We start from the raw sequence: 71708 nt of genomic DNA on the forward strand, positions 1-71708 counted from the left end.
TACTCGGGAATTTTCGTGCCACGAAAGTTTAGGAGTTATCATACCCCATAATGACTATGCCGAGTTTGTCTGTTTTATTTCTTTACTATATGATGTCTAACAAGTGGGCGTTATCTCGATAGGACCTCCACACTGATTATAGGAGGAATTGAACATCGTCGACGTGCATTTTTTGTTTGTAATCATATTTTATGTGTTATGCGCAATTCAGGTAAATGCCTAAAAGTGCAATTCCTTATCTGTTAGCGTGCTTGCATCGCGAGAAAAAACTGTGAAGTAGGCGCGCGTGACACCCGGTTTTCGGTTGCTGCAGTTTTTTTCAACTTTGGGGCTTTGCACACACAAGGTGCGAGCTGTAAAAGTTAGATCCAATATTTTTCTGAAACCAAGAACTACATTAAAATGACCAACAGTCAAAAATAAACATTGCGTCGTGCCGTGAACAAAAAAAAATTGTAAAGAAATTGCTAAATCGGTCCAGACGCTAGATTGTCGCTCACTTTGACGCCCCTTGTCTCCGTTTATGCAATAGCGACCAACTTGTGAGTGATAGGAGGTGTCGGGCAGATATGTTTAAAATATACGTGTAAAATGTAGCTTGGCTAGAAAAAATATAAGTAATAACCCCAAAAATATCGATGTTCATTTTTCAAAAAATGCTTAACATAATAATCAAATCTCGATTTTCTTCAAAATTGAGGAAATGAGACGCCTTAGGAGGGCCAATAACACTGCTGAAAAACATATGGCATTATTTTGTTCGTACTGAAGTTATCAGCGGCTGAACTCGGGCGGCGTTGGAGACACGTCTCCGTGCCATGTACTCCGCAACTGCCTCTGCTTCTCTGGCTTGGCGTTTTGATTAAAAAAAAAAGCGTCTCTTCGCATTCTGAGGCCACCACAGAGAATTTTCAGGCTTTTACGCCTCTATAAAAGAAACATCCGCGATTTTAATGTTCTTAATTTGCTGTGTTTTAATCAATGAGCGCTCGGACAGCCACGTCTGCGGCGAAGCCCAGACAGAAAACGCGCCTATGCGGGCGTCACTTTTGTTTTAGCAAATACAACGATCAGGGTAACAGAACAGTTTTCTTGGTGGGGAGACTTCCGTAACTGATCCCGTGCAGAGTGGGTGCAACAAATGGGGTGCATTGACTTCCTAAGGGTAACTATAGTGAGAAATTCATCGCCTCTCCCCGACGGGCAAATTTCCGCAGGCAGCACATATTGGAAGCACTCCAAAAAAGGAAAAGCATCTATCTTCGCCTAGGGTACACATATACCCACCATTCAGATAACCCATAAGGCAGCGTCCTTTCGTTCGGGGACAAGTAAGACGTCAGCAGTGGCTGTGAGGCGGCATCCTGGGAGATGCCGAGAGTGCATGAACTGATCGTGAGGTTAGATGGACAGTTGGTTGTGAAAAGGCGCCTAACAGGTTCAGCCCTCTAAAACCTGTTTCTAAAACAGTTCTGTCTATTCTTCGGTTACAAAGCACAGAAGCACGGGGACCTTTCATTTGCCCCATACAGGAAACTTGTTGTGGTGTGTTTAAACGTGAGTGCGTCCAAGTTGTTACGAAAACGTTATACGCATTTCACTTTAATTTTATCAGCGGAGCTGTTGTAGCTGCCCTAATGTGTGGTGCGTAACCCGTTAAAAACTCCAAGAAAATGCCGAGCGCACATAAGCACGTGCTTCGCGGCGACCGCCGAGTCCCTGGCACCCGCAGTGGCTTTAGCAGTAAAATCTGCAAAAATTCGGAGCATTGTCTATTAATGCGTAGCATTCTTATGCCGCTTGTCTTGAGTGTAAGTTCTTTACAGCCAAATGTTTTGGTTTTTCTTAATCCTGTCCGGCCAATTATCTCCATTAACGCCATCACAACGATTACATTTGGAACTTTCACCAAATCTGCGTTATTGTGGAAATGCAGGGCGTTACATGGTCCTGGCTCGGAGAGGGGCGGGGGGGGGGGGGGATTCGGCAAAAAATGTTACGCATCAAAGCAAAACAACAACAAAAACTGGCGAAAACCCACAGGACCTAGAAAATATGGAGCTTTCGTGAGCGCGTGGCTTGCAGCTGCCCCCGATCGAGCGTCCCCGGGTCGCGCAGTGGCTCCAATCAAAAAAGAAACAAAAAAACACTGTCGAAAACCCCGAGGAGTGCCTCGCGTTGCCAAGCCACCAGCAAAGCCACAACTGGTGCAATACCTGCTCCACGGAACGTGGACGCGGCTCGAGACACGCCGAACATGCGTTGTGCACGTACGTGCCGCCGTGGCGCCCCAGGTATCGTCAAGCGCTACCGCTCATATAATGCTTGGCATGAGGAACAAGATGATATCGATCGAGGTATATGACGATGCCTACTACTAGCACACTGTAAAGCGACGACGTAACATGTTCATAACAATGTCCAACGTGTACACGTGCGTGCAGTGATGCGTCCTTCAGTGCTCACGGAGGAAGAAATCCTGCAGTTTCGCTGTGGTTCAAGCTTTGCGAGACTTTGTGCAAGCTTCGCCTGTTTTTATAGTTATGATGATGTATTGTGAGGGGCTTAAATAAGGAAGAAATTCTTTTGAAACTCATCCACGAAATCCGCAAAATACCAGACGTCTGCGTTATTTCACTTCAATAAATGCCTTCGTCCCCAATAAGCTCACGCCTACGACTTTTTTTTTCTGACCGTACTTTACTAGTCATGTGACCGGACCTCTGTTATAACTAAATAGCGCAGCCGGCTTTTTCATGCCGTAGGCGTGTCCTAGTAAATGTCGGCTCTATTCCGACATCAAAACTAATCGAAATATTTAATCTTTTTTGTTTAAGCAAATGCCCCATTTTTAGGTAAGTTCTCCATTTTTAACGACGGGCCGCACACGGTCAGTCCGTTACACCTTTCGACACGCCAAGAAAACCCTTAGTTTTGTTACTCTTCTCTCTGTATTTAATAAATTAAAAGTGAAGTCCGCAAAGGCGCCCTTCTTGTCGGGTGTTCTTCCCAGGCGTAGTTCTGCTAGTGTTCTTAAATTGAAACATACATAAAATTAGTGCCCTTCCACTCTGTCAAGATGGATGACCTGCACAACTGGACACAGTCCACGGAGCGCATGAATCCAAACACGTTTGTTGTAATCTGCGTTGGAGCATACTTCCTAAGCTGAATGAACCTCTGAAGAATTCAAGGTTTGTTCATGTATACAGGCATGAAGCTGCCTATGTCCCTTCCTCGTCGTAAGCATCTTACTGTTTGGGTTACACGCCAACCCAATCCGCTCTACCACTAAAGACTCTGGATAGGTCCCATCGGGCTGTTTGTCGTCGGCGATTAAACCTCGCCCCAGCACAGCGGACGTGCCATCCATCATTACAGGCATATAACCTATAGCTGCTCGTGCACGCCCCCAACCTCCCTCCTACAAACCTGCGCACGCATAAGCAGGCCACCGGTCATGTACGCGTGCTTAGAAGTGACAGACGCAGTCGAAAGTATCCCCTGAGAGCCCTCTGAAGAAGTTATATTGGCTTACGCCGGCGTTCCAAGCTAGCAAGTTGGTCTTCATCCTGGAGTGATTCGCCGCTACTCGACGAGCTGAACTTGAGGTGGTAACGCCGGCGCCAGCAGCTTTCCGTTTTTCTTGCGCCCATTCGCGCTTGTCTTGGGGCCACCGCTTTAATTCTTGCTATTCTCCCGCCTAACGAGCGGCATACATCCATTCCATAACGATTTAAAACGTGGAAGTCCCTGAGCTCTATTCTCGCGTACAAACATGTGGCTGTTCGTTTCCTTCCCCCTCGTAGGCGTCTTACTGTATTTGTAAGATGTCTGTGTAACACATCAACCCACACCTGAGCCGCTCGATTAAGCAGGACAGCCGACTAAGCGCATTGAGCCAGGTAATTTCAACATCTCAATCTCCAACAGCCAGCACAACCGGCATTTCATCGGTAGTGGCAGGAAGCATTGCTGTGCGTGCACGTCCCCCCTTTTCCACCCGCAAACCGTGCACGCACAATCCGGTAGCCGGTATTGGCGCATGCTTAGGTGTGAAGGACAGCGGCGCAAATGTCACACGGGAGGCCTTCCAAGCTGAAAAAACATATGGGCTCACGCCGTCATTCCAACTGGGCTCTTCAACCGGGAGGGATTCGCAGCTACTTGGCGAAGTGAAATTTCAGCGCAAACAGCGACGGTGGGTTTAGGTAGTTTAGGGGCAGCCCTTCGGTAGCCGTTACCTGGGCTTCGCGGGAGCGGCGTCTGTTTATGTCCGCGTAACCGAGTGAGTGAACGCACCAGTGACGAAAGAAAACGGAGAGGACCTTCTACCGAAAGGTGAGATGGGATACGACACGTGCGGCTACGACGTCATCTCTCACTGCCTTTCCCTCACACATGTCTCATGCGTCACCGCCAAGGAGCGCCCTCGCCTGACACTTTCCCCAGACCCTGTTCCATTCTCCTCTAATCTAAATCGCGACACATTTGCGCGGGAAGTTCAAACACGATAGGCAACAACATGCTCGCTGCTCCCTTTGCGGGGCTAATCCGAACTACGTGACATTTACTACGTGACGAAATACGTGACATTTATGCAGGAGGTTCAAAAACGATTCGCAACATGCTGGCCGGCGGAGGCGGCGCGCTGCGGGGTAGCAGCAGAGTAGCCCACGCCGCCGGGCGTTCGCTGATCACGCGAACACTTCCTGAGACGCAGCAGAAATGCGCCGTGATCAAGAAGATTGCTGCTCGCGCTGCGCATAAATTTCATATTAGGTAGTATTGCAATCTGCAGTGCATTTTTTAACGCCCATTCGTGCTTCTGATTATTTTTCGCAATAATCTGATAACCCCACTACCGCCGTTAGCTGCCGACTGCGCAACTTGCCAAAGGGGCATCGGCGGGGGAGAGGAAAAAAATAGTTGCGAAAGAGGTGTCAGCGGAGGTGAGGAGGAGCCCAGGAGCGGCGCCGTGTAAATCGATGACACCGGAATGAAAACGGGGGGGGGGGGGGGGGGGGGGTTCAGACATATACTGTTTTGCAAAGCAGAATTTAAAACGCGGATTTTTCTTTCAGAGGGGCGTAAAAGATTGAACATTCCCTGGTGTTGCCGCAGAATGCGAACAGGCACTTTTTACTACGAAAGTGTTTTATGCCGGGGTACAGCAAGACCAAAGAGACGTCATATCCTTCACCGACATGGCATCACCAGAAAACGTTCCATTGACATTGACGCGGCCACACTAGAATTCCAGCTCACGATCATTCTGGCCGCAACGGGAGATGTGAAACGTTTAGCCAACTGGGCTATGAACTCATGCCCAAAAAGCTGTACGAACGCGCCTAATACCTCTCCCAATAACATTATCCATTCAAATGGTGCTGCCTTCTAGGAGAGATATTAGTGCGTCATGACGCTAATGATTGCCGATAGTTTTTCCTTTTTCTAATCCGCATTCCATGTACAGTCATGGACAATTCAAATGCGAACCGCGGGGCGCATGGCCGAAGATACCGGTGCCGTCACCTGGCACCGGCCGTGGAAAACGCACGGACATGCGCAGTTGAGATGACGGGAGCGAGGCTGCGTGTCCCACTGCGATATGGTGCCCTCTCCTCGCTCGCATGCCTGCCTTATCACCAGCGCTGCAGGTACTATGGTACCCGATGAAGCGAGGCGCGTACGATCAGCTGACCACTGATGTCGCTATCCTGTTTAAAGAGTTGAATGAAAAGGGCCACACGGTGGTGTTTCAGCGGATACCAAGTCACTGTGGCATCGCTGGAAATGAGTTAATGGATGCAGAAGCACAGCAGGCACACCACAATGGAACTCTCCTGCCTATACCGATCACAAGGCAGGATGCTAACGCGATACTCTACGGAGCACGTAAACAAGCTGCAGCCTTGCATTCGTCGGACCCGCAGAATCGACATGAACGCCTTCACAAGCTCGATCCAGAGCGGAAGTTCTGGGTCAGTCATGCTCCTCGTCTTCGCCGAAGTCAAGAGACATTGCTACACAGGCTGCGCCTTGGAGTAGCATTGACTCGGAAGTATCTTCACACAATCGGACGAGAGGACAGCCCAGACTGCCTTCTGTGCGGCTGTCCTGAGACTATCGAACATTTGCTTAGTGCTTGTCCAAAGTACTCTAGTGAGCAAATGAACCTTGAGACAGCTTTACTACGCTTGGACACTCGCCCTCTGTCCGAACAAAAGATTTTGGGCACGTGGGCTGACAACAGGACGAAAAGCCTAGCTGTTAAAGCCCTGCTTACATTTCTTGGTGACTCCTCTTTGGATTCTCGCCTCTAGGTTGCGACAAAATTTAACAGACTGCGAAATAATGTCTGAGCAGTTTCTTTTTTTTTTCAGGGATGATAGTCATGTGCTTAAAAATGAACTGTAGTCATCTGATTCAGCGCCCCGTTTTACGTGAGACGTTTATTGGTTTACTGCATGTACATAGTTAATTTGTCGCTTTCATTGTCATTCCCTATACCTTCCATATTCATTCCTTTCTCTTTCTGTCCCCAGTACCCTCCCTCCAGGGGGAAGTAGCAGGCCCAAGATCAATTTCTCAGGCCGACCTCTTCTCCTTTTTCAATAAACATTTACTCTCTCTCTCTCTCTTGTCGCCATTTCGCCAGAGCGCGGAAAACAATTGTTAGCGATGCGGCGCGAGATAGTATCTGCGGCGTCTGTGAGCTCGGCTCACACGAACGCGTGCTCCCCGTGTGTGCCGGCGTCACATTGCCGACATAGCTCTGCATGTGGAAGGCAGTAACTTGATCAAATAACGATGGACGCCTGGGTAACGCCAACACCATGCTAAGTAATGCCCGCTCGGCGGATTTCTACAAGAAGTGAGGTGCCTGCCAGAAAAAAAAATGAAAAAAATCGGGTCGCCCAAATTGATCTTCAAGGGCAACAGGCCTATAGAATGGTTGGACCTGCATATCTTAATTTTTTGAATATTAGAATTCTGCCAGTGATTTTCCCAGCCCACACAATGCTTGCAGTTAATGAATATGATTGGATACAAATTCTTGTGGTATATCTATTTGCTACAAGAACTGAATCCGCCAAGTGACTCAGCCATGACTCCATCGCACAAAGGCGCATTCTTGTTGGCGGCCAGCTCATGGTTCAATTCCCGAGCCACTGCACCACGAACGCAAAACAATGCGGTGCCATCAGAAGTAAGGCGGCATGCATTTATTTTTGTCTCCATTTATGCGCGCTGGTTTTCTTCAAGAAAGCATGATGAGCTCAACAGTATGCCTTAATTGCGAGAGCGTGCACGCGTTTCCCACGCAAGCACTGGCCGCATCCGCAAGCAATTACGCGCCGCATTGCTCTTAACATGACCAACAACCTCAGCTGCACCGGCGATAGTACTTGGAGTGCTTGCAGCGCTCTTGCGGCATGGTGACAAGGCAAGCATGCCAGCGAGGAGAGGGAAACATATCGCATTGGGACACGCAGCCTCGCTCCCGTCATCTCAACTGCGCATGTCCGTGTGTTTTCCAAGGCCGCTGCCAGGTGACGGCACCGGTATCTTCGGCCATGGGCTCCGCGGTTCGCATTTGAATTGTCCATGACTGTACATGGCTCCGGTTACGTGTCCCGAGGTTGTTCCCGCCTTTATAACGATGGAAAACAGTAGCTCCCGGGACGCTGATGACTTACAGATAAGGCCGGCAAAATACGTCACTGACATACCAGCTCCCGTACTCACATGCATCTTTTAGATGCGACTGCATCTCATTCACTCGCCTTGTCCCTCCATACGGCGTATTTGTTGTCCGTCCACACCCCTCCCCCATTCTCCTCGCCGCGCGAGCTGCGCTCTCCGCCGCTCACCCCCTCTCCTCTCCGATAGCGAACACTCTCTCGCGAGGGGCATTGGATTGGATTCGATTGGGTTGGCTCGGCTTGGCTTGGCTTGGCTTGGCTTGGCTTGGCTTGGCTTGGATTGGATTGGATTAGATTGGATTTGATTTGATTTGGTTTTGGATTGGATTGGATTGGATTAAAGTGGATTGTGTTGGATTGTGTTGCGTCATAGCCGCTCCACGTTGCGTCATAGCCGTGGTCGTTCCAGCACCGGCGTTCCGATTTCCATCGATGCGTTGAATGGAGCCTAACAATTCTGCTATCGCCCGCGCAACCGTAACAAGCACCGATCACTGTGATAACAGGAATGCTAGCACCATGGAAGACCAGGCTGCGAAGCGGCGTGAACATGATGCTGAACGCAAACGTTTGAAGCGAGCAGCCGATTCCGAACCTCGCAAACGTGGTACCGAACGCAAACGGTTGAAGCGAGCAGCCGATGCTGAACTTCGTCAATGTGAAGCCGCTGCCGTACGCGAGAAGCGAGCGGCCGAGCGGCCGCCAACACCAACGCCGACGCCGACGCTAGTGCCCCAAGATGCGTCGCATCTCCACAGGGTTCCCCTAGCGGGAAGGTGGGGTAATTTTTTACCTGTGCTTTGAATCGGGCGTATTTGCTTCTCGATTGCAGAAAGTAAAGTTACAGCTTTGTTTAAGAAAGGGGACCGGAAATGCCCGTCGAATTACAGGCCAGTTTCACTCCTCCTGGTATTTTCAAATGGTCTTAAAAGGCAATACAAATCGAATGAATTGTTTCTGTGAAAAACATAACTTAATTGCAAACGCCCAATTCTGTTTTGCTGAACACAAATCTACAGATGTAGCTCTTCTAAGTCTAAAAGAATACATTTTGTGATGTTTCGAAGAAAATAAAGCTGCATTGGGTACATGTCTTCATTGACATTTCGCAGGCCTTTGATACCATTAACCATAGTCGACTTCTATTTAAACTAGAAAAATATGGTTTCAGGGGTTCAGTTCTAAGCCTTCTTGCATCATATATCTCTCATCGCACACAATATGTTTGCATTGAAAATCACCATTCATCAGTTAAACAAATTCTTACAGGTGTGCCACAAGGCAGTATTTTAGGGCCGCTTCTGTTTTAGTTGTATAATAATGATATTGTAGATGTTGGTACCACTTCGAAATGTACATTATACGCAGATGACGTCACTTTGTTGTTTTCCTCTAATTCTATTGAGGATGCCACTAAAGAAGCAGACATCACAGTAAAAAAAGTGCAACATTGGTCTGCAATTAACAAGCTAAGAATAAATGCAAAAAATCAAAAGCAGTGTTTCTTCGACCACAAACAAACCAGGTGTTATTCCTACTCATGTACGGTTAGGTCGTGACTCCATAGAAGTTGTGGAAAGAACTTAAGTGTTGGATGTAATCTTCAACAGCCGCTTAACCTGGGAAGAACATGTTAATGAAGTTGTTTGCAAGCTTTCAAAAATTGCAGGAATCATCAGCCGGCACCGCTACTACCGAAGAAAGTGAAAATGCTATATATAATTCCTTATTCATGTCTCACCTGAACTATGCTCACTTAGTGCGGGGAACAACAACTATGGTAAATAAGCATTAAATTTTTGTTTTGCAGAAACGAGTGCTCCGCTCAATTCACAATCCTGGTTATACGGCGCACTCATTTTAAATGCATAACATTAAAAAGATATTTGACATGTACCATTAGAGGCTCATCGACGCGTACACAAAAGAGATAAAAAAAGGGGTTTGATAATGTACGAACATTTGCCAGCCTATGTGTGAATGAACGTGCTTATGCCAGCCGAAACCCGGAACACTTTCAAGTGCTTATGCCAGCCGAAACCCGGAACACATGCCTACTTGTCGTACGGGTTACGGTTTGCAAAGTGTATCGAACATGTTGCCGCGTCTTTTAAATAAATTTCATGCACAAAATGTTGACCACAAATAAATTTCCCAGGAGAGTCTACAATACATGCCCATGTTAGTACTTTTCATTTGGTGTCTTTTTCTTCTCTTATTCACCGTTCATACATGTGCGGTTTTTGTTTTTGTTTATTGTTATGCTCTACAAATTGTAAGTGTTGCACTTTAAATCATGCTGTGCCAGAATGGGACTGACACAGGCCGCTCAGTGGAAAGACGAGCGTGTCTACGGCCGTTTCTTTATTTTTTCATTAAGTGACCTATATTATCCACACAGCCTGTCAAGCCAGCTCTTGCGAATTTTTTTTTATTCCCCCCCTTTCTTCGACTATTTTTTCTTTTTCATTTTTCCGGCCTGAAATGTACGTCGGCGATGTCACGCAAACAATATGATGTGTGTGTGTGTGTGTGTGTGTGTGTGTGTGTGTGTGTGTGTGTGTGTGTGTGTGTGTGTGTGTGTGTGTGTGTGTGTGTGTGTGTGCGTGCGTGCGTGCGTGCGTGCGTGCGTGCGTGCGTGCGTGCGTGCGTGCGTGCGTGCGTGCGTGCGTGCGTGCGTGCGTGCGTGTGCGTGCGCGCGCGCGCTACACTTGCTGCTACAGTTGCTACAGTTGCCGCTACAGTTGCCTACAGTTACAGCTACAGCTACAAGGCTGCTACAGTTGCCTGTGACTACGTTTCTATACTATTGACCATTGCTGCCATGTACCCAAGGAGCACGTAAACCCCTTTGCTGCTTTGGCAGCTTTTTTCCTCAGCCCTTTTCTTGTTATCAATGTATAAATGGGCAAATAAACTTTATATTTAACCTTATCTTTAACTATCGGGGACATGTGGAGTACAGCCGGTCTATACCGCTGTTGTGGACCGCCCATTTGGACGTGATGGAAGCATTTAGCTCGCAGAAATTCACGACGTGAGTCCAGGAATGTAGCTTTTTTATTGTCCTTTCTATTCTTCTCCTGCCCTATAATTTACTTTCTCACGGGTCGTATGACATACACAAAGGACAGAGGAGCAGCCGCGTTAGGCATGCATATACCAATGGTCGCGGCGCTAGGTGTTTACCGTTAACCGAAATGTCGATTGTGACTTTTGCAAAAGCGGATTGATACGTCCTCGTACATTATTACATGGTAATGAACTGGTTGTCTATCTTAAGTGTGTTATTGCATGCAAATAACAACAGTATCACTTAACGCGTATTTCATGTCACATCGCCTCCCCATCAGTATCCAAACCGACGTGCTGGATTCTCCGAAAAATGAATTAATTTGGGGTACAATAAACCATGACAACAGGTAAAAAACACGGACACCGACCCCGAGTGTTTATAAAAAAGGGCCCATCTCCCCGCGAGGGGGACTCGAGTAAATGCGTCGCATAGGGGGTGGGTGTATTGCGTTAACGTTTGGGGAGTTGGTGGTAGTGAATGCGTTGTATCAGCAGCTTCTTGACGTAGTTTGAATGAGTCAAGGATATAAGGCGCGTTCGTAGCCTTCCATTCTGTGTCGGCTTTGTGGCGCAGTGGGTAGAGCACCATGTACCTTGCGTTCCGCCCGCAGAGTCGTAGGATCGAAACCAGACGCCGGTAAGTATTATTTTTTTATATAGTGTAGGGGGAGAGGTGCGGACCTGTTGTTGAGAGCGAGGAGGGTAGCGTGATGCGGAGAGGAGGAGTGGGGGAGAGGGCGCACCTGGAACGGCTGTTGCGGACGCCGAGGCACGCCAACGCCGACAACGCCGGGTGACATCGTAAGTTAAAGAAATGCTCTGCATTTAAAACAAAAACAGAAGACGTTTCGGCTCCCGTGCGGGATTCGAAACGTCTTCTTTATTCACGGGAGCCGAAACCTCTTCTTTTTTCGTTTTTATAAACACTCGTGGTCGGTGTCTGTGTTTTGATTGCTGTCATGCGTTTTCTTGGCCAGGCGGGTTTCCGGCCAACACTGGGTACAATAAGCCAATGCAGCACGGCGGGGTTTTCTTTACGGCCACGAATGAGTTTAGGTCCCAGGCTTCGCATTCTTCGGCATGCCCATAACGCCATGGGCACCTTTTTTGAAACTATCCTGAATTCCAGAAAGTGCGCACACAATTTTGTGCCGATTCGTGACCGCTGAACTCAGCAGCGCATTTTTAATTCTCTCGGACCGCCTTTTTCCTTTCGCCCTTTAAGGGTGTTTTACTCCGGTCCAGTTCACTCTCTCGAAATTTTCCGCGTTCTACTCTGTCTCGCAGGTTCTGTGACGAATGGAATTGCGTTATTCCCGTACAACACCCATTACGTCACCGTCTATACGTCGAGGCATCGGCGCTAACCAGTGTGCGTTAGTAGGCGCCATCGACTTTTCGAGTTCTTACGTCGCTCATTGAAGAAAACAAACAAAGCACTAAGTTCCTCTTCACTTATTGTGATAGCCCCAGAGAGACGCGTTCGAAATAGTCCCTGATGCTTTTTACGTCTTCTTCTTGGCTGTAGTAATCGAAGTCTTCGTGCGTACCGCCGAACTCAGCCGGTATGCAGTCGGGTGGAAGGATGCCATGTAGCTTGTTAAGGTCATACCCCATGAAGTGTACCTGAAATAAAACGAATAGTGCAGGTATAATTGTGACTGCCTTTTTTCTGCCTTTATTTTTTGAAGGCGCCGCTATGTGGTGCAATCATTTTGTAAAAGAATGGCTCTTGCGGTTGCGTTTCCTGCTACACAAAACTTTATTTTTTTCTCGCTTGTTATTCTCACAATAAAGTTAACCTCACCAACCCAATTTCAAACTTCAATCTAACCTTCGTTTTGATGGCGGCTCAACAAAAGAGAACGAACGGCCGGAAATAATTACTTCGGGATAATTTTGTGTCATGCAAGTTTAGGAGTTGTCATAATGGTGATGCCGGGTTTTACCCCCTTTTTATTTTCTACTGGTATATGCCTAACAATTGGGCGCTATCTAGATGGGACCTCCACGTAATGCATGTCAAGTCCAGTATGGCGAATGACCTGGTCCTGGTTGGATCAATCAAAGGGTTCAGAATATTTTGCACTAATAATGTTTTAATTTAAACTGAATAAAAAAAAATGCATTTAATGAGCGCGAGGGATTCCTGGTGTATTTTGAAAAACGAAAATTAGTTTTCAAATTGAGTCCTCACTTCCCCAGCATCGGTGTTTCAACCGCGCAAATAGATGAGATTTAAGTTGTTAGTTTCTATAGCTCGAACACCGCATTTCATATTTTTGTGCAGAAATCAGCAAGGGATTGAAAAGATACACCTCACTGCACACTAACAAACTGGGCAAACGCATCTTACCCGTACTTTAACAGGACGTGCTGTTGGGCGAGTTGGTACATACTTAAATGGAAGGTTTAGCGCAAACAAGACGAGGACGGTGGCAAACGGGACAGGCGCTACGACAACGGAGGCTTGAGGAAGAGAAGAAGACACAGAAACGAAAGGGCCCACTGTACTAGAAAGGTACTTTAACAGAACGTGCTGTTGGGCGAGTTGGTACATACTTAAATGGAAGATTTAGCGCAAACAAGACGAGGACGGTGGCAAACGGGACAGGCGCTACGACAACGGAGGCTTGAGGAAGAGAAGACGACACAGAAACGAAAGGGCCCACTGTACTAGGAAGGTACTTTAACAGAACGTGCTGTTGGGCGAGTTGGTACATACTTAAATGGAAGGTTTAGCGCAAACAAGACGAGGACGGTGGCAAACGGTACAGTGGCAAACGGAACTAGTACAGTGGGCCCTTTCGTTTCTGTGTCTTCTTCTCTTCCTCAAGCCTCCGTTGTCGTAGCTCCTGTCCCGTTTGCCACCGTCCTCGTCTTGTTTGCGCTAAACCTTCCATTTAAGTATGTACCAACTCGCCCAACAGCACGTTCTGTTAAAGTACCTTTCTAGTACAGTGGGCCCTTTCGTTTCTGTGTCTTCTTCTCTTCCTCAAGCCTCCGTTGTCGTAGCGCCTGTCCCGTTTGCCACCGTCCTCGTCTTGTTTGCGCTAAACCTTCCATTTAAGCATCTTACCCGCCCATGCGTTCGGTACGTCTAAATCGATCAGTTCGTTACTCCACCCTTAAACAGAATTTGAGGCGCTATGTTTAAGTAGCCATAAAATCTCCTTGAATTCGCTCGTGGCGTCATGTGCTCTCAGCAAGATATCTAATATTCAAATCCAAGGTTAAAATTTTTTCAGTAAAAGCGATTTCTGCCTGCTGAGATAAACGAAAGAAGTTCTACACAGGAGTAATTGTTTCAATTACCCGCTGCAAAATCTTGGATTTCACGAAGGGCTTGACCATCCGGTACACAGTTTCACAAAGGGGGGGATTGTTGATCACGTAGAGAGCTTTGATGCGCACAGGATAACAATCCTGAAAAAAAGAACAACGTAAAGCGTCTTATGGATCTCTAAGCGCACAACAAGTTGTTCTAGAGAACACATGCTATTTGGTCGACCCAGTGCCGAACGTCAGCTGAAGTTTCAGCAGACCTGTCACAAAGCACACTCGGGCTTTGCTGATCGAGGAATATTGTTTGCGACTAACTTTAACTTGCACATTCAGCTATTCTTGAACTTGGATAATCGCACGCCAAACGCCAGAGGTCTCACGCTCCACCCTCTCAAATTAATCCCAAAAATTCGCTGTTGATTACCGTGCGTGTTTCCGAAAATCCCTGGTTGGAATTTTCAGCGCGAAAAAATTTTTCTTCCACGCGACAACCCTTCAATGGTATGGTGCTTGTGAAAACTGCGTCAATTTTGGAAAGTTATTGAAACATTCTGAACAAACTAAAAAGTGAAACTCTGGATCCGGCGAGTGCGTTTCCTGGTCTCTTAGACCAATTTTAATTAATTCTCATTAAAAAGTATTTTACCCTCGTCGTTTGCTAACAGAAAATAGCTAAAATGGTGTCATTTTAGCGTATTTTAGAAATATTTTCTGCAACGTTGAACGAACCGGAAAAAAATGTTCAGGTGAGATTACTTGATGTACTTTGTTATAAAAATATTTTGTAGCAGTCAAGTGATGCCGTTTCTGGAAAATAAATTCCAAAATCTGCAGAGACGCACTTTGCTGCACACTCAGGCGCAAATTTCGCTTTGCGGGAATTTTAGTAAAATTACGTGGTATAGTTCGTTGACGTGGTATAGTCCGTGGTATAAGATAACATGCAGGACCATGTTATCTTATACGGTCGACTCTCAATTATTTGAAGTCACTTAATTGGAATTTTAGCTTGATTAGAACTGATGTGCTGGTTCCGGTAATTTCAGAGGCAATTCAATGGAAGGAACTGCTTCATAATTCAAAGCTGAAACCTCTTATATCGGTTAATTCAACTTTAATGGCACAAACAGTCAGAATAGTATTTTTTCGTTTAAGTTCGGTTCTCACGCTTTTGTTATGCGTTGAGCTTATCATCGATACTCCCCTTTGGTAAACTGCTCCTGGTTAAAGCTATGATACGCGGAAATGGCCACGTGAATAAGCGAGAAAATATGAGTTAGAGAGATGACTTCATTTGATGCCCACAATGGGTTTTGAAGGGAAAAAGTCACGAAATGCCTTTCTTAGCCGTCATCCAGAATAACTTCTATGCCCTTGCGGCGGCTTCGACCATCTGGTCTGCTTTGAGTTGGCGCTGCGGTGCGGAGCTGAGCAGAAGTCTTCCATTATTCTATCCTTTTAATACTGTATCTTTTAGGTGTATTGATATCTGCATTGCAGTTATTGCCGGCTGTATTTTTTTGTGAAGATCACGGCATGCAGGATTATGTTATCTGATACGGTCGACTCTCGATAATTCCAAGTCACCTAATTTGAATTTTAAGTTTGTTAGAAGTGATGCTGGTCCCGTTAATTTAACATTGAATGAAATAGGAGATATTGCTGGACAGTTCAAAGCTGAAACATCTTATATCTCTTAGTTGTATGCTGTTTTGGATAAAACGTATTAAGGTTACGAACATTGAACGATAAAATTCGTAATTTTTGGGCCCCAAAACTGCACCGCGGTGTGTACTATGTCGGTGCAATTGCTACTGAAGGAGCGCACAGTTGATAAAGCGGTAAGCCAGTTGAAACTCGCGCTGTGTGAGCAGTTTGTACTGTGGACGCTCCAGGCTTCAATTTTAGCGATAAGAGACAACTATCACGGCAACCCGTGTCGTACCCACGACTTGGCGACGACAGTCGGGACTCTGGATGTAATCCGGAAGGTGACGTTCTGCGGACGTCCACTCATGGAAACGCTGTTCTTTGCGCATTTTGTGTTTTTTGAAGTTAAATAATTCGAAGTGTTTTGCAGTCCCCGAGGACTTTATATTAACGGAAGCCGACTGCATAGGTTTTCTTTGCGGCTGCAGATTGTGGTGAGATTTGGGCAAGGATCTGGATAGCAACGGTTGCAAGAAAAGGGACTTGGAAATGAGTTAGGATTTTTTTCTTGCATTGCGTATCTACACTATCGGGTAGCGCTTTACATTCGACACCAGCCATAGATAAGATGATGTTCCAAACCACAGACACACCGCTGCGTGAGTGCCATACGATGTCCACGTGATGTGGGGGTAACGGAAAGCATGGGCCTTCATTCCCGTCAAATGTCAAGCGTTAGAAAGTTCGCTTTCACGAATGCAAATCCACCGAGGCCGGAATACGTCCACTGCGCCCTTTGGTGAACACCTGCGGGAATGTGTCCACTGCGCCCTTAGGTGAACACCTGCGGGAATATGTCCACTGCGCCCTTAGCTGTGCGAAAGGATATTGCGCTTTGGTGCAGGAATAAAAGTGACACCTAAAGAAAAAGGGAGAAGTTTCGTTTTTTTTTTTAAATATACTAATGCTACAGGAGCAATGCTAAAGGGTAGCCGCATGCCCATAATAAACAGCTGTGTCGGTGTAGTCGGCACTGCAGCAGCCATAGGAAACAACGTACTGCGGTAACGAAAGAACCAAACCTAAAAAACATTGTCTCGCCTAAAACAAAATTTACTCTTCTGTTTATTTGTGTCATTAAAGTAGGACATAAAACCTACCCAACAAACTATTCTACGGTATTTCAAAAGGATTCCCATGAAGCGAAATTTGCGTTTAAATGCAAGAGAAAGGTGCGTCTTGGCAGACTTTAGAATTTATTTTCCATAAACTGCTTCGCTTGACTGCTCTCAAAAGATTTTTATAACAAATTACATCAAGTAATCTTACCTTCATTTTTTTTTCGGGTGGCTCCGCGTTGCTGAAAATATTTGTAAAAACGTTAAAATGACACCATTTTAGCTGCTTTCAGTTACCAGACAAAGAACGGCACGCAAAACATGTTTAATGACATTGAATTTGAGTTGACCTATATATAAGGCCAGCAAACACACGTTCCGCTGCTAGAGTTTCGCTTTTCCATTTGTCCAGAATGTTTCAAGTAAATTTACAAAATTGATCCAGTTTTCACAAGCACCGTATCTTTTAAGGGTTGTCACGTGAAAGAAAATTTATTTTCGCGAGAGAAATTCCAACCAGGGCTTTTCTTGAACACCGTAATCAACAAAGAATTTTCTTTTCAGAATAATTGGAGAGTGTCGGGCGCCAGGCCTGGGACGTATGGCGTGGAATGATCCACTTAGTCCTGCCAGCTTGTTCATCACACGGGTCGCTATCTGACATTTTTTCCCTCACCGAATTATCATCCCCGAAAAGCACTAGCGATGTGCGCCATTAGAACCCGCCATATCATGGCCGACAATATTTCCGGATGACTATCTGCTGCTGCCATGGCGGATACTTAAGTAGAACACATTCGTCAACTCCCCATTGAAAGCCTAAATACTGCAGGGACGCAGCACCTGCTTATTGTACACCCCGTGCGTGGTGATGACAGAGTGCGGTGTGTGCGAGGCGAACACAAGTAGGGACGTCAGCCCCCTACGTTTCATGTTCCCCGTGTGTGCCTGTGTGGGGCACAATGAGCCCGCAACAATCACGTATGTAGCGTGTTTGTTGCCAAGTGCCTCATACCAGCGGCTCTCTCGAATGCAGCGGGGAGAGTAAAACGGTACAGCCCGGTGGCAGCGAACGGCCCGAATCGGTGCACCATGATACAAGAACGACCTTCCGCCAGAAGGGACTAGCCAGCACGCGAAGTGAGCGCGTACGGCGTGGCGCGGTTTAGGCTACCCAATCGGACGCTGTCTTGAGTGTCGTGATGGGCGCTGCTTTATCAAAGCGAAACCTTGCAAGCCTCACCGATGGAATCGGGCATCGGAGTCAAAGGCACTGCCGAAAAGACAACTTTACACAATGGTTTCATGAAACGATGATGATGATAAGCGAATGCACATCAAGCGCCTCAGGAAAAAAAAACGCTTCCCGTAATCGGAATCGAAGCTGGGTCTCTCGCCTTATGCAGCAGACGTCTATCCGTTTGCTCCATTCCGACATGGTCGAAGAAGTTTGGAATTTGGACTGTGACTCAGGTTGCACGGGAGAAAGCTTCGCGCGCTAACGATCTTCCTCTTAAACAAGCGAATTTAATTCTTTTTGTTTTGTTTTGCGCAAGCGGTGCAGAGCGCTATTGACTGTTGCGCGCTTCTTTCATTGGCCTATGTGCTTCATATTTTGCTTTCGCTCCTGTTATTTTTTGTTGGTCCGGAATCAACTGGTAATTTAAGTTTGTGTGTTGGTGTGGTTTCGTCAGCGGTGGCAGCGGTGGCAGCAGTGGCGGGATCTGCAAACTCTCAGGGAATCGAATCGACGGTCGGATATTCGTAGACGCTGTCGTTCTCGTTCTTTAGCATGCCGAACCTCTTGAAGCACGGCCTCTTCCTCGGCCGTGCGAACTATCCGTGGCGGGCCCAAGTGGAGAACTGCGCAGACGCTGCCACGTGCGAGGGTTCTTCTATGGTACCCAGCGCATGCGCACTACGACACGAGGACGAACAAACGAGGGGCGTACACTATGACGTTTCTTTCTCGTTCCGAGCAAATTTTGCTACGATTACGGCGGACGCTGGAAGGTTTTTTTTTGTTTTTGTTTTTGCTAAAGCCATTGCGCGATTCGGGGACACAGCGGTCGCCGCGAGGCACTCCCTTATCAGCGCAAAATAACACAAAAAACTAGATAACTGTTCATTCGTGGTACATACGGCAACCTTTCACCTTACCTGTACGATATGCGACACTTTTTTGATGAGGAACGGAGTGAAACAGGTCAGGTGGGACATGTGGAAGCCTTTCAAATCGATCACGCCAACGACGCCCCTGATTTGTGACTCTTGGTTCTCCAGGTTCCACTCCGCCATCACAAGCCCTGCCCTAAACAGGTCTGTCACCGAGCAGATGCCGGTGTTCCAAGCACCTGAAAGTGAAGTAGAATAACGTTTGAGTTACAACCAGTTCAGGTTATCTTGTTTATTGGTGTGGCCCAGCTCCATCAAACTTTCCTTAATTGTTGAACTTAGCCATTTAAAATAAACTGAGAGGCCTTCCGTGATTTTAATACAACTCAAGTCAGACATCACTGACCGCCTAACGTACTTCCACAAGCGCTGCATCCTCACTCTGGACATCAATGGCGCTTGTGATAACGTATCACACTTTGCAATACTCACAGGATTCACATCTTTTGGATGCGGACAACGTATGTATTACTACGTGGCGTGAGAGTCTTCCTAACGGATCGTACTGCAAGCAAATTGTCACGGCTACTTGCGATTGTCCACTTTCAAGATGCAAGAAAAAGTTACCCCGCAAGGTTCTGTCATGTGGCCGCTGCTATTTTAAAATTGCTATGAAAGACCTTCCGCCAAAATTGCAGTCAATTTCACATATTAAACACCTTTTGTACGCTGACGACATTACCACCTGGACAACTAGTGAATCCATTGAAGAGCATCAAAATGTCATGCAGCAAGTAATCAACATTACCATTATCTACCTCCAGACACGAGACCTCCAGTGCGCACCCGAAAAATCGACTTTGCTGGTACTCTACTCCCAACCTTCTCACAAATGCGCACGAGGTATACCTGAGCCTCAGCTGGTCATTGTAGAAGAGCCAGTTCCTAACGTTCCGCACCAACAGGTTTTTGGTCTCAAAATACCCCAAACCGGCCCTGGTCTGTACACGATTTTGCCGTTACATAAAACGCTTTCCAACTAGCGCACCTCCTGCAACACATCTCACGTCTCCGCCGAGGCTTTAAAGAGCAAGATACAGTCCGAGCAGTGAAAGCTCTGCTTATCAGCCGCATCACCTACGGAACCCCATATCTCTCCCTGAAAACATCAGAAAAGGCACAACGCGTACAAAAATTTGCTTGGCCTTCCCGCTGCCATTTCGACCCAGAAGCTCCTCGCCCTGGGAATTCGCAATACGTGTGAAGAACCGCAAGGAGCGCATTACTCATCTCAACTTCAGTGCCTGCAACTGACAGCCACTGGTAGAAAAGTTCTTCAAGCATTAAGACGCCGCCCGATACCCCCGAGAGATCAAAAACACAGTATGACTCTAGTCTTACGAGATCATATCCGGGTGGTACCAATCCCCCGCAACATACCACCCTGGCCTCCGGGCTGCGCATTCTCCATCTCTGACTGCTTGGTACAGGAACAACCCCACAGCCCTAAACACAGATATAACCACCAACACCGGACGTGCCAGCCACGTAGCCTGTGTGTTTACGAGTGCTGGCAGATGCATCAATGCAGCTTCTACGAACCCAACCTCCATCGATGCCACTGAGGAAATAGCCATTGCACTAGCCACCTGTTCCCGCCTTGCAGCAGTGACCATTCTGACTGGTTTACAGACAGCCTGCCCAAATTCTCAGATTGGCCGCATCTATCACCGGCACCACGCATCTGTCTCTCACCACCTCACTGTTTGATCTCCCGCGAGAGAGCCACAACTTGTCGGCGACTCTTGAAGAACGCCTACCTATATCCCACCCGGCCAAACTTGGTCTACCCCACCCAACAGTCTTCCTTCTAAAGCTATAGTAGCGAGTTTTAGCTGACCGTTTTTGACGGTCCGCTCTGCTCCGCTCCGATAGCAAGCGGGAGCGCCGTTGCGCATGCCTGGCCCGCTTGGCCGCGAACGGCATTGGCTCCGGTTGCGCTGACCGTGCCGCCGATACCGGAGCGGACCGTCGAAAACGGTTAGCCAAAACTCTCTAATGTCTCCAGCCTGCCATGGTACGGGCATGCCAATGCCCCCCTCCCCCCTCTCCCTCCCCTACCAGTTTTATCCATTTCCTATGACCACTGTCGAGCAGCGGTGGGCTTCCCCGGCCCGACCAGACCCGGACACTCCGCTCAACCTTCTGACTGTAGCGGCAGCGGCAACAGCCAGTAGAAGCCAAGCAACCCCGGACTAGGGATGCCTTTCGCGCGCCAGGGCCTATATCATCAGCCTCTGCTCAGCACATCAGGATTTATTCTCTCTCTCTCATGCCAAATAATGCGATCCACCAGGACACTACAGACAGGGCGTAATACTGTTCGTATGAAGTTGAAGTTTGCCAGAATGTGAATGTAAAGCTGCCCTCAGTCATGTGTATAAAGTATACCTTTACAGCGCACGTGCAATTGACGTAGAAATAGACCTTGGTGCTAACGCATCGAAGATACGATCAAACCTATGAGCTGCGGCCCTAATAAGAGAGCTCTGGATTAGATAATACGACTTCATGGTTATGAGTATGCTCCAGCCGCAATGAACATGTCCATTTAGTTGTTTTAACAGCAGAGTGGTTTAAAAGGGCCATGCAGAGAAAACACACGTTTAGTACATTCGAAAGATTGCCTCGTTAGAATCATACTGGCACCACTTTTTGCATAAACTTCGCCCAAAACAGTTATATAACTAGAAAAAAGGGAATGGCCATGCGACTCATAGCTAATTTCCGGCACTAGAATATATGACGTCATATGCACAGCCGTGCGTTTGGCTGAGGCCGGAAAAAGCGAACGCAAGTTAGGCAGGGTTTATAAGCTTGCAGAACGAACTGTTTTCGCCTAAATGTACTGCATATTCCTTTTATAGCAGTAAGAATGGCGGGGAAGGAAGTACCAGTGCGTACTGCGGTTGGTACTGCGCGCACTATCTTGTTATAGCTGCACTGCAGTACGGCACTTTGGGGTTGTCTCACACTACCCTGTCCGACTGGCGTAACCGATACTTTCTCACGTAACCCTGTTTATAGATCATACCCCGTGTTTCACGAAACCAATACCATCTACTGACCCGCCGCGGTGGCTCAGTGGCTAAGGCGTTGCGCTGCTGAGCACGAGGTCGCGGGTTCGATTCCCGGCCGCGGCGGCCGCTTTTCTGATGGAGGCGAAAAGCAAAAACGCCCGTGTGTACGAGATTTCGGCGCACGTTAAAGATCCCCAGGTGGTCAAAATTAATGCGGAGCCCTCCACTACGGCTCGCCTCATCGCCTGCGTTGCGTCGGCGCGTTAAACCCTACAATCAATCAATCAATCAATACCATCTACTGTAACAAAAGCAAGCCAGGTGAAAATACGTTCAGAAGCAAAGCAAAGTGGGACAGCGGTCTTCTGCAGCATGGTGGCGTCATCCAGGAAGACAGACGGTAAACTGCCTTCTGCAGTCCGCCGCAGACTAAACAGCGCCCGAACGTCGCTTGAACTTATGTTCTGGATACGTCATCGCCGACGTTACAAAACACGATTTGGCGGGAGAATCAAAATTTTTACTTACATTGATTAATTTATTAGTGGATAACGCATCGTTTGCTCCAAGAAATGCACTGGAAGCACTATAAAACACCAATTATTTCGAATAAAAAACGTTTACGTTGCCTGCATGGCCCCTTTAAGCTTTTAGTACTGTAGTATAGCGCTAACAAAAAAATACAAAGAACGACCGAGTGCACGTGAGTGTGCGCCTCGTGAGGAGGACCGGTGTCGGATAGCTCGACCTTCGAGAACATTCTTCCGAGCGTTCGTGGCGTAATCTTTCGCATGCTCGTCTGCTCGCCAGTTCACGTGCGTTCGCACTTGAAGAGGGGGGCACAGGCGCCGAGTACCTGCTACAGACGCAGAGTTCCCGAAGTCGGTTGCCGCGGATCCTACCACATGCTGATGAGGTCCACTTCGGGAGATACGTCAAAGGCTGCGGACAAAAAGATTCGAACCTGCGATTCATGGAGGACTTTCAGCGGCAAGTTCTAAAATCCATGTGAGGCGCAACAGCCGGGTCTCCGACGAAGGGAGAGGGGCCTCCAGCTCTGCTGTTTCTCCAGCCTTGAAAAGCTAGTGAAAGTTGCGCCACTTTTTAATTATTTTTTTTCACACAGAATCACAATCTCGGGAGGTCCTGAATTTAGGATTGTGACATCTCATGTTCAGGGGAATGCCAAAAGGTACATTTTGTTGTCTTTTCTTCACTCTCGCCATTACCATCCAGACAATTAAGTGCGCATGCGCAAGTAAGCAAGTTCATTACGTACGTTATACTAAAACTAACTCGCGGCACACTAAAACTCATTAGACAGTACTGGCCTGTGTCTGACGTGGAAGGCACTCTTACCAAATTTGATCACGAATACAGTTCTTCCTTGTGGATCTCTTTCCTTGCAGACCAGGATGAGACCATTGTGGACGATGATTCTACGATAAGGCACCTTGTGAGGGGACAAGTCAGCGAAGAACTCTGGGAGGCGCTGCCTCGCGCTGAAGTAGTTTCGGATCATCTGGAAAGTTTCTTCCACGCGGTACTTCCGGGATCGTAGGTACTTGACCAGAAATGGGTCGTCCGCTGGACAATGCAGTGATTCGTCACCTGTGCAACGCATGCAGAACAGAGTTCAGTTGTTATGTATGCTCAGAAGCACCAGCATAAATTTTCTGCCGCACTAGCTTCTGATTTCCTTCACTGTTATGAAGGTCATAGATCTAGAGAACACAAGGCAAAAATTTAAAAATGGGCGGCCAGAATAAGTGTAAATTCACAAATTCCCAATTCACAAATACAAAGACTTTCTAACTGTGCTAACGTTCTGTTGTCATTCCCTTGAACGAAGCTTCACGGGAAACACTAGGGCGCATTATTATTCCCAAGCTTAAAATTTCGCGGCCTTGTTTATATTTGCGTCTGAATGTTTCCTTTCACCCCAACATTCCCACCGGGCGTGAAAACACAAAAATCGAAACCAGACCGCGCGAAATTGAGAAATTCTGTTCATGTAGGCCAATAATGGCACGCTATTGTTATATTTGGGAAGCCAGATTTCCAAACATTGTTATTGTAATTAGGCCACGCGTAAATTTCACTTGAGTATAAAGAAATCGCGCTATTTGTGTGTCCTGATTCATATTTTAGTGATCGCGTTTTATTGGTCCATGGCTGTACAACGGCTAAATTTGTTTAGCTCCCTTTATATGCCGCGTCGACGCGGTTTTTATGAGGTACCCGCTTGGCAGACCAAAGTTGTTTGCCTCCGAGTTAACAGATTCAGAAGTAATTTAAAAACGTGCCACAAACGTAATATTAAGGTTCCAAGTATCGGACATAGGGTTTCTGGTAAGAACTCCGCCTCCCATGTCCCTTCAAAATGGCAAGTTATGATGGTCGTTGCACCACTTTCCGAGTCCCTTTAGAGTTTATTTTCATTAAACCCAATGATATCTTGCGGACCGATTTTTGCACAGTGGCATCTTATTGCCCTATTTGCTTTTCACCATGACCGGCGTCCGAACTCTGTTATCTCGACGTCTCATGAAGACAAAGTTTTTCTATAGGAGGCGTGTCTGCCGATTCCTATCGCTGACTGACTGAGCAAACCTTGGTTGAGAAAAAAGAGGGCGGAAGCCTATAGGGAATAGTGAAATCTAAAGGTGGTAGCCTGGGTACAGGGCTCTAGTGGCAAGTGCTCCGGTCTTCACTCTCTTCGGCAGGTTTAGTCGGTCCTGTGATGAGAGAGAAGTGCTCGCCAGGGCCGCATCTCATGTGTCACAACACCTTGTGGAACTAAGACGCTATCTTTCACTTGATGCCACTATTCGACGTGGACTATATCGTTTTGTACTACGGCGCTCACTCTGCCTATCATAACACATCATAACGCTAAATAAAGACACTTGACGTTCTATCATTTCTTCCTTCATGCCCCAACTTTAAGTTTCATATGTTGTCATACTCCCGATGTGAACTGGCTCACCGGCAATGAGCTGTCTCAGCGCTGATAGCGAGCGCTCTTTGACTTCGGTTGTTTCTCCCAAATCTCTCCTCGCCACGGCATCGAGTTCTGGCAGTCCCGCGCAGATATCTGGGTCCCCGAATTCCTCGGCCTTCATCATGGCACGTTCCTTTTGTGTCGCGCTGATGCTGCATGCAAGCGAAGCAAGTCAATATTCATCTTCATGGGTGAAGTACAAATAGACCCCTTATTGCGAACACTGCTTTCTCTTGCATAGTACCCTCGTATGATAACACCAGGATGCAGCTTGCCTTGGCTAGAGCCACAAGCACAACACAATCCTCCGCAGAACCAGCACAAGCGCTGGTCTCGAAGGTTGCCACTCCTTGCGGTGCCAAGAAACACTGAAAAAATGACCGCCAACTAAAACTAGGTAATGCACGCAGCAGCTAGTCAGTCCCGTGTTTCTCTTTTTTTATTATCGTCAGTAATAATGCGTACTCCAATAAACGCGTTTACATCCCATTTGTGCATTATGAAAAGACGTTTGAATCTGTAGACACTCCCGCAGTACTGCAAGCATTGCAGGACAGAGAATACTGGACGCGTACAAAGATTATTGTAGGACATGTCCGAGAAATTCACGGCCAGAATAATCCTTTTTTAAGAAGAGTAAAAAGATCCCTATCAGAAAGAGAGTTGGGCAAGCAACCATATTTCTCCAAAGTCGTTAGCAGCTTGTATCGGTGGGTGTCCAGGATGCTTGAATGTGACAAGTCGGGACGAATGAATGCAGAATACCCGATCAGCCTCAGATTTTCAGGTGACATTTCCTTGATCAGTGTGTATGAGAACTGTAAAAAATTCTCAGGGATCGGCATTCGGAAAGCTCTCTAATATAGTCATAGATGAATCTGAATAAATGGAAGGTAATCTTTAATGGACACACAGAAAAGCTCACCAGTACAGTAGTAACAAAACTCCTGAAATGGTGGGTGGATGTAACTGTTACGCTAGGATCGTGCAGATTGATTGAATAAACTTTATTCAAGACAGCAAGCGCGATGTTAAGGTGGGCACTAACAGAGGAATGCCGGACGCACACACAGGACGAAGTGTATTTACAACATATTCAAGACGTTGGACGACCACTCAAAGAAAATAACGGTAACTCAAAAAGAAATGTTCACAAAGAGGGTTCAGTTAGCTTTTCGCGGCACTGGCTGGCGCTAGACCCTCAAAACACTTGCGTTAAGCACGGCTCACGTGTATGCCTTGCTGGAGAGCAGTGGTCGTCGAGGGTGAGGGTCGCACAGCTTGGCCGGCCGCTTGGTCTCACAGCAGCAGGAACCCTGGCTCGAGCCGGAACGGGACGACGCGGCAGTGTCTTGTGGTCACTCGTGCCCGAGCGGGTAGCCACACTCAGACGGCAGCTCGCTTGGTGACCGATGGCGACGGTCTCGTAACGGAAGGCACGCCGACCAGACGTCTGACGTGGGAATGCCCAATCCAACCGTGCCCTGTCTCGGTCGCCCTGCGCTTCCCGGGTTCGCAGCTCCTGCTCGCACCACGCCCTCGTCTTCTTCTTCTCGGTGGTGTGTCTTTTACCCAGCGGCCGCTTGGTGTCTCGCCCGATGGGAAATCTTCTTTCACTGTTTTCACCGTGCCCCCTCCGAGAGAGAGAGAGAGAGAGAGAGAGAATAAACGTTTATTTAAATCAACAGGGGGGATTGTGCTGAAGCTTGAAGGAGGCGTCCTCAGTCCAGGATGCTTTGAGCGTGGGCAGCATCGACAGCCCTTTGAGCCAGCCGAAGCTGGTCGTCCAGGCTGGTGCTTGCCAAGGCGCTCTCCCATAGCTCGACAGTGGAAAGTTGCAGGTTGGGAGGAATCAGTGGAGATTGGTCACATCCTCCGACCATATGGCGTAGCGTTCCGGGTTCTCCGCAAAATCAGCAAAGCGGGGAGTTCTGTCGGTCGAAAAGGTGAAGCCGGATAGGATGGAGGAATGTATTAGTCTGGAGAGTGCTCTCCAGACTAATACATGCCCCCTCCGAGCCACTCATCGCAGTAACTCTCTTAGTCAAGTTGTCGGTACTGAATGCAATCACGAGAAACAAATTCGGCGTGAAGTTAATATGGGCTCGGGTGCCTTCGGCAAGCTCGCTCAAACAATGCACGACAAGCTCTCTGTATCACTGGAAAGAAAAGTATACAATCAGGGCACACTGTGAGGGATTACCTATCGGGCAGAAACCTGGCGCTTTAATAAGCGCCTTGGAGGAAAACTTTAGTCATCCCATCGAGCAGTGGCCAAAAAGGATGCTAGGCCAATCGCTTACGGATATAAAACGAGCACCCGAGAGCAGAAACTTGGGTGGATGACATCTTTGCACCTCAAACCAAATGAAAGAAGTGCACTTTAGCTGGGTATGTATTTGGAGAACCGGAAACCGGTGCATAGACAGGAAACAGAGTGGCTGCAAAGAGGCGGGAATAGAAGCAAAGGAAAACCATTAGCTCGATGGGGGGATGAAATTAGAATTTGGAGGCAAAACAGACTCGGGGGTCGCCAGACAGGACCCATTTGAGGAACCTCGCAGAGGCATTTGTTCTGCAGACGACTGTGGGAAGATAAAGTTCTCGTAAAAACAAAAATATTACTCTTAGTCCAAAAGAAAATATCTCGCTTTCCCTCCACCCCTGAGCTTGAACGGTCACACACAGTACGTAGCTGCATTTTCTCAATCCACAATGTTATATGTGAATGGGCTTGCCTTATGTGGCCGTGCGTACGTACTGTTACGATTCACAGCCCCGCTGCCCTACGCGCGCATACTACAAGTTTGGTGCAGTGCGGTGAAGTTTTTGTGTGCAGCGGCAAAGCCCGCCCTCCTCAAACAAGTTGCGGCAAGCCGGAGCATGTCGTCCGCCGGGCCCTCGTTGGCGACAATTCATGCCCGCGGCAGTTGTAAAATCCGGAACAAACTGGTTCTAGCGGCAGCTGTTCACAATTGATTCTGAGAACAGACTCCCCCCGCTCAGATCTCTATTTCCCCCTTTTCAGACTCCACGCGCGCTGGCTATCACGAGACCGGAAGAGGGTGTTCTTGTGCGTTGGTACCATTTTTGTGTCGTGCGCTAAGAGCTGGAAAGGGCGTTTGTCCTTTGGCACTTCTGTGTATAATTTACGCCCTTTCAGTGACTCATCAGTCGGCGTAGGGGGCTGGACTGAGGGCGCCGCTCTGCCCGCCGACTGCCATGCTGTTCCTGTAGCGTCGTGGTTCATATCTCACCATTAAGTAAACCAGTTCAGTTTTGTACTCGGCTCTTTGTCGTCAACACCGAAGTAGCTCTACTGCTGGCCGCTCGTCCACCACGCCACCACTACAAGATGGAGGCGGCGGAGCTCGGTACGGGGACGCCTTCTCCAATGTAACAGTACCTACGTCAATAAATCTCGTCAACACATTTTTATCGTGTTTCACACTCTCCGGCAAGGCGAAGCGGCAAGGGCCAGAGATCACTGTGTGCCCTTAACAGTTCGACTGTTGGGCAAGTTTCTTATGAATCTCGCGGCACCGTTGTATGTACTTCTTTAAAGAAGGGAAATTGATATTAGGGTTTGATATGTACCAGGTTTCAAGGAACCGTTTGTGCGCGCGTATCTGCGACCGTCACTGCGCAGCCGTCGTAGTTATCATTTTTACCCTCTCAGCACATATAACCGCGGATGAAATGCTTCCACTATAACCTGGCGAGGAATGAGGGAAGGACACCCTATTCGCTCCTTGAAAGAGAATGCGATAGTTGTGGAAAGTACGCAGGAGATGAATGGCACGGTAGTATTTCTACTCAGCTGCGAAGGTAGTTCACTTTCGCTCGTGGTTGCAGCACGCCGTGACCCCCCGGTGGTGCATGCCGGAACCTGACCGGGAAATCTGAAGAAGAAATCGAAATGTGGCCGCTTCCACTAATCATCATTTTTACCGCCTATATTGTCTGCTATGAACAAGCTTTAGGAGCTCTTCTACCGGAGCAGCTTCTCTGGACCTCCAAAAGTCGAGTGGTAGGCAGCCCCGCCTGTTCGCTTACCCAGTTATTACATCCGTCTAGTTGTGGACGAGTGCAACTCCTAATTACAGACACTTTCACTAATCAATGAAGAAAACACCTATAACCGGATCATGTAAGCGGACTAGTCTGCTCGGGCATGGATTAGAATATTAAAAGAACACAACGCGTTGCTTCTCGAGTTCCGAAACGAAGCTGGTTATCCTAAAACCACTGTCTATCCAAAAACCACTGCACCACACGGAAGAATTTTCTTTCTAATCAAAGCGTTGTGACAAACGGCGCCATTGCTCGTCCGGCTGCCGTCAGACCTTCGCCTAATCTGAAGTCGCCGAGAATGAGTGCGCCATTGCGGCACGCATAGCGTAGTTTCTAGCACATGAAGTTGTTTACGCGGTGGGTGCCAGGGCATAAACGGTTCATTTGAAATCGGTTCAAATGAACGGGTCGGTATAATTCCTTTGCATTCTACACGAACGGTGAAAAAAAGCGATACTGAAAGTCCGTTCAGCAAAACAAAATAAAGGGCAATAAATATCCGCCGAATGGGATTCGAACCATGGTTCTTTCGTTCCACTCACCGGAAGGAAAAAATTTGACAGCCTGCTCACTACTCACTTGGCGCGGCACTCTTTAATGCTCGAAAATCACTCCCGTATTATTTGGGTCAGCTGGAGACAAAGGGCGGAGTGCACAGATCTTTGTCGCCAGAACCTGTATACAAATACCATTTCCATCACTATAGCTACCATCGATATCCCCATTAGCTGCGTGTAACCAGAAAATCTTTCAACAGAGTCCCCGTTGGCAGTGGACGGTCGTATACGCCGGCCTATACGTCCATAATGGCGGCGAACGGGGGTATGCGGCTGTTTTACGTATGCGTTGCGAACGGGACGGCCCTCCGTTAGTCTTAAAATTACTCTTTGCGGTATAACGTCATCAGCCGGCACCCGCAGCTGACGTACAGTGAACTCAACGTTGATTGGCACCTCGTTAGGCTTAGTGTTAAGGCTTAACATGGTCCTAACAACTAATCCACTCAGGTTCATGACGACGACAAGAGGTCTTGAAATCTCACGGCCCATTCACCAAACCCCGCTGCGCTGCGAAATGAACATACTACCCCGTAATTTTCCCAAAACCATTAGGCAGTGGCCAAGGACAATGAAGTAACTATGTGAAGCTCACCAACCTATAGGCTCCGGACAGCGAAGTTTGCCGCGCGAGCGCAGCGCCAGCCGCGAAAGACACGTGCAACTCTGAGTCGGTCCCGCCGCGCCGACCGCCTTCAGCGCCAGTGAACGCAACTTTGCAAAAAACGTGTGTTATAACGCTATTTGCGCGTATATGTGCTACATAGTGCAACAGTCATGCAAAATGTTATATAGTCGGGTCTTTAATTCAAGTCTTTAAATAAAACGGGGCGCTGATAAAATGCTGTCGCCTCGCTGCCGAGCCGTATACGCTAACACAACTGGGAAGCATGTGTTCAAGGCTTTGCATTCTCCCACGGATTCTTCATCTTTGCTTTATTTTTTTTTTTTCGGAGATACCAAGCATGGTTACTGAATCTTGAAAGGTCCGCATTAAGCGAGCAGATTACATGCTGCCGTGGTGTACGATCAGCTTGTCAGTAGGCTGGTTAGCAGGTGGTCAATACACATAAGTGCGCTTTAAATTTGGTAACAAAGAGGGCCCCCAAGCACAGTTATAGCATTGTAGTTCTATCACCCAGCGGTTCTACTCTGCTTTATCTAATATCCCACGTGCTTATACCGCCGTATTAAATACATATAACCACATATGGGTCGCGGACACTTATAGGCGTTAACGTTCCCAAATGTTTCGCGAGCTTTTAGATAGCATAAAATACCGCCTATTCTTGCAAAAGAAACAATGAAATTGTTGTCTAAGCCACTGAAAAGCAAAGAAAATAGAGCCAAGACGTGCCGCAATAAAAGTTGGAACAATATGTACACAGGAAAAAAAATTTCGCGTTCGGGGAGGAGAAAGAGGACAAACTTTATTTATCCCATTCGTTGTGATTGCGGTAACTCTGGACCAGTGAGGAGTGTACTCAGGGAACTAAATTTTTCTTCCGTGACTTTTGTTGCAAAGGTGTAGACGGTAATAAAAGCGCTACTATTCCTTCCTAACGGAAGTCTCTTGGCGAACCCATTGGCGTGGAGAGAGAGAAAAAAAACGAGTATGAATATTCCGTAATTTATTCCGATCCGCCTATTAAATGTTATGCTTACACCTCCCCCATCCCATCCCTGCCCAAAGGAATTTCTTGTGATAGCCTTCTCGTGAAGAGTTTCTTTTTTCGGGGCGTGTTTACATGTATGCAACTAGCGTACTGGGCTACAACTGGAAGCCCAAAAGTTTCTCGGCGAAGCGGGCACTTATTTACGTCCGCACTTTCACTACACCCCAACAGACGTGAATTTCATACTGTTACATGTATGGAGCATCGCATTCGGATCAAAGACCCATATGTAACTCCCATGTGGTCCAGTTAGTAGTTCTGCAGTCGCATGCAAGTGCACTCACATGGATGGAATACCCCGCGCAACGTCTGATATATTTGCAGAAAAAGCCTCCTCTTTTGTGGATTGCACAATATAAATTACGTTTTCTTTTGAAGCGAAACATGCTGATCTTGAGAAAGGTTTGCCCCTCAGGCAGGCTGTACAAGCGTCTCTCTTCTGGGCATCACTCCTATGCGGCCTCTATATGCCTTCCTATACGCGAGTTCAACCGAATATATCCTTCTTCATTCACATGCACTATGTGGCAGGATTACTTTACAATCTCTTGCTTCGTTTTAAGCCCAAAAGGTGCGACTAATATGCTTAATCCGCGCTGCAAAAAGAAGAGCGCCCCCGAGACAGCAGCGTACCGGCTTGCGGGGACCGACCCAGTGTTGCGCATATCTGCCGAAGGGGGCGCTGGGTGTCGCGGACTCCGTGTCGCCCTCTGGGCGCTGTCCGGCGCTTATGATGACCGCGCACCAACTGCTGCTTTCTTAATTTCTTCTCTCTTCACATTTGTAGGCCTCCTCTGATATGCCGCGTGGCAAAAACACGAAGCAAAAAAAAAAAAACTCACATTTGCCACTCGCCCACTCAGGGAAATTGGTCACTGACTGTGACATAAGCGGTCAGAGGTACTATTATGAGAAATATGAAAGGGAACACAGGAACGCGTGGCAAACAGCCTCGCAACAGACTCGGAGTGATACGCGGATGGCGCTGTGCAAAACAAAGGGGGAAAGGAGGGCGCTCTTCCCCGAACTGTTAGCGCTCCCACCACGCTGGAATTTCTACAAAGCAGCAGTTTCCGTCATTTCGCCGATAATATGGTATCATCCGACAGCCGATAACATGCACGGCGGGATGGGGAACAGCTGTTAGAACAGCGTCCCCCTTTCCACTTTGTTTCCGACGGCGGCCGCTGCGTATCACTGATAGCTGGGTCTGTGGGTGTTTTTTTACGAGTTCCTGTGTTCCCTTTCATATTGCTCATAATAGTACATGGAGAGTTTACCAATTGCATTGGCAGCAACGTCAACATGGCCACCGGCACATATCCTTCCACAACTCAATAAGGAATGAGTATAAACGATAAATGAAGAGCGCTTGGAGAACGCCTAGGTGCCCGTATTATCATTTTTGAGCCCACAGGAAAGTACAGATAATAAAGCGGACAAATTGGAAGACACGGCCAGTGCCATGGTGCGGTTTCACGCGAGACCAACTTCATGATCGATCCCTTCACTATTAGCACACGACACACATTCGGTTTATGGATGCTGTTGACGTGGAAGTAATGAACGCACCGGGGAAGTAGCCAGGTACATTGACTTTACGAAGCCGACGATGGAGTCGCAGTCAACGAATTCCGTCCTCCTGATAGCTAAGCACGCTGCACAGGAGACGCACTATGGAATTAAGCCGTCTCGTGCTGCCTCCGAAGGAACTGGCTGATGACGTTTTCGTCGTCTGAGTCATCCCGCACTATTTCCATTTCACGTGTTCAGATATGCGATGCGACAGCCGACGCCTGTTTGTGTGACTCTCCGAGGCAATGTAATCGCCCTCCGTGCACCGCTTCATATACACTAAGCATTACTCACCGACGTTTCCTCCCAATGCCAGAAATAACATGTTGCAGAAGGAACAGGCAGCGAACGATATACAACGAGTGTATTAATTTCACGATGACAGCACCTGGTGTCCACGAATATTCAGACTTGTCAAAGTCATGCCATCAATTTCCCCGGAGTAGCAAAAGCTTGATGGTGGCCAGTTGGTTCGACATGAGTGAAAAGGCCGTGTCTTGTCTGGTTTGTTTCTGAGCAATAGATGTGTCATGGCGGCAAAAAATTCCAACATCGATCTGTCAACCGAGCGCGTGACAGAAAAGCAGAGAACTATACAGCGCGTGGCTGTGGTCGCGCTGCATTTAGGGAGACGTTGTTTCGAAGCGCGGCTCGATAATTGCCTCTGCCAACGCGCCGGACGCGCCACGTCTACACGGTCCCGTGACTCCTGGCACCGCTTGTGCGCGTTGTAGAATCGAGTCTGCAACCAGTGTATGACGGCAAAAGAAGGAAAAATGGGGTTGACAGCGACAAAAGGCGGAGAGAGAAAGAGAGAAAGAGAGAGAGAGAGAGAGAGAGAGAGAGAGAGAGAGAGAGAGAGAGAGCGAGCGAGAGAGAGAGAGAGAGAGAGAGAGAGAGAGAGAGAGAGACAGAGAGAGAGAGAGAGAGAGACAGACAGAGAGAGAGAGAGAGAGAGAGAGAGAGAGAGAGAGAGAGAGAGAGAGAGAGAGAGAGAGAGAGAGAGAGAGAGGAGAGAGAGAGAGAGAGAGAGAGAGAGAGAGAGGCTGTGCTCAGCAAAAAATTCTGGAATGGTTTTCTAGTCCGGAAGTCCATGGGTAAACCTGGCGCTGGCTGCTAGGTCAACAAGATAGCTTGGTCGTCGAGGCGGGGGGACCACGAAACAAGCCAAACTCCCTTTGCAAGGGCTGGATAACACACTTCTACTGCTCGCAGGAAGGGTTGCGTATGACGGGAGGGTCGGGTTGTCGGTCTTGCTCCCAGACGATTTGATAGAGTGTGTCTACATTGCCGCTAAACGTACACTCTGAAGAGTATTGTGTAGGGAAGAGATGATTCAATCGTACGGGGTTTGGGAACGTGTTAGTTTGAATTCGTCGTAATGTGTTCTGCATCTTAGACAAACGCCGATACTGGTAGACAACAACAGTGCTGAGCGACGGGCAGCCAAAGCCGCAGCCAAAGCCAGCAGATGTGACCAGTGAGAGGATTAGAGGGCGAAGCGTGGTTGGCACGGTGTACAAGGGGCGCACATGAAACACCGTGTTGCGTAGTGCTAAAGGAGGAAGGCTCCCGAATCGGAACGAAACTCAAGTTTACGATTTAGAGAGACGAGATGCTAACGCATTCTTGAAGACCCACCAATCAATCTGCCAACATATTTTTTTTTTCATTTGCAGTATCAACTTCACAGCCTATACAACTGATGGCCCGTAGAGACAACATTAATTAACTCATCGGGAAGAACTATTTACCGTTATTTTCTTCGGTGATATCAGTAACGCAATTAATAACTACATTAAAACCGGCCAAAATGTTGCTTAATTACTCTTTGACGACCTTCAATAAACCACTCCGAGATAACTTCGCAAAACGGCTGTTTCAGAAACGACAGACAAAGAAAGTCTTTTATCACGAAGTTCAGTTTATACGAGGGATTTCTTCTTTTTTGCAAGCAGCGAAAGCAGCTATTAAAAGATTTTGATTTTTTACTGCTGCGTTGCAGCGTAGCGACTAGGATTTGTGCAGTATCGGATGAGCCTGTCAGTTGTTACGCACCGAGCATTGAGCACCGAAAGAGCAACACAGCAAAAGTTATGTTACGTTTCTGATGAAGATACCTGAGCGGACTCTTTCTGGCTGTCAGTGGTGTCAAGATTCCCAGTTAACAATTTTATCTCGTCGATAAAATCAACCAACACTGCTTTTGAACCCCTCCCGTTTATAATGAATTAATCTGGCACTGAATTGTATTTCAATTTAATGTAAAAATAATGGTCCGCAATACAATGCTAACGTAACTAACATATCCAACTTCTCATTTCCATCTCTTGAGTAGTTACATAAGGCATCCTTTCCATCTGTAGCTTGTAGATTTTATTGTGCTATACCTTGGAGGGGAAACATTGACAATCCGTTTTCTCCCAGGATTGTGGTAATCATCGTCTCTGTCCGTGACGTCTCTGTCCGTCTCTGTCCTTTGAGCTGATGCCTATCAAAAAAAGGAAATTTTTCTTCGGAGATTGATAGCTTGAAAAATTGCTTCAGGCAGGATAGCACTTATTGCAAATTAACATCGAGGTTCATTCAGTGACAGTCTTCATCAGGATTCGGTACTTCGGAATTCTTACAGCCACCCACAACGATGCACTTATTGACCATGTGGACAACCGAGCCTTTGAAGCAACAGGATTCACTGCACTCCAACCAAAGGAGTCACTGTACAATAGGCGGTGAGATGTTTGAGTGGCGCCCCCTGGCTCTGACGTCGGCTTAGGGATTCGCTCCGTTGTCGTCTGCTACACTCCGCTTGTGAGGGGGAAGCCGCGCCTGTGCTAGAAATCGCCACCTTTGTTGTTTTAGTGCATCAAAAAGCGTAGTTATTGTAATTCAGGTATTTTTACTAGCTTCTGACGCATATGAATAAATTCAAGCTGTATCCCCCGCAAATTTGCAACACACGAGGAGAGAGATAACAACTTTCTTACGAGCATCGGTCAGAAGATCGTGTGTAACTTGTCCTTTCTAGCCTATACGCGAGGTTCAGCGCTCAGAGCTCCTCGATAAGTATTCAAAATGTGTAGGCTTGCATGCAGTATTTTTGGGATGCTCTTATGAAGACTGAACAGTTTAATGCTACGTGCCAAGCAGAGCCTCTACACGCGCATTGCATAGCAGGAAATAAAGCAGCTGTCTTCTATTTCTTTCGTTGTTGTCTTGTATCAGGTTGATGTTTTTTTTTTACTGTTCCCAACGCATTAATTTTTTCGCACCGTCACAAACGTCTTATTAGTGGGTTTTGGGATGTTTGGGAGGATCACAAAGATCGTGTGGATATTTTCTTCAGGCTGTATGGCATACATTCCCTTATTCAAAAATGCGCTTTCGTTAGGGCTCCGTGCATAAAGATGCATATTCGCAGCTTACGTTGTTTATTCACATGCAGATAGAATGAGAAGGTTTATGCTACACCACCGCTATCGCGCTCCAGGCAACGTACGTTGTCCAAAGTACTCGAAGGCGGTTTTTGTGCTCCGAATTTCTTCCGTAACCATCGTTATCATAACAATTATGACATGATTACGGGGCTGAAGGAGCGATATACTAGCTAATGAACGCAGTAAATAGTATACGTGCATATATTACAAGAATCGAAACCGATGAATGTTTCCAAACAGCTCTTTATTGGTTGCCACCCCTTCCAGGCATAAAGAACAAATCCTAGTCTACTCGGGATGGCGTTCTATGAATCGAAGAAAATTACTCTTACTCTCTTGTCCTGGACTGAGGACCCGGCCCATTAATCAGCTCGATTTTACTGTTAAACAAAGTTTCCTCCTCCTCCTCCTCCTCCTCCTCCTCCTCCTCCTCTTGAGCGCAGTTTTCCTATGACGCATATCTTAATATTAGGAAGATATGGCTGTGGGAAATGTACCGAATTTCCCTCCAGGTGTGGACAAGCATAGTGTTGCTGTATCTTTACCGTAGACGTTACTCGTTTTGCTCAATAAACCTCCATACTGGTTAGAAGCCTGGTATAAAACCAACCCGCGCCTACACACACAGTGGGTTATTTGGAACTCAACCTACAATGTTTTCGGCTGATAGTGCATGTCGGCATACTTTAAAGCTATTACAACGTACAGTGATGTGATATAATACTTTCGATCGTTTGGCGAGGTTGCAAAAACTGTTTTTCCTTACATATGATTACCGGGAATCGTAATGCCTTCTGTTAAATCCGACAGCCCCGAAGGCCTGGAATTTGTTTTGTTCTTGCTTTTTCCCTGTTGTCGGCTATTAGCAGCTGGTGGCTCCATTTGTTCTAAAGATTTCTGAACACTGAAGCTGACGCTTACTCCGACTCTTCGCGCTCCGCACAGGGCCGGCTTCGCAAAAACTGGGGCGGCGCCGGCAATGTTTCTTCCGGTGCGGTATCAAAAACTATACTTTAAATAACGCATTCAGCTGGTGTACGCGATTTAAAGTGTTTTATTATGATAAAAAGTTACGCACACGCGAAATCTGGTGCGAGCAAGCATCAGACGTGAACCGAGCGCAAAGAAACAGCAGGGAGAGCGAGCCCGAGTGAAGCAGACGACAAATGCGAGAGTTCCTAAGCCGACGTCACGGAGGCGCGCTTCGCAGCGCCGCCCGTGGTCGCTCTCACCGCCAATAGGGTCATACACACACACAAAACAAAAACGATAATGAATTGAATATAACTAAATGACCAAAACATTCGAATGCCAGGAGATGTTAGTAAAGGGAAAGATAAAAGTTTAAGCCGATTTTGGAAGCTGGATAATTGATTATCTGATTATCTTCGCGAGTTATATTCCTGCTTGGGCGAACAGGAAATCAGCAATACAGAGCTCGGTAAGCACAGCGTGACTGACATGCGACTTAGCGTGAACGACCCGGCTATCCGTTTACTTCACAACACAAATATAAACTGGCGCCTTGCAGAGGGCCGCACTTTACACGCGCGAACACTTACATACACGCGTGCGGACATTTACGTACCCATTACGAGCCGGCTCGTATACTCCCCACTAGTATCCGACTGCCCGCTGCCTTCCTCAAACTGCGGACATGAAATGAAATGAAACTTTATTTCGCTCTTGCAGCGGTACAGTAGAGAGAGGATGCATGGGGAAAAGACAAAAACAACGCAGCTTGAAGACCCCGTCAGCCCAACCCAGCAGCTTGGTTTATATACATTTCACTTCATACATTGGCCAAACCACAATTGTAGCATCTACATGATATCTACGTGATATGCCAGTCACTCGGAAGGATAAAATAAAGTTACGAAACACACTTGCACGAGGACCAACAAAATTAACACAGGCATAAAAAGCATAGCACTTAGCTTAAAAGGCACAGCATAAAACATTAAAGAAATCCTAAAGCGCAGCATAAGGGGTTTGCTGTCCGCACAAATTCCTGCTTGACAAACAGTTTTATGCGCTCTCAGCATGACAATTCACAGTGGCTCGAACAGGTAAAGAACATTATACAACTTTATCTTTGAAGATTTTTCGAGGCTGATATTATTCCTCTCAAGACGATTTCGGTACAATAGTAAAATATAGCACAGTGACTGTAGGCGATAGTTAGCTCGGAAAAAAGACAGGAACCACGGCAGGAGCTGGCGTGCATTGTAAGAAAAGAAGTGGCACGGCGTGTGAGTTAAGGCATGGAAATAAATGATTCATTGTTTCTTGATATTGCATTCTTATACATGCCTAGCAATCTACAGGCGTATAAGCTATGAAATTTAAGTACATGACATTTAGTGAAATAGTGTTCGGTGTGCGCCTACCATGGTACATTTACAGTTAGTCAAACTGCATGTTTTTGGGCTACCAGTAACTTTAGAATATTCTTCTTTGTTGTTTTCCACGTGGCATGACAACATGTTATGGTTGGAAGCAAAAAAGCATTGTATATAACTAGCTTCGCTCCCGTTGGAAGAAAGTACCTGTGTTTACATGTTACACCGTTTATTTTATTCATTTTATTGCGTATTTGGTGGATTTGTAGATCCCAGCTGAGTGTTTCTGAAAAGACTTCGCCTAAGGACTACATGTTTGAAACAAGATTGATTGATTGATTGATTGATTGATTGATTGATTGATTGATTGATTGATTGATTGATTGATTGATTGATTGATTGATTGATTGATTGATTGATTGATTGATTGATTGATTGTTAACGCGCCGACGCAGCGCAGGCGATGAGGCGCGCCGTAGTGGAGGGCTCCGGATTAATTTTGACCACCTGGGGATCTTTAACGTGCGCCGAAATCTCGTACACACGGGCGTTTTTGCTTTTTGCCTCCATCAGAAAAGCGGCCGCCACGGCCGGGAATCGAACCCGCGACATCGTGCTCAGCAGCGCAACGCCTTAGCCACTGAGCCACCGCGGCGGGTGTTTGAAACAATATCAATAATAATATTTCCATACACCAGTTTAATAGTATCACGTACTATTTTGTTTTTCGCTCGCTTTATTACGGCTTTTTTCTTGTTGGTAGTTACTTTTAAGTAGTTTTTACCGAACCAATGTCGAAGCTATTTCAGAAATTGATTGCGCTATACTGACAATGTTGTTTCTGTACTCTCCGAAAGTGGCATGAGGTTATCATCCGCGTGCGCTATCAGGTTACCTGGCAATGAACTATAAAAAATATCATTAATATATCAACGGAACAGCAAAGGACCCAAAATACTGCCTTGTGGCACACCAGACACAATCGGTTGCATGGCTGAGGTGTTATTGTCAGCTACCACTTGATGACGGTGTTCCAAGTATGACCGTATAAGGGTAGTGACAGAGCCTCTGATGCCGTAATGAAACAGTGCGTCCAACAAAATTGTGGGACTAATTACATCAAATGCCTTTAAAAAATCTATATATATCCCGATAGCAAGATGCTTCGCCTTGAATGCCTTAAATATTGTATCTTTTTTTGTTTCAGCAGGGCAGACTCTGTTGATCTGCATTTCCTAAAACCAAACTGACACCCTGAAAGCACGGAGTGCTTAGATGATAAATTCGCCATTCTGATATAAGTGATGTTTTCTAAGCCATTTGATAGTACTGGAAGGATCAAAACTTGTCTATAATTGGAAAGATCAGAAATGCTTCCACCTTTATGTATGGCAACACATTTCGCAATCTTCATTTGTCTTGGAAAAATCCCAGTACCCAGTAAAAGGTTATAAATGAATGGCTGAATTCCAAAACCATCGATATCGTGAGCCTTGCTGAGTCTGAGATTTTTGTATATTTTTTCAACTTGGTTGGAGACATAGACAAAGATTCCTTCACGCTTGGAGCCTGATAAGCATAACCGCATGGAGAATTAGATGAGCAGCATAAGGATCGCGTTAGGCTTATAAAGAAGCTGCTGAATTTGTCTGAAAGTGCTTTACCGTTAGAACAGTGCCATGATGCCATGATGTTCAATTGTTTTTGGTGGCACTCTTTATCTGAGGTTGAATACGGAGTTTAATTGAGCCCATGAGTCGCGGTAGTCCTTGTTGAAGGCGGAAGAGAAAACGGTATTATAAAGTAATCGGATTTTGCATTTTTAGTTCTTTAATAATTGATTAAGATATTTTTGAAGGTACATAATTTATTAATGTCTCTCCAATACATAAAGTGCGCATATAATTTCAGCTTTATTTTGATTTTTTGTAGCGAATCTGGAGTTATCCATGGCCTTTTAGCTTTTTTTTTTTTTGATGGTTTTAGGAAAGAAAACAGTTTTCTTAAGAAGACTTAAGTTTATCGATGAGGGCTTCGTACGCGCTATCGCGTCGGTTTGTGACAGTACTCCCTCCTAGTTCGTTGCTAGAATCGTATTCCGAAAGCATTCATGTGTGTTTACGTCAATACGTTGATACCGTGCGCGAGGCAATTCGAATTCCGCATTTAAATGAGCTTCATTGGCAAAGGCAAATATTGATAGGTGATCACTTATAGCGCACACAAGCGTGCCGGCATGTATATTTTGCTTGTCCGTGTTCGTTATGATAAGGTCGAGTCCTGTTGACGTCGACAGTGTGATGCGTGTCGGCACTTAAATGATATAAAAACCATATATTCATCTAATAAACTGGTTAGCTCAAGCTGAGCGGGGGAAGAAAAACTAACACCAATATTCATGTCGCCGCAAAGATATAGAAAAACTAACACCAATATTCATGTCGCCGCAAAGATATAGAATTTGTTGATTCAAAGACATGTGATCAGGAAGAGCTTCTAACATGGAAAAAAATTAATCTAGTTTGCCATCTGGTGGGCAATACATCACAGTAAATACATTTCTGCCACATTCAACGGTCCGTATTTCAAAGTCCCGCGTAATAGTTGAGAATTTTCGATTTTCTACTGGAACAAGTGTTAAAAATCTGTAAGGATATGCCTCCTCCCGGCGGTCAGATCTGTTAAGCGTAAAATTCGTGTAGCCGTTTAAAACAAAATAACTAAAGTCATCGTGATACCATGTCTTCGTGAACATAATGACATGGAAGGAAAACCTGAATGGGTAGAAAAGTAATCGCAGCTGGTCGTTGTTAATAATTTAGCGGCAATTTAAATGAGAGAGCAGGAGTGTGCTTCTGCTCGCAGAATCACAAAGACTTGCGGGGGTACGTAGTGCGTCACAGCCACCCTTCTTTTGTTTGTTTTTGCCTCCTGTTCAGTTGGTGCCTTATTGCTGTTTAGGTCATTTTCGCTGGATCCGATGCACTGCCGATTTTCAATGCGTTGCTTTTCTCTAATTCGCGAGCATATGTTACCGTTACGGACCCATACGAATTTCCAGCCAGCTTCTCGGTTTTTTTTGATAGCTTGTCCGAGCAAGCGCTTCCAATCTGGGCACAGATGCTCACTAACAAAGATGGGTGCAGGAGGATCTAGCCCAAGTTCTGCGCATGTCAGTTTCTTTTTTCTTTACGGCCTGAAAAACAGCATTACGTTTACATTGGTGAATGAACTGAACGATAATGTTTTTACTCTCTTGGTCATTTGCGACTGGCACACGATGGCATACATCAACGTCGCAGGGTAAAATGCGTCCTTCAATGCAGTTGCCTAGCTCAGTTAGGATATCAAACAGGTTTTCTCTGTCGCGCATTGCTATTCCTTTTATTTCAACGTTCGCATTTCTTGAGTTTTGTTTACAGTCAACATGCTTTGACTCAATGGCCCTTAGTTCAGTTTCTGATTCATTGCAGCGCTCCTTTATGGTGACATTTCCTGCCCGCAACTGCTTATTTTGCTCCAGTACTGATTTTAGGTCGACCCTCACTTCATCATACTTCTCACCAATAAACTTCGGGCACGCTTTTATTTCCAGTTGGTCTATTCGAAAGTCCCGGTCTATTGAATCTCGAAAGACCTTCAGGTCCGGGTTAATTTTATTTTTGAGTTCGTCAAGTGCATTCGTCAGTTCCTCGGTCATTTTGGTCTTGGTGGCGCGAAAAAAAAAAAGATTTGGAAGGCACCTTAGAGGTAACGGCAGCAGTGGCGTGGTAGACGAGAACACATTTATGTCAAATGCAAGTATGCATGGCACTGACCTGTGGCAAAGAAATGCTTGAGAACCTGTGCAACCCGTCAAAGCCGAGCGCGCCACTTCCTTTCTTCGATTTTCTTCGTCCACTAATCACAGAAGCGATTGCACAACAAACTGTTACGCTGACACAGGACCAGGTGCACCTTCCGTATCACTCCAGTCTGCGTGCCCAGCCGCCCTCGGTTCACTACACTCCGTACGGGCGGAAGACGTAACATTAACGGGCTCCTTGTAAGTGACAACACATCAGTTGGCTAACCCTGAAACATGCCCCTGTAGCAGGTCTTCCCGTCTCCCGTCACCAACAAACTTCCGCACACTCGCTGGCGTTCCTTGTTCTCTCGGCGTCAGGGACAAACCGTATGCCTCGCCACGTATTTTGCTACAGTCACGTGGATATCCTGTTTATCCTCAGCTGTTTACGGTATCTGTGATATAATAGCCGCTAAGGCTGACTGCACGGCCCCTCACACTTTTGTTTTCCTATTTTCATCCGGACGCTGATTTTCCTGGCAAAGTTTCAAGGGTGTCGGATCGTACCTCCCGCAGCCAACCATCACCCCTCCTCTCAGCCGACCTTGTAAGAGCGAGAGGGACGCCAAAGGAACGAACGTCGTTGATCCACTGAAAACTTAGCGCAGCTGCAACAAGGAGAGAACCGGCGCAGTCGAACGCTGAAGCAAGTTTGTCCGGAAAATACTACACAGATATAAGAGCATCAACCACGTGCTCTCCGGCTATAGCGACACATGCGTGAGTACAACTTCAGCTACTTCCTCTCAAAGAGCGCGATAGAAGTGGAGCTCACACGTGCGTGGCACATCTTCTTTATCCATGCCGCTTCTCTTATCTCTCGCGTGACACAGTTCTTGGCAGATTTTTAGGCAGAAAGTAATCTGCAGTGGAATCGGTGGAGAGATAAAAAGCGATCGCGCACCATCCGTTCAAGAGCGTTTGTTACGTTGTTACAAAGCATCTTCTGGACTTCAGGACGTGTTGTTTATCACAATTTTGTAGATAACCCAGTGCGCATGTTTAAATAGCGCACACCCTTTTACGCCCTCAATCACATTCTGTTCTCTAGTGGCCTATGCATAAATCATTACACAAAGATTGAGAAGCCCTCTTAAGCTGGAAAGGCGACCGTCACGCCCGGGTGTCGAGCCGCCTTTTAATGCGTAGCATTCATCGACGAGTGCTCCCACAGCCAGCACCGTGTAACGCCCTGCATTTGCACAAAAATGCAGATTTTGTGAAAGTTCCACCTGTAATCGTTCCAATACTATAAATAGAGATAATTGATCGGATAGATCGATTGATAATTGGTCGGATGTATTTATGTATTATTTATTTATTTATTTATTTATTTATTTATTTATTTATTTATTTATTTATTTATTTATTTATTTATTTATTTATTTATTTATTTATTTATTTATTGTGAGGTTTAACGCGCCGACGCTACGAGGCGATGAGGCGCGCCGTAGTGTAAGGCTCCAGATTATGACCACCTGGGGCTCTTTGCCGTGCGCCGAACTCTCGCGCACTTGGGCTTCTTCGCTTTTCGCCTCCATGAGAAAAGCGGCCGCCGCAGCTGGTAATGGAACCCACGTCCATTGGTCGGATAGAGAACAAGAAATTTCACAAAAAGGATCTGACAAAATAAAAAAAATCACCACATACATTTCCTCCAAAAGCGAAAACTAAACAACAAAAGTCGGCGAGAAAAGTTAAAAATGCACACAAAAATAGCGAAAATGGCGAACCGAGTAACGCCCTGAATTTTCACAAAAAAGGCGGCCAGATTTGATAGAAGTAAGACCTGTAATTGCTACGTGTAAGCCTGAATGGAGATCATTAGTGGAGAAAAAATTGATAAGACCAAAAAATAAACAAATAGAAAAAATAGAATTTTCATAACAGTGGTATGATAAAATAAAGGTTATGCATCTTATACATCTCCCCTCAAAACCGTAATAATCACATAAAAAATCCGCAAGAACACGTTCAGAGTACGAATAAAAAAATTGAGGAAGCTCACACTAACGCGAAAGGCTGGAAGGTAGCGAAATTGGGTGATGATGATGATGATGATGATTCCTATTGGTTTCCCCTTTGAAGCGGGGTGATGACATGTCATCCTACCAAAAAGGACTAATATAACCATGTTTTACACTCTTGGTTTAATACTAGCGCTGCTTGGGGCAGGCACTAAAGCTTATTAGGCCCGAAATACTTTCTTTTCCCTGTTACAGGTGGTAACTGCCCTAGGCAATATTCCCCTCTCTGCTTTTCGTCCACCAGCATTCTAATATTCTTTTCGTCCCCTCGACAGCCTTGAAGTTAACTTCCTCTCTGATACCCTTAAATCCTAGGGCTTCTGAAAGCCCAATATTCCCTTCGTGTAGATTTGGATGGATACCCTCACATTCTAACACTATGTGTCGCATAATTTCTGTTTCTTTTCCTAGTTAAAATCATATGTATTCCTCTTCATCATTATAATCATCATCGTCATCGCATTCATCTGGCGTAGCAAGCCAGACATCTTAGCTGGGCTGGCATCGCCAGTTTTCATTAAACATTGTTCTCTCTCTCTCCCACACATACCCCATCATTTTGTGAATACTTCCTCACAAAACTCTTAGTTCGCAGGCAACCTGCTCTAGCCTAAAAAAGCAAAGCACTGCCCTGGGAATTATCGTAGAAATTTTCCTTTCTGATGTTCATCTTCTCAGCCCTGTACATCTCTAACGACGTTTTAGCTTCCATTTTTTCCCTACATTTATTCGTTTCAATCTGCCTTGCCTCTTTTTTGGTTACCTTGGCTGTTTTGGATTGCCCACTGTTCTTTCCGTATTTCATCGTTAGCCTTCTAGTCTTTCTTAACCACTGCGTGTCCACGCTTTTCAAGTATAGATACCTAAAAACCTTAGCTGCGCACCTTCGTTGATCCATTGCCCTCAACCTCATCTCAAAGCATATTTTACTCTGAGCTTCTCTAACATCAAACGACGCCCAGCCCATATCTCCCTGAACTGCTTCGTTAGTTGTTTTTCCATGCGCGCCTAAGGCCAAACGTCCTACCGTTCTCTGGTTTACTTCAAGGCCTGATAGAACGTCTGATTTTAAGCTGAGTACAGCATTCGCAAACGTGAGACCCGGAACCATTACTCCTTTCCCCATTCCTTTTACTACTTCATATTTGTTATACCCCCACAGAGCTCTATGCTTCATTATAGCTGCGTTTCGCTTTCCCTTAACCTTAAGTTGCTCCTCGTGAGTACTTGAGTAGTTATCCCCTTCGTTTATCCACACTCCCAAATATTTATATTCCTTCACTCTAGATAATTCGCCTTGCTGGATAGACACTACGTCGGGGGTAGCGTCATTGAAAACCATTATTCCTGATTTTTCTGCACTGAAATTTAACCCGAGGTCAGTGGCTTCCTGGCCGCTAATATTTACTAGCCGCTGCATATCGGTTTGGTTATCAGCTAAAAGAACAATGTCGTCTGCGTATAACATTCCCGGAATATGCTGTTGTACCACTTCGCCTTGCAGCATATGGGTTAGGCTAAACCCTACTTGACTTTCTTCCTGTTTCTTTTCTAACCCTGCCATGTAAAGCATGAACAGTATTGGGCTCAAAGGGCATCCCTGTTTCAGTCCCCGATGGATGTTGACCTGCTGGGCGCATGTCTGTCCTTCCCAAGTAAGGTGCATTCTATTGTCTTTATAGATTGCTATAAGGAACTGTACTAACTCGTCATCTAATCCCTGGAGTTTCAGCATTCTGCACAGCCGTTCTCTGTTTACGTTGTCATATGCCCCTTTAATGTCCAAGAACGTAATCCATAGTGGTCTATTCTGTGCTTTCGCAATTTCAATGGATTACGTTATCACAAACAAACTGTCATCCAGTCGCCTCAGTTGTCTAAATCCATTCGGCAGTTCCCCAAGTATTTCATTTTCTTCCATCCATGCTTGAATTTCTGATTTTATCGCCTGCATTACGAATCTATACACCATTGACGTTACTGTGAGTGGTCTGTATGAATCAATACTGGCTTTGTCTCCTCTGCCTTTACAGAACACGTTAAGTGAGCCGTATTCTGCGCACATTCCTTAGAGTAATCGCATGTCTTGTTGCCCTTGAGTTGTTATTTTTCTTGTACTTGTATATCTACCAAATGCCCGTCCTGCTTGGACCTACTGTGGTCTGCAGTATGTATGAAATAAATAAATAAATAAATAAATAAATATTAAATTCATCCTACTTTCTAACCAGTCCTCTGGTATTTGTTTGGTTTCTATCACCTTATTTATTGCCCTCATAAACGATTCCTTAATTTTAGGTCCATGTAGGTTTATCAGTTGCATTGGTATTCCGTCGAGGCCCACTGCTGTATGTGGGGAAACCTTTTTCTCTGCTTTTTTCCAATCAAGGTTGCTCAAACTTATTTCCCTTTTCCGCAGTCTTTTGTGGCGCTGATGTTATCGGTGCAGGTTTCCCTACCACTATTGTCCTAAACTTCTCACTAATCACTCGATGAATATGCGCCAACGCGTGCTCTCCTTCTAAATGTTCCCCCTCCTCATCAATCAGGAATTTTTCATGGTTATCGTTTTTTGAGCTTAGTGATTTTACATGGTTCCAAAACTTCTTGGATGCGCTTTTGTCCTTCTTCCGTATTTCTGCCATCCATTGTTCGCTTTTCTGCTTGATCTTTGCTTGCACCATTTTCTGCACTTCTAGTTTTTTCCCACGGTAGACATCCCACTTTTCCTTCACTACCTCCGGTTCCATACCACTTCTTTTTGCTTCTCTATGTTCTCTCGACGCCTTTCTTCGCTGGTCAATAGCCTCTTTTATTTCCTTATTCCACCAGCTTCTCGGCTTTCTCTTCCCTTTCCATCGGTTTCGTTCCTTTGCTTCATTCGTCTTACCCTTTATGAACGCAATCATTTCGTCGTAATCCCAATTTTTGCCTTGGCATTTATTGATTTCATCTTCCAATCTATCAGCGATGATCTTTAACTGCTCATTATTCAAATTATCCTCCTATTGTACATATTTCTGCATTTCTCCGGGTTGCGCCTCCAAAGTGCAAGCTAAACCGCTTGTGGTCGCTTCCTAAGTTGTCGATGATGATGATGATTGCTATTGGTTTCCCCTTTGAAGCGGGGTGATGACATGTCATCTTACCAAAAAGGACTAATATAACCATGTTTTACACTCTTGGTTTAATACTAGCACAGCTTAGGGCAGGCACTAAAGCTTATTAGGCCCGAAATACTTTCTTTTCCCTGTTACAGGTGGTAACTGTCCTAGGCAATATTCCCCTCTCTGCTTTTCGTCCACCAGCATTCTAATCTTCTTTTCGTCCGCTCAACAGCCTTGAAGTTAACTTCCTCTCTGATACCCTTAAATCCTAGGGCTTCTGAAAGCCCAATATTCCCTTCGTGTAGATTTGGATGGATACCCTCACATTCTAACACTATGTGTCGCATAATTTCTGTTTCTTTTCCGCAGACCACACATACCCCATAATTTTGTGAATACTTCCCCACAAAACTCTTAGTTCGCAGGCAACCTGCTCTAGCCTCAAAAAGCAAAGGACTGCCCTGGGAATTATCGTAGAAATTTTCCTTTCTGATGTTCATTTTCTCAGCTCTGTACATCTCTAATGACGTTTTAGCTTCCATGGGCACAGCAGTGTCGTGTTTCTTCTTATTCGGCTCAGGGCGTTCTTTAAGTGTCGCCGCTGTACTAGCAGCCACAGGTGGATGTTCGTCCTATTCCATCGCACACGACTCAGCGCCGCCCGTGGCCTGCTCGCCTTTCTTCGTCGCGCGCGCTTACGGCTGCGGCGGCGGCGTCTTGCCTTCCTCCGCCAGGTGGCGACACAGGTCCCGCGCGCGTCTCTGGTCCGTCCTCGCCTACCTCTCCCTATTATCAAGCGCTGCTCCCATCCGGGCGCTTGCGGAAGGGGGCGTGGTTTGACCTCCAGCTCCCAAGGGCAAATCTGGTCACCCCGCGAAGACTGCCGGAGCTAGTGTAGTGTAGCTTGTGCTACAAAAGAGCGAAAATGTCGAACCGGGTAACGCCCTGCATGTCCACATAAATTGAGATTTGGCGGAAGTAACGCCTGTAATAGTTATACTAGCGTAAATGGAGACAATTTGCCGGACAGAATTTTCAAAAACCACGAAATAAAACAAATAGAAAAATAAAATGTTCAGAAACATTATCTGACAAAATCAAAAATATTAATGTTTTATATCTCCCCCAAGAAAATGAAGACTAAACAAAAAAAAGTCCGCGAAAAAGCAGTACGCCTTGCATCGTCGTGAAAAAAACATGATTAGCAAAGTAAAGGCACTTCATTGCTACCATGGTATAAATTTGCATCATTGGTGAAAAGGAACAAAAGAAAACTTACACAGACTGAAAGAATCCAATGCCTCTTGCTACTCATAGCCCTATTTGTCAATAAAGAACTCACTCTAGACAAGCGGCACAGCATGCTACGCATTAGTAGACAATGCTCTGATTTTCTGCAGATTTGTCATATTCTGAGACACCGTGTGCATATATGGGACTATAGCGACAGTACAGGATGGTGCCCGGCTGCCTGAATATGTCAACGGGTCTAATTCTAATCGAGCAATCTGTAAAAACTTTATCCAACATGCAGGTTTTCCTCGTGAGGGTGTTGTTTAGGGAGAATATTTTAATTACATCCTGCAGATTGGCAAGCGTGACATATATGATAAGTAAAAACGATTTTTGTATATTAACCGCACCCGCTAGATGACCAAGAAGTTCCGTTTTAGCATTCACATTTAGCATTCCCAAAAATGACGTTTCCTCGTACCGCTACGGGAGAAGTCTCGGGGAAACTGTCATCGGGGGTGTCACAATCCCCGCTTAACAGCGCGGATTATGACGCGGCCGAGGCCACGGGGCGGACATTCGTGTTTTCTCCCTCATTTCAAAGTGCACTGCCGCAGAATACGGCCACTGTGGCTCTCGCTACAAAACATTATTTTCTGTGTGTTAACCGCGCGTTATCATTCAAGTGATGCGATAAAACGAAACTTGAGGCCCCACTACAAATGTCCAGTCATGTGCCTTTGCGATGGGTTAGTTCATCGGCATTAACTCACACAAGCAAGATCATGTGATGTCATAAAAAACTTGCCAAAAAGGGGCTGGGGAGTCGCCACTGCTCCATATGTTTTGTTTAATATCCTCATTGGGCATCCTCGATTTACCAGTCCTGGGCGATCCGCGGGGAGTCCGAGGACTGCGTTCGGACCGGAAGCCCCATAGGTATACATCGGGGAAATCGAACGCCGGAACGCGTCTCGGGCAGCACGCGGACGATCCGGGACTGATAATCGAGGAGGCGTATTATGAGACATTCTCACATTCTCCCATTCTCCAATTCTCCCCGAGACTTTCTCCCATTTGTTCGAAGTTTGTAATAAAGCTGGCATCATTGTTATGGGACAAAGCAGTCTTTATAATGAACCAAACTGGTATTTTCTCTTCATGGCCCCTTTTGCATTTCTCACACCGCACTAGAGCGTGCACGCTGACTACCGCAAGCAAGTTGGAGGAGCAGAGGAGCCTGGCGGGCTCCATTCCCCACGCGTTGTATAGCAGAAAAAGCGATGGCAGCTAATTCAGCTGTGTCGATAGAAATGGTGGGGATGTTACTGCTGCAAGTTCTGTGCCTTGTGTGTTGACGACGCTGGCTACGTGTACTTTCTGATTGGAGTGGGGCAATGCATCGTGCATCGAGTGCATGGTAAGTGGCGACGGTTCTTGTTAACTACGTGGCCTTGTGCTGTGCACCATTGTTTGTTAAAGATGGGATGCATATATCGGGGTACGGGTGCAACGCGGATGTGTTGCCATCTCTTCAACAGGCTCCGAATCTTCTGATCTTGTCTTGATGGGACGTCGTAGTACAGTCGGGGGATTGTGGCTCCTCCGGAGAACGTGAGTTTGAGTCGCTGCATTGTTAATGTTTGATGCGCCTCTCGAATTGCTTCCAAGGTGTTGTGTGCGCCTAATTCCCGAAAAAGGTTTTTGGTTGCCGTGATGATAGGGTGCTTCATAGCTGTCTTGCGTGTTTGGCGTATGGCGACGGTGAGTTTGCGAACATCCGGTGGTCTTAGGGCCAGGTATGGCATGGCGTGCGCTATCATCCTTATGGGATGGTTTAAACGATGCGTAGAGTGTCCTTCGTGTGAAGCCCAAAGCGACGATCGGAGGCGCGGTGTGTGATGTGCACGAGTTAAGAGTGTGCTGTAAGGGTGGGAGGGTTTGTATTGTTCCATCCGTTATGCTGCTACTTCGTCCTTACCGCTAGTTGATCAAACGACTTTCTCTTCGGCGATGTCTCTAAACCTCAGTGCCCCACGTCAACATATCGAGTACGAGGCCGGTGCTTTTTTTCTCTCTCTCGAAGGTGGACGATGAATGCCATGCTCCACGTTCATGCTCTACACTCACCATACCTTACCATTCTGATTCCCAGACAAGCCTCCTGAACGAACGCTTCAACGGCACGCTCAAGACATGCCCGTTATGCAAGCATACCCGACCAGCGAGACTGAGACCTCGCATTGACATACGCGACCTCCACGTACGACTGCTCGCGTGACGATATGAATGGTCTTTCCTTTTTACCTTACGTATGGGCGTGAGCCCTTGCGAACCCTTGGCACCTTATTACCCCCGCTCCACAACCCGAATATGCCTCCGGGCTATGCCTCCTCTTGGAGTACTCCGTCTCCTCTTGAACTTCCTCTTGGAGCCTCAAGCCTTACAGAAAAAAAATCCCGGGCCATCTACAGTAACGTGAAACCTGGGGGGGGGGGGGGCATGCAGTGTATTCAAATATTGTAAGTCTCTCTCTTGCCACACGGCGCGCGCTCAATGGGCGTGGAGAAGTGCCGGTGGGAGGAGCAATAGCGCGCTTGCTGTGGCGGTGGCGCCCACTCTTGCGTTTGCTTGGATTTAAACAATTAAATGAGCGACAGACCGGCTATAAGCTGTCTTCGTGTCCCCCGCGGAACATGCTAAGAAGTATGCTTTACAGGAGAAAACCTGGTGTGTAAAACCAATTTCGGCACGCCATTTAACAAACTTATGTTATTAGTGCAATTAAGTACTGTTTATTCCTCAAATTCCAATTAGTTTAAATCATGTTAGTTTATTTTGAATCACTTTTATCCATTATACACTTGTTTTTTACCATCGTTTGACAACTTGTTTTACCGTGACTACATGAGACGACGACAGAAGGCGCCGACAGCCCGAGCCCCTAACGTGCTTCCCCCCTAAAACGCATTGTGATGTCGGGAACTGCATGCGCGATTCAGTTACTTCCAAAACATTTCGTGTTCCTATGACCTCTCCTTGCCGCGTTGGTCTCTCTGAGAAACGGTCCTGGTATCCAGGCCGTTATTGCGTCGTTCACCAAGTCGGTGTAATGTTCACATTTTTTTGGAAGTAAATGCAAAAGTGTGCTAAGGGCAGCCTATCGCTATGCGAAAATGTCCAGCTCATGTGATAACTTGCTACGTCTGCGTGATGTTACGCGTTTTGATTGCGCGGCACAGGAGTAAATCACGTGTCCTAATGCATTCGAATCGTTGAGTTTGTTTTGTCGCACGAGCCATGCTCTGGTGGGAACTTCGCAGTGCAGCAAAGAAAAGAACGTACGGTGCTGGTGGATTCAGCAATTACGAAACCCATTCAATGGCCATACAACCAGAACCATGCAGTCCTGCTTTTGGTTGTGCTTTTTGCACAAAAATAAGGAGACATTTTTAAGTTTATGGCATGACCGAGTCTAGTGCAATTTTATTAGGCGTCAGCAATGTAGCAGGACATAGTGTTACCGGATCGGGCGAAACAATTTCGGCACCTGCTTATTTTTTAAAGCGAAGCTTTAATGGTGGGGATGGCGTCTGTAACGTGAAAACGGGTAAAGTAAAACAAAAAAAAAATCCCGGGCCGTTTCCACTGACGTGAAACCTGGGTAGGGGCGAACCGTGCAGTGTATAGGTGTATTCTTGGCGCCTTGGCGTTATTGTCAACAGAGATGAAACCGTAGGGGGGTAGGGGTATGCAGCTTTACTGTAAAAGTCTCGTGTCTTTGAAGCACGAAGCGTTCTCCGGTGTTTCTTTTTTTTTTTAGTACGCGTTACGTACTAGCGCGAGGCGTTACAGAGTGTGCCGGTGTTTTAGTACCATGACTACATGAAACGACGGTTACGACTACGACGACATGAGACGCCAATAGCGCGAGCCCCTAAGGGGCTTCGCCACTAAAAATGCTTCCCGTGGCGAGAATCGAGCCTGCGTCCCTCGCGTTATGAAGCTGGCGTCTATCCGTTTGCTCTATTTTGACATGGTAGAAGCGGTTTGGATTTGGAGGGGGGCACATGGACGTGCAAAATTAGGCAGAAAAATCCTGCGCCCCACCGTCTTAAGACGACGATGATCCGTCACTAAAAAGCTTCGCATTCAACCATCGTCGTTGTTAGACGGAGGGGTGCCTAATTTTGTACATCCTGGTCTCCGACACCGATGCTGGGATCATAGTGGATGCGGCGCATTGTCACTGACTCGATTACAACGATCCCTGTATTTTCGGGTCCATTCAGAATTGGAATGAGTGTTGAATGAACTTCCCCGGGACCATCCTTCGCCCCAAAAATATAGCAAGTTTGAAGTTTCGCGTTTTAGAAACTTACTTTGTTCTGACATTTTTGATGGCGAGGCACTGTTGGCTCCATACCTTGACTTTTGCTTGCTTTTTTAGATATCGCAGCTTTTTCACGTCGGCGGGGCTACCAAAACTCTCAAAAGCGGCTCGTTGATTTTTGGCGTGCGGCTCCTTATAGCCACCTACCGTTAACCCACTGCCTTAAACCAACTTCCGACCTGATAGCAGTACAATAGTGTGGTCACTTTCAGCCAGGCTAAAACTCGGTTCTCGTGCTCGCATTCCCCCCATTAGGACCGCATTGCTCGCCAGATTTCGTTTGTATTTTTCTCAGTGAACGCCCTTGTTTAGGCTCTGCACGTGCATTTTGCAGCAAACGCTGGAACTGAGATGAATCACGCTATCGTGTTGTAATGGCGTATAAGGCATGCATAGTCTTCCCTCCAGATGTTTTCGCAGTTAATTCGACAACTATGCAGCTGCGTTCTTTTAAATGAATATGGAAAAACAGCGCTAAAACGGGACAAAGAACGTGACAAGACTGTGCGCTGTTCTTCGTCCCGTTTTAGCGCTGTTTTTCCATATTCAGTTATGTACCAACAAGCCCGCACCAACACACTTTTTTCTTTTAAATGGTCGATTCGCTCTTTATTACCTTCTTTTGATTACCAAACCTTGACATCGAGCAGTCCCTCTGCTCGGGTAAGTTATTTACGTTTTTTTCTTGGTGCGCGAAGTATTTCGTCAGTTCAACGGAGCTGTGAACTGGTCGATCATTCGATTCATTGCGCAAAAGCAAACGATACACATTTTTAGAAAAATTTATTCACTGTTCCGATAATAAAAGTTCACTTCGCTCCAACTTGCTCCTTATTATCCCGCAGCAATATTACGAACCAAGCCAGTCTACAGTTTAAAAGCATTGAAACTGCAAACCATGACTAGTTTGAGCAAGTCCTACGTAATGGAAGAATTGGCACATCATTACTCCAGCGAACGAATAATTCGTAAATGGCGACAGGGGGATAAGGCAGTATACAGAGTTAAACGGGCATGTTCTCTCCATTTTAAATACAAAAGTATTTACTGTATTGTTTGATTTGGGAACGAATTATGGTTGCTATTGATGAGAAGAACGGTATTGCAGATTCAAGATCGTTAATTTTCATACCAAACGGCTAGAATAGCTACCATCGATTTGTTGACCGCTGATGGAACTCCCTAGCGGAGATTGTTTGCATGTTTCTTTTTTGCAAACGTCTTGTCCACTTCCGCCAACAGCATAACTTTATTCCGCACTTTTCTTGCGAGAAGCCAAAAAATCCAGCATATGGTTTGACCAGTCAAACACGTTAACGAAGCCATCGCCTACCCGTCTCACTGTGGCTGAGGAGTACAAAGTGGGTTTCAAACAAATCGGCCACTCTGCACACACTATTGCTGCACCTAAGCATCCGCGCAACGGTTGCCTGCTCCCATGCGCAGGCACAGTAGTGGCGGCCCACAACCCTGCAACGTAAGAGACTGGTTGTCCGCTGTGCTATAATTGTTTCGAAGTTTAAATACACCAAGATTTCCCATGCGCTGCGCGTTACACTTTACAGCCATCGTAGATACATTGTCCGTAGTCTGCAGTAAAAATCGTACCCTTTTGCGTAGTTGTGACACGCCATAGTCCTTACGCCAGCGCCAGGGACCTTGAATTACGCATTCTAGCCAATGCATCAAGGAAGTAGCGCAGAAAATTTCAAACACTCCCGTATACGGCACAACGCACACCAGCACGCCAGCTGTTATGCCGGACAGGTTTCATTAGTCTCGTAGTCAAGACGTTGGCGTTGTTCCATCCTCGTTTATATTACGCAGAAACATTTTGTTGATGTGCGATGATAGCACAATCGTAATATGCCACGCATTGTAGGTCCATGACCCAGGGATTCATGTCATCGCAGACCGCATACCTACAGTTGATAACAAAATTGCGGTCACTGACCAAGTGACTTGGTCAGTGACCGTAACTTCGTGATGTACTGGCAACCTGAACAGGCGTACTTAAGTCGAAACCTGGACTACGTGTCCCTGGAGTTGATTTGACCGAAACGGTAGGTAATTTCCTCTTTAGGCTCCCCTCTGGCACTTTGTCTTCCCGCATGCAGGACCGCCTACAACAGGCCGCAGACGCAGTCCACGCCTACGCTAAGCAATGCGGCCTGACTTGCGCGCCTCACACATCACAGCTTCTCTTGGTGCAAAAATGCCACCGGGATCCCAGCACGGACATTCCCGTTACGTTGGATGGCATCAAGATTTCTCCCACTTCCAACATCAAAATACTGGGACGACTGACCTGTCAATAAAATTGCAAGAACGCGCAACTAATCCACAAAGTGTAATCGTCAACCGCTGAAGTCACCAGGATGCCCCGGCACATTGCCAGACAAAAACACGGTATATATGAAGGAACACGACATGGTGAATCTAGTTCAAACTTTTGTCATTTCGCGAATTACGTACGTCGCCCCCTGCGTCACCCTCCTGACGGCAGAAAGGCGAAAAATCGAAACCATTAATGCAAGGTCTTTAAACAAGCCCTAGGATTTCCAACGTGCACTTCTACTTCTCGCTTGATGGCGCTGGGAGTGCACAACACCGTAGACGAGCTTACAAAGGCGCTTCTGAACGCCTAGAAAGCGCGACTAAGCTATACCCCGACATGCCGGAAAGTACTTATGAACCTTGGATATGCACCTTTAATGGAAATGGATACTGCCGAAGACATACCACTCGAAATTAGAGTGAAGCTAAAAATTGTTCCACTGCCAGGGAATATGAACCCTCAGCACCATGAAGGCAGAGGAACAGCGCGGGAACAAACCCTTGAAAGGCTGTACTGTGACTCAAAAACAACAGTATTGACAAACGCAGCGAACTACACAAGTGGAAATACCAAAAAGGCGGTGGTCGCCACTCCCACTGGTCTCATTACCAGTATTACCCTTCGCTAGGCTACCATCCTCGAAGTCGAAGAAGCGGCGCTCCCACTAGCAATAGTTCAGACTCAACCCAAGGACATTATCACAGACTCGCAAGCGGCACGTCGAAATTACACAGCCGGAAGGATTTCCACGAAAGCCCCACGAATCCTGGCCCAAAACCCTCCTGAAAGAACAGCCAAAATCATTTGGATGCCTGCCCACTGATCGCTTCGCGGCAATGCAGCGGCTCACGCCCACGGACGAAATCTTGCTCATCGGGCACCGCAAGAGGACGACGAGAGGGCCAGACACTCAGTTATTACATAAAACGACATCACCCAACACTAAATGCTCACACGACGCAAAAAAAAAGCTAACAAAAGAACAAGGGCTCACCCTCCGACAACTCCAAACGCATTTCCTCACACCACAAGGGTAGACGCCATTCACCCCACAATATAAAACCCTCCATGCCAACACTGTAACAATCCAGCAACATACTACGACATGGTTTTGGCATACACTGCAAACCCAGACCTTGCACCAATGCCTAATCCTACAAACGAGCAGTGGGAGAGTGAACTTGCCAGCTCGGACCTATGTAAGCCACTTTGGTTTGCTCAAAGGGCGAACACGGCAGGCCGCACCAACGAAGTTTTGGACTGAGGACTTCGCCCACTAACCAGCTCTATCTCGCTGTTAGTTTTCACCTCCTCCTCCTCTCGTCCTGCTCTTTCTCCTCAGGCTGTACGGTTTTGTTGTTGTGCCATATCGTAACTTGCGGTTTTGTCGCTGGGTTGTTTCGTAGCCGAGCTGTTTCGACGCATCCTGTTGCTCAGTTCTGTTTGCCACGTCTTGTCCTGTCGTTCCGTTTGTCGCGGGCCCGTTCAGCTCTGTTCTCCCCGTGGCACTTGCGATCACACTGTCCCCGTATCACCGTGGTATCACAGTCGACCTTGAGATTTTCGCCATCATCCCCATGTTGCGCCGTGGTCTCCTGGCATTCCTACGTCGTTCACGAAAGTAAGTGAACAAAGCACTGCATTCTTCTTCACTCAGTGTGGTAGCCCCATCGAGACACGCGCTGGTAATAGTCCTCGGTGCTTTTGACGTCTCTTTCCTGGCTGCAGTAATCAAATTCTTCGTTTGTACCGCCGAACTCAGCAGGTATGCATTCGGGTGGAAGGATTCCATGCAGCTTGCTCAGGTCGCGCCCCGTAAAGTGAAACTGAAACGAAAAGAATGACACGTACACTGATAAAATTGCACCAGCTTCTTTCCTCGTTACCTTCTTGACGTCTTAGTTATGCACAGTACTGGTTTTGTAAGAGTAATAGCAAGGCTTTTCCTTCTACCTTCTGTAATAAAAGAGGCTTTAATTTCACATTAGTTGGCGCTCTTTGCCCATAGTCGGCCTTGCGCCAATAAAACCCAACTATCATCATCAATTTCACATTAGTCGTGATCATATATAGCGAACCTCGGCATACCAAAAAAGGACTTCAAACAAACTTTTCTATGCTGACCAAACGGAACAAGTACACAAAAAAAATTCATTTTATATCTTGGTTTTTTTTCCTGTGCAATTTGCGAAATACCGTGACCGATCACTGCCATGCCAAGTTCATGCCTTTTAGTTTGTTTTACTTTTCTTTTTTTTAAAAAAAACCACCCGCCGCGGTGGCTCAGTGGCTAAGGCGTTGCGCTGCTGAGACGAGGACGCGGGTTCGATTTTCTGCCGCGGCAACCGCTTTTCGGTGGAGGCGAAAGGCAAAAAAGCCCATGTGTCCGAGATTTCGGCTTAAATATCCCCAGGTGGGCAAAATTAACCCGGAGCTCTCCACAACGGCGCGCCTCATCGCCTGCGTTGCGTCGGCGCGTTAAACCCTACAATCAATCAATCAATCAATCAATCAATCAATCAATCAATCAATCAATCAATCAATCAATCAATCAATCAATCAATCAATCAATCAATCAATCAATCAATCAATCAATCATTTTTTAAACCAGTACGTTAGATTATTTGAATACTGCTTCCGTCTGGTGAATATCACGGAGAGACTACATACGTATACGGATTCGTTTTGTCGCATCACCGGTAACTTTAAGGGTTTGAGATTTGCGTTTACGGTAACAGTTTCTGTATTCAAGCTTCAATGTTGAATATTCAGGTAATCACTACAGCGAATGATTTTCGTCGTTTCCCGCATTATAAAAATTATTTTCAAGCATGGGTTATTACTTCGTTAGAGTTTCGGCCTTTGAAGCGCGGAAGCGGATAACTATGACGCGTTTGTTTTCTGGTAATAGAATAAATTAAACATGCCCATCTCATTTCACACTAATAATCTGCGCAAAGGCTCCACTTTGAACATGGACGCTGTGTTCGCCGAAATAAGCTATATCCATTCGTTGCAGTGATTCAAGCACGTATGCGATGCTGGAATCGCTGTATCGAAGCCTCTGGGCCTCACCCAGTATGTGATCCGAGATTTTAAGAGGCCCGCAAAACTCCTTGAATCAGCTAATGTTACAATCTGCACTCAAGAATATCGCAGATTTATGTTGCAAGCTCGGTTTTATCCGCGGTTTGCAAGCGATTGGGGCTTCGCGAGAAAAACGAAATTGTGTTTTATATTGGAAAGACATCATTGAAGGCATTACCCGCTGCGCAAGCTTGGATTTCATGAATGGCTTGATCATCGCGTACAGAAGTTCGTAGAAGTAAGGGTTGTTGAGCACGTGGACAGCTTTGAGCCGCGATGGATAGCAGTCCTGAAAGAACAAAAGAAAATTGTGACTAACGCACACTGCACTGCGAGTATATATACAGCGTTACTCTTTCAAACATGGGCTCCTATAGGTCTACATCGACAAGAACGACAGCTAAAGTTTCAGTAAGGCCGGGAATTAAAGCATTTACGAAATCTTGTGAAGTTAAAGGAATAATTTATTTGGTCAATACCCCCAGCAACCTTTGGGCTGCCCAGGGTCCCTGTGCAGTCACTGACTTTGGAACCCTTGTCTGTAGTGTTTTTACTTGTGTACTTCGTATACGCTTATACCTAATTAATGCGCGAAACACGTCAGGCACCTCAGTCACTTTGCTGCCTGCCGCACAAATTATTTCTCGATGGGATATCGTTTCTGTTGTCCTCTTGCTTAAACTTTAACACCCGATTTACAGCAGCATCAAGATAAATTCGCATGCTCGAAAAAAACCAATTAAACTTGCACGTGAAATCACCTTCCCCAATTCAAACAGCTGCCAGAATGAACCACAACAGCTCTTCGTTATTCCGCAATCAAACGAAAACGACAGTCGGAAACAAACAGTGCACACATATGGATTAATTCTCTACAGGTTTCTGAGAAAACTGCACTGACACTAAAGGCAGCCTTATAACGTGATCTGATATCTTGCGCGTTTACATTTCTAGATTTACCTCATTTATTTTTATTCTCGACTTTGGGTTTTTTTTTTTTCGAGGCGAAGTTGTGTTTTCAATATATCTGCGTATAGGTAGCAGAATTGTTTGTGTCATCGCCACCTACATTACAAAATCATGTGAGGAGTGTCGCGGAAGCTACCGCGAGTCACGGCCCAGAGCCCTAGACGGAGCGATCCGTGTTTCTTTATTGGCTGTCCTCGAACAACTACCCATGATGATAATGCGCCGCGTGCCCCTGCCCGCTTTCCCCTCTTCTTCATTTGCAACATCTTCCCGCGCGCCCAAGATGGTCAGTCGGCGAGTTCAAAAACGTGCAGTTATTATACAGGAAGATTGCACATGAAACTTCTCATGTGGCGGTAACACTTGGCGAAGTCCCCATTGCAATTGAAGAGCTTTGTCGCCCAGGATCACGATTGCGATGGCGTCCAACTCCATCGTCGGTATTCGACGTGTGACTTCCTTCGCTTGGGGATGGAGTCGACAGCGTGAAAACCTTCCGGTTACAGGCCCGCGTATGAGGGTTCCTGCAGCCACCCGAAACCTGACGTTGCGGCTCCGCAGACACAAATGGCTGTGCACACTGTTTGGGCTCGGTTTGCTTTGAGAAACGGCTGGTGCGCTCTACGCTCTGCCTGTTGGTTCCTTCGCTGCTGCTGCCCAAGCTACGTTTCTGGCGTTTCTCCACATGCGTATGTTTACGCTTGGCTGAACACGCATGGGGCGTTCGGTTTGTCTTCGTCTCCCCCTTTGCTGGACTTCCAGAACTGACCCGTCTCGAGCATGCCTTTACGGTGCCCTCTTTCGATAACGCGCTCGGGTTCGACGTCGGATCCTTAGGTGCGTATTCTTTCGGGGCCATTTCGGGGGATCGATTTTTCTTGAGTCCTCGTGTGGATTGATAAGTGGGCATCGTCTGGGCAGGTTCTTCCTTCGGTGTTTGCTCGTTAGAGCTATCCGTTCCTTCCGCCCCTTTCTCCATCGTCACGTCTTCAGTTACTTTGCGTTTGGTACTGAATCCCTTGCAAGTGCTCGGGTAGGCATTAGGCGACTCGGGTTCATACGATGAACTGGAACAGCAGTTCCGCCGTCGCCACACAGCACGTGCGCCAAATTTTAAACGCCGTCGTGTGCCACCCGAGAGTACCATGGCGCTAGTAAAGCTACAAGCCGTAGATCTGAGTGCTCCTTGAATTGTCCAACCTAGAGCCGTTTCTGCAGCTGTGAGATCTGCATTGATTCGGTCTATTTTGCCTGTGGCCACCTTCCAGTAGGCGTCCGATCCAACCAGTATGCCGATTTCCTTTGCCTTCCATGTGTTAGGCTGGAAGGCGTCGGCGATGTCGTACCGCCTTTCATCGAGGATGGTTGCAGACGCGCTGTCCAGCTGCGGACTGGTCACGGAGCAAATCTCAGGGACCTCCAAGGCTTCCAAAGTGACCCGATCTCCACGAGCTTGTCCACGCAGCGTCACCTCTACTCGCCGGCAGCGTAATTTCTGGTGAGCCCTTGTCCTGCCGAACATTACCAACGCTAGCTCTTCTGTGTCGAGAACAGTGCATTTAAGGGCCTTAAGATCCTGACGAATGAACGTCCGCTGGCTTCCGGTATCCAGAAGTACTCGCACCAAACGTCGTCGAGCACCCTCTGCCCAGGCTCGAGCCGTCGGCAGCAGAACTGACGTTGCTCCGGAGTGCCCGCTCGAAGCCGTCACCACAGTTGGGGGTGCACCTTGTCCAGCCTGTACCTGCGGCGTTGGTCTGGGCGTGGTGTGGTCAGACGGCCGGAGCACGTCACACAGCACGGTGAGGTGACGCCCGTTGCAGGTACTGCAGGTTAGGTTGCGCGACGCTCTGCATTGACGAGCCACATGGTTGCGTCTGCCGCACCGGAAGCAGCAGCGAGCGTTGCGCAATCGTGCCCTCTTCTCGGCCGCCGACTGGCTGACCCGGCAGTCCGCCACCTTGTGACCGCGGCTGTCGCATAAGGGACACGCCGGTGTGGCTGGGGACTCGGTCTCCGCGGTCAATGCCAGTGCTGAGGGGACGGGTGTCTCCGATTGTCCTGGGGGGTTCAAGTCGGCGTTCTGGACGGACCGACGAGCTGCGGTTGATAGAGGCTGCCCTTGCTTCCCTTCCTCGCGAATCTCAATTTGGATCCTCAAGAACTCCAGTAGTCGCTTCACCTGGCAACCTTGTCCTTGACTTATTGCAGATTCCGTCGCGGATCCAGCAGTCGACCCTTGGCCCAATTCCTTAGCCCTTTGCCGGTACATCAAGGTTATGTCATCGGGCAGGCATCGCAGGAGCACGCGGTTGAGAACCACGGCATACTGCTCTTGCGGAACTCCCAGGGCTTCCAGGGCGCTGACGCGGAAATGTACCTTGTCGTACAACTCGCGGAGCCTGTCGATATTCGTCGAGCTACGTATTGGTGTGAATGCCAGCAGTTGATCGATATGCTCGTTAATGAGCAACTCTGGACGGCCAAAGCGTTGAACGAGAGCGCTCACCGCAACGTCGTAGTTTGCTTCCGAAAGTCGGATGCCCTCGATGGCTCGCCTGGCATCACCGATCAAGTACGTCAGCAGGTACTTGAATTTCTCGATTTTTGTCAGCTCGACGTTGTCATGAATGGTCACGCTGTAGTGGTCCCAAAAGGGTTGCCACTCGTGCAGAATTCCCGAAAACGCTGGAATCTGAAGTTTCGGAAGGGCGACTGTCCGATGCCGTGACGCAGGCACGATGCGTGATGACGTACCCGTCAGATCATGGGCTGAAGCAGCTGCTGTCCCACCTTCGATGGCTACGGGAGCGTTCGGCTGGGCATTTCTCAGAAGAAACCGTGCCCGAGAGACGGCGTACGAAACCTTGCGGTTGTACTCTGCCGCTCCCTCGAGCTCTTGCTCCAGCGCGTCATCATCCGTTGCCTCGGCGATCTTCTCGTTGAGCGCTGTGAGCTCAGCGTCTTGCTGCACGATGTAGTCGACGTGGGAGCTAAGGGTCGCCGCGTCGGGAGAGGGCTGCTGCAGCAGGTCGTTCAGCTGGTTGAGAGCTCGCGTGACGCCGCTCCTGACAACGCCACGAGTCTTTCGAAGGCGGTCGATCGTCGAAGCCATGCGGAGATGCTCCGAAGGGCGATTTCCCGGGTTTCGGCACCAAAGATGTCGCGGAAGCTACCGCGAGTCACGGCCCAGAGCCCTAGACGGAGCGATCCGTGTTTCTTTATTGGCTGTCCTCGAACAACTACCCATGATGATAATGCGCCGCGTGCCCCTGCCCGCTTTCCCCTCTTCTTCATTTGCAACAAGGAGAATGGCGATAAGAAAAGAGCAATTTGAACGCACTTCTCTGACTGTAAACGTGCGTACATTCGTCGAGCAAACTTACGTTGTGTCTTACAAGCTGCGAAAGTTAACGCGTTTAAGGTATTACACAACACTTTTCAATCCCCTCAAAAGCCTTTTGCAGCCCTGCTGATAAATGCTTTCCCACTCACTCTCTCTCTTCGTGCCTATAGAAGCACTTCGAAAGCTATAGTTATCCCTACTACAGACCGCGACAGCATGATTTGCTCGCGGAAACAAATAGCTTTTTTTTTTAGTTTGGGCTTCGCTTTCATTGAGATTTTCTTTGCAGTGGCTACCTAATTCGTTTTTACTACAAGTAAAAGGAAGTGAGCCAACAGCCGCAGTATAACTTGGGGAACACCATTCAAGTCGGCAATAAACTCCCAAACCAGGGAAAAAAAAGAATATCTCTTCAGTGAGTTTCTAAGCTATCTTATGGAACTAGAGAAATAAAGTTTAGCTTACTTCGTGGCCACACAGTGCAGTACTGGGCGCGCTTGTTGACTACGTGCTAAAATCACTTCAAATTTTGAGAAAGGCTTGAAAGTTGTTGCAGAGGCGCCTTAGGTGTCCTTTTAATCACGTAGGTCAAACGTATTGCTGTTCTAAGTTGAGCAACTTCTAATAGCTAATGAGGCCATGAGGGCGAGGCCTGTTGCGGAAGTGTGGACGGCGTTCACCTCGCACTCACCACTGCTACGAGCGTTGCGCTGCTGAGCACGAGGTCGCGGGTTCGATTCCCGGCCGCGGCGGCCGCTTTTCTGATGGAGGCGAAAAGCAAAAACGCTCGTGTGTTCGAGATTTCGGCGCACGTTAAAGATCCCCAGGTGGTCAAAATTAATCCGGAGCCCTCCACTACGGCGCGCCTCATCGCCCGCGTTGCGTCGGCGCGTTAAACCCTACAATCAATCAACAATCAACCACTGCTACGCCGGATGGCGCACAAAGAGCAGCGTGTGGTGCACGAGACTGTATGCTGCCAAAGAGGGCAAGCATCAAATCCTTTTACCGCGCAAATTAAACAAAAAAAACACCCAAGTGCTCATTCTGGGTACATGGGGCACCCGTGGCTTGATCGGGTCATTAGCCTTATACCTCAACGATATGCGCCAACTTCTTGATGAAGAACGGGGTGAAGTGGGCCAGGTGGGATATGTTGAAACCTTTCAGATCGAACACGCCCACCACGCCCCTGATCTGGGTCTCCTCGTTCTCCAGAGTCCACTCCGCCATCACTAGCGCTGCCCGCAGCAGGTCTGTTATCGAGCAGATGCCGGTATTCCACGCACCTGAAAAGTAAAGTACAATAATGTTCAAGTACAACCTTTGCAAGTTTGATTCTGTAGTAGTTTTGCCTGGGTCCTAAATTATGAGACCATTTTGTCATGACCCGAAAAGTATAATAATGTTCAAGTACAACCTTTTCCAGTTCGGTTGTATAGTAATATTGGCTAGGTCCTAAATTTTGAGAACCTTTGGTCATGACCCACGAGTGATGACCCTTGGGCCACCGGTTACCCGGGGGGGGGGGAGGGGGGGGGGAGGGGGGGAGGGGGGGGGGGGAGGGGGGGGGAGCACATGGCTGACATCCCGCTGATCCAGGTGGGGGTTACTATAAAGTTACGGGTCACGTTATTTAGAGGTCACGGGTTAAGGACAAAATACGTGAGCTCAAAAGGACGCGTATGCGTACACGTTTCCCGCTCGGGGACCCAGTTTGGCTGCCGGAAGACCACAGGATCAATCACTCCCACGCGCTCGCCCAACCGAATAGATATTTTGCCGTGCGGCGTCGGAAAGTGCCCGCCTCTTTAAAGCGCCAGACACATGCACGACTGGAGCATGCAATTGGCATGCCAGTGATCATCAGGATTGGTCGTTATGGCCGGTTTTGGCGTCGTACGCTGGTCGGAGGTGGCTCACTATGTGCGACTGGTGAGCCAGATGCAGTCGGGCCATCGTTGCGGCCGTCGTGCGGCCGCACCCAATGAGAGCCCGAAGGTGTCGTTACTGAGAAAGTTTCCTCTTTCAAAGTCCCGAGGAGGCGCCAGTGGCAGTCCCGAGTATTTTGTGGGAAGCGGCGCTCCGCTACCGGCACCGCTGACCCGTGCGCTCTCTGCCTGGTAGACACATGTTGCCAGCGGTACCACCAGCATGGACGAGCGGAATCACGGGTGCTAAATGTTCCCACACCGCTGCACTGAGCATAAAAAATGCAATGTATAACGTAATAGCACTGTTCATTTTCACGTCAAGTTGATAAATGTTTTCTTTTCCTGCTCGGATTTCTCTTGCACATATCAAATCGGCCGGAGGGCGCCTACACAGGGAGGCAACCATGGAGCAAAAACAGTGGGCGGAGCGATGCCGACGATGCATCGCACGCGCGCATCGGACCATGTGTCTCAAATTCATAAGTACGACTAGTCGTTGCGACAGTCGTAACAATCAGTCGCATTCAATCGCGTGCTACCGTCGTGCATGTGCCTCGCGCTTGAGGGCCAGACAGATGAGCGGAGAGCGGTGCATATCCGAACGCCTCTTCCCTCTCTGGAAACCGGTCCGGCGGTGTTCAGGAGCACGAATGAAGGCTGCTGGACCGGTTTGGGAGAGGAAAAAAACATGTGCGGAAACGCGTCGCTCTCCGCACATGTGCCTGGCCCTTTACTGATGGGGGACCCACTGGTTGTCCACGCGTCGTTCACCAGAGGATGAACAGAGGGGAGGGGCGTGTAACAAAGGGGGTGAGGAAAGGAACCGGGGTTGCTGGGAGGGGCGGTGCCTAGTAGCTAGCCTTGATTTTTAAGCTCCACAGCAGTTGGGCATCACAAACTCTACTGCCAAGCTTGCTTCGGGCTCTTGAAATCCTCACGATGAAGGCGAATCATCGAGGGGGGATTTGCTTTCATTCATTTGGATTTGGCAAAGGATTTGCCAAAGTATTCATTCGTTTTCGCCAAAATGAAATGTTTTTCGCTAAGTTCTCACTTTTTTTAAGTTCGCTGCACTAAAAACGACAAAATGTCCTAGAAAGCTCGTTGTTTTAGAAAAGTTCTCCGCGGTCTCTTTGACACGAACAACTAGCAGAATTTTGTTTAGAGCAAACAACGGGCTAAAGCAGCACACAAAAATGGCGGGAAAATTTGCTGCAGTTTGCAAGAAAACTTATAGTGTGCGTTCAAAGGTTGCCAAGGAATCTGCTTCCCTTAAACATTCCTATAGAAGTTGCGTTTGCGGCGTATCTGCAATCGGTATTTAAATTACTATTTGGTCTTAACCCATGTAAGATACACTATGGTCTATAAGCAACGCCCTGAAAAAGGGGTCTTTATTGTATCACACCTCGCCGTGCACGGTGCGCCAGACACTCTGAACACGTGCGTTTTTTCCCCGGCGGCACTCAATTTGAACTGCCGGAGTCATTGGGAGGTGTAGTCTAACGGTACACTTTGTCTCGCTTGGGTGTTTTTTTTTTTTTTTTCTTTCGGCCATCTCCGCATTTACTCATGTCGGGTAACTGCGAAGGTACAACTATTGATTGATTGTGGGGTTTAACGCGCCGACGCAACGCAGGCGATGAGGCGCGCCGTAGTGGAGGGCTCCGGATTAATTTTGACCACCTGGGGATCTTTAACGTGCGCCGAAATCTCGTACACACGGGCGTTTTTGCTTTTCGCCTCCATCAGAAAAGCGGCCGCCGCGGCCGGGAGAGGTACAACTATTAAGTTTATTACATGCGCTGTACTGCAACTGGCCCTTGGTACAAAGAAACTCTTTCGAGGGTTGCGGTCTCGGTCTGACACAGTGGGTACTCTTACCTAGTTTCATCATGGCTACAGCCCTTCCCTGAGGATCTCGTTGCTTGGCGATCTGGATGAGACGATTTTGGACGATGATTTTATGGTACGGGATGTTGTGAGGAGACAAGTTGATAAAAACATCTGGAAGGCGCTTCCTCACACGGAAGTAGTTCCGGATGACCTCGAACGTCTCCTCCACGCGGTACTTCCGGCATCTTAGGTACTTGACCAGAAATGCGTCGTCCGCTGGACAGTCCAGTGACTTGTCACCTGTGCGCCGCATACAAACGAAAGCTCATTAATTAACTCCAATCAATCTGTGTCCTCTGAAGCAACAAATATAGATGAAGTTTCTCTTTCTCAATGCCTACGCTGTCAGGTTGTTATATAATCGGTATGAAAAAAAATGGGGGTGCAAATATTTTAACGGAACGCCTTACAATGAACGGGAACTATAACATTGTGCGATTTGTACTCCGTGCGATTAGATAACGCCCATAACAGTCCCGTACTGTGCTGACGTCCTCTTGTCGTTCGCTAGAACTAAACCTCACCGGAAGAATTATTGCAAAATCATTATCCGCCAATCTTGATATTTAGTGCTCCCTTTCATATTGCCGTGAACCTGGTCTTTGGTTTGCTCACTTATGTTTTGTTTTCAGCGCCTGGCCGCCCCCGCCTTTCTTTTCTTTTGTTTAGCGAAGCGCGCATTTCCTTCCTCTTTTTTATGCCACAATGGCAATCTTGTTTTGATAGGAAAAGAGGGTAGCTTTACACTCACTATGGCAGTCTTCTCTTGGTTAATTGTAAATGTTCTCGATTTAAATCGATGCGACTAGATGCGAGACCACAACATATAAATACCAGGAAGGCCAACACCGCGGCACTCGCTTTGCCGTCGCTCGTCTGCTTTATGCCGTATACTGTTGGCTCGTTCCATCTTTTGGTGAGGCAGTGCAAAGGCAGGCTGAAGGCCGCCACGTCGGGAACACAGGGCTTCGTATTAGAACACCAACCCTTATCTCCTTCCAAGTTATGTGGAACGTGGCAACATTATCTGAGCCACTTGAAAACCCGCATTTGCTAAAGCTCTGGTTCGTTTGCGGCCCAAATCTTGTACATAACTTCCTTCTAGTGGTCTACTTATTTAACGCCAATAGCGGCGTGCGCTCTTGGTTATTTTGAGACACGGACTGTTTCAAGGTAAAAAAAAAAACAATTTTTGTCTTCAGTGGTCCGTAAACACGCGTTATGGGAAGAAGGCATCATCCGTGGTCGCAAAAGTGAAACTCTTGGACCATAGGCGTAGAGTTTTCAATTTCCCGGTGGGGGCAAATACACAGGTGTATTAATATATATATATATATATATATATAGATATATATATATATATATATATATATATATATATATATATATATATATATATATATATATATATATATATATATATATATATATATATATATATATATAGCAGAGAAGGAATTCTTGGCTGCTGTTTAAATATTCAAAAACTTGGGTGCGACCACTTGGAAAACACTAACAAATACTTTATTTCGACAGTTTCGACCAGTGGCCTGGTCTGCTTCAGGGAAAATTCAGCAGACCAGCAGACCAGGCCACTGGTCGAAACTGTCGAAATAAAGTATTTGTTAGTGTTTTCCAAGTGGTCGCACCCAAGTTGTTGAATATATATATATATATATATATATATATATATATATATATATATATATATATATATATATATATATATATATATATATATAACTGGCATGCTGGCGATGGGGCCGAAGGCGTGGTGAACACAAAGTAAGAAACCTCGGTAACAGCAACAGCGGAGGGTTTATTTCGACGTTTCGACATCGAGACAAGTCTTCTACGGGAATGATGGCTTCGGTCGCTTCGGAAGAGAGCATATATGTCGAGAGTGGAAACCGGGTTTACGAATGGAAAACGATACCACACACAAACATACGTGAATAACACGAACACGAAGCGGGAATCTTCCTTATTATAAAAATGAACAAAAAATGAACAAAAAATAAACAATGAAGAGAGAGACGCCAAGATAGTTGAAAAAAAAAAAAGGAAGGAAGGGAGACGAAAAAGCACTGAACAGGAATTCGAGTGGTGGCGGAAACGCGAAGATCAACAGCGCCCGAAAGTGGGGTTGTAGAACAAAGGAGAGAAGGCAATATATCTTCCACCGCTAGCCGTCACCATGCAAACGCCCAGACGCTCGGAGGGATCGCGTTTCCGTTGATTGAAAGCGAGTGTCCCGCCATATGTTCGGAAAGTGCGAACAAGGCATTTTACAGCCCGTTTATGGGCCCTTTCCCGGAGCTGAGACAATTAAAGGACGTTTTGTGGTCGCGCAGTAGGAAACGGTCCGCCACCATTCCACCGTTCCCTCGCCGGACGGACGCCTTCCGAGAACGGGGCGCTAGGCCGAGTTTTCAGGTCTTTGTTAAGAGCTGCCACTTTGCAGCTCAGCGACAACCCTTGCGTCGTCGGTGTCTCCCCTCCGCTGAGTGGGGGATGCGGGGGGAGGGGGGGGGGGGGGGGGGGAAACAGCCAAACCAGAACGCAAGCTGGAACGGGATGGAGGCCGCTGGATGAAAGGCGCACTGCGTGCGCTCTCATCCAGCGGCCGTGGTTCGGTAGCCCGGCTTAGAAGACGACTGTAGGTGCAAGGGAGGGAAAAATAGATTTGCAAACCGTCAAAAATGTAACCAGTCCGCGGGGGCGAATAGTGATAACAGCGGCAAAGATATGTGCGCTCGAGAGAATTGTATTGCTTATTTTCCGTGTTATGCGCCATATCCAATTGAACGTTCAAATCTCCCAACCAATTTCTGAACACGTGTTTTGGGGAGAAGGTAAACAGAAGTTATTGCTGAAACAGCACCGGCACTAAGCAACATTACTTAATTGTAAGATTGTGATGGAGATTTAGAAAAGGTTTCCAAAGTTATAACACAATATTATAAAAGAGAGAATTGAAAAAAAAAAACGAGAAAAGGATAGGAGTGAACACGAAGAGCGGAAAAGGAGAGAAGGGAGAATAATGAAAACAAAAACGGAAAGACATCAGCAATGTGGGAAAAATCCACTGAACAAACGCTCACGTGCATGTGATTTCGAGAGTCCGGCTCCGGCTACATACACAGCGCCACTGATACGGTTAGGTAGATGACAATGTTTTAATCGCTGCAAGTGTGCCTGGGTCCTCATTTATACCTTTTTTGATTATATTGAATCGGTATATGAGGTATCATTCACGTTGTTTTCGTTCCCGGTTTGACCTGAACCCCGTCTCTAAGAGCGTGACGCTTAGTTTATCGAAAGAATGATCTGGAAGGCTGAGGTGTCTGGAGAGGGGCAGGGTCGGGCGCGTTTTGGAGTGCGCTTTGTGATTATTGAACCGGAGCCTGAAAGAGGTCCCTGTTTGCCCTATATATTGCATTCGACACACATTGCATTCAATCAAATAAATCACATTGGAAGTGTCACACGTCATGTTCCTGCGAATTTTTAAAGAGTACTCTGAGTTGGAGCTTTGAGCAGTGCTTGTCTGTTGCATTGTCTTGCAGACAAGGCACCGCGGTTTCAGGCATGGCCGGCATTCATTATGCGCGGACAATGAATTTCTCCTTGCGTTCACGAGTGTGTCTTTGAGGTTCCGGGATCGTCGGTAGACGACGCCTGGAACGGATGGAAACGCCCGTTTGAGGCGTTCACTTTGTTCGAGAATGTTGTAGTGCCGCTTCAAGATGTTTTTTACGTTAGGAAAGTTAGTGCTGTGCGTATGTCTGTTCGTTGTAAGTCGCGTTGTGGGGGACGGTTCGCAATTAGGTCCACGCGGTTGAGTGCTTCGGCCTTTTTTATGGCGTCATCAGTTACACGCGCTGGGTACCCCTGCCCCTCCAGCATGGTTTTTAAATTTTTGGCGTTGGTAGTGAAATCTTCCGATTTTGAGCAGATTCGTTTGAAACGGTGGGCCTCCATGGCTATAAGGAATGCTATTTTTACAGTGACGTGGGTGGTCGCTTTGGTAATGCAGATATTGCTGGCGATCCGTTGGCTTCCGATACAGCTTTGTCGTGAGTTCACCGTCTTCAATTTTCACGGTCACATCCAGGAAGTTTATGCTCTCTTGAGAGTAGGTGTGAGTGAAATTGATGTTCAGGTGTGCAGAATTGTAACAGTCGATGAAGTGGAGGAGCTCGTCCTCGTTGTAGGTCCAAATAAAAAAGATATCGTCAATGTACCTTTTGTACAGGAGGGGTTTTAAGTGGGTTCAGACAGGAATGTGGCCTCTAACTTCCCCATAAACAGGTTGGCGTAGCTTGGTGCCATCTTGGTTCCAATGGCGGTTCCACTAACTTGCCGAAAGTACTCGTTGTTGAATTCAAATGAATTTAGTTCTAAGACGAGGGCCGCTAACCTCGTAGTTGCGAGGTTAGCGGCCCTCGCGTAAGGTTACACCGCATACACGCACACGCCGGCATGGTTATCGCCTCCTCCGCAGAAGTGGCGCAAGGAGGGGAGCGGTTCCTTATTGAGGCTGCAACCGTGGCCGCCGAACCACGTGCACTTGTTTCGAGGAAGTCGCTTCCTTTACTAGTTGCCGACGACTGGGGGGTCCGCAGAACAGCCGGCCGGCCCCATTTTCCGCCTTTGCCGATGCCTACACTGCGTGGAGGCTGGAGCGTTGGGTTACTGCGGCTTCCCTGTGTCCCACTGGATTGAAGGCCGCACGCTTCCCCACCGGCCGCCTCCTTTCCAGCTTCCTCACCGTTTCTACGAACCGTGTGTGTGCGTGCGCGCACGGCTCAGGACGCATTCCGAGAACAGT

The 71708-nt window shown here is 47.1% G+C and overlaps 2 protein-coding genes across 7 annotated transcripts in view; both read right to left on the reverse strand.

Moving 5' to 3' along the window:
- Positions 1-10751: 10751 nt before the first annotated feature.
- Positions 10752-43751, reverse strand: LOC144174899 (alpha-tocopherol transfer protein-like). Of its 4 annotated transcripts, XM_077703873.1 has the most exons (7): positions 42516-43739; positions 35309-35409; positions 25022-25188; positions 23392-23643; positions 18998-19191; positions 14100-14210; positions 10752-12410 (listed from the first exon to the last, which is right to left on the reverse strand). In XM_077703873.1, exons 3-7 carry the CDS (start codon positions 25158-25160, stop codon positions 12240-12242), a joined length of 867 nt encoding a protein of 288 aa, XP_077559999.1. In that variant the 5' UTR covers positions 25161-25188; positions 35309-35409; positions 42516-43739; the 3' UTR covers positions 10752-12239. The 4 variants fall into 4 exon arrangements, with proteins under 4 accessions (XP_077559999.1, XP_077559998.1, XP_077560000.1 ...); XM_077703872.1 differs by lacking the exon at positions 35309-35409 and having other exon boundaries at positions 42516-43738; XM_077703874.1 differs by lacking the exons at positions 35309-35409; positions 42516-43739 and adding an exon at positions 26267-26671.
- Positions 43752-54070: 10319 nt separating this feature from the next.
- LOC144174900 (alpha-tocopherol transfer protein-like) overlaps positions 54071-71708 on the reverse strand; it is a 28818-nt gene continuing 11180 nt past the window's right edge. For all 3 annotated transcript variants that reach the window (XM_077703878.1, XM_077703876.1, XM_077703877.1), the window contains exons 3-6: positions 66863-67114; positions 64140-64333; positions 58908-59018; positions 54071-57468 (exon numbers count right to left, since the gene is read on the reverse strand). In XM_077703878.1, coding sequence (XP_077560004.1) covers positions 57292-57468; positions 58908-59018; positions 64140-64333; positions 66863-67114 — 734 coding nt within the window. In that variant the 3' untranslated portion in view covers positions 54071-57291. The remainder of the gene's footprint in view (positions 57469-58907; positions 59019-64139; positions 64334-66862; positions 67115-71708) is intronic.

Source organism: Haemaphysalis longicornis, unplaced genomic scaffold, assembly GCF_048455015.1.
Source record: "Haemaphysalis longicornis isolate Haplotype H1 unplaced genomic scaffold, Haemaphysalis longicornis Haplotype H1 scaffold_3, whole genome shotgun sequence".
NCBI classification, from domain to species: Eukaryota; Metazoa; Arthropoda; class Arachnida; order Ixodida; family Ixodidae; genus Haemaphysalis; species Haemaphysalis longicornis.

What these genes read in the sequence shown, in the direction of transcription:
- LOC144174899 (XM_077703873.1), bottom strand. Translation starts at nt 25,160, where the DNA reads ATGATGAAGGCCGAGGAATTCGGGGACCCAGATATCTGCGCGGGACTG. An exon ending in GCTGAGACAGCTCATTGCCG is followed by an intron (nt 23,644 to 25,021) that starts GTGAGCCAGTTC and finishes TGCGTTGCACAG; the next exon opens with GTGACGAATCACTGCATTGT. An exon ending in AATCCAAGATTTTGCAGCGG is followed by an intron (nt 12,411 to 14,099) that starts GTAATTGAAACA and finishes GTTTTATTTCAG; the next exon opens with GTACACTTCATGGGGTATGA.